Source organism: Mercurialis annua, linkage group LG3 (genome assembly GCF_937616625.2).
Source record: "Mercurialis annua linkage group LG3, ddMerAnnu1.2, whole genome shotgun sequence".
NCBI lineage: Eukaryota > Viridiplantae > Streptophyta > Magnoliopsida > Malpighiales > Euphorbiaceae > Mercurialis > Mercurialis annua.
This window is the reverse complement of record NC_065572.1, coordinates 7,222,963-7,292,851: the sequence shown is the minus strand read 5'-3', so window position 1 is coordinate 7,292,851 and position 69,889 is coordinate 7,222,963. Positions and strand designations below refer to the sequence as shown.

General features: G+C 32.6%; 7 protein-coding genes across 9 annotated transcripts; 3 read left to right on the top strand and 4 right to left on the bottom strand.

Moving 5' to 3' along the window:
- Positions 1-8,665: 8,665 nt before the first annotated feature.
- Positions 8,666-9,959, bottom strand: LOC126674992 (macrodontain-1-like). The gene is made up of 2 exons (XM_050369555.1): positions 9,516-9,959; positions 8,666-9,324 (listed from the first exon to the last, which is right to left on the bottom strand). Exons 1-2 carry the CDS (start codon positions 9,952-9,954, stop codon positions 8,759-8,761), a joined length of 1,005 nt encoding a protein of 334 aa, XP_050225512.1. The 5' UTR covers positions 9,955-9,959; the 3' UTR covers positions 8,666-8,758.
- Positions 9,960-15,677: 5,718 nt separating this feature from the next.
- LOC126672198 (uncharacterized) lies at positions 15,678-16,079 on the top strand. The gene has a single exon (XM_050366145.1). The coding sequence runs from the start codon at positions 15,678-15,680 to the stop codon at positions 16,077-16,079; it is 402 nt and encodes a 133-aa protein (XP_050222102.1).
- Positions 16,080-16,348: 269 nt separating this feature from the next.
- LOC126675449 (plant-specific TFIIB-related protein PTF2) lies at positions 16,349-18,348 on the bottom strand. The gene has a single exon (XM_050370090.2). It carries the CDS (start codon positions 18,187-18,189, stop codon positions 16,582-16,584), a length of 1,608 nt encoding a protein of 535 aa, XP_050226047.1. The 5' UTR covers positions 18,190-18,348; the 3' UTR covers positions 16,349-16,581.
- A 19,435-nt stretch (positions 18,349-37,783) lies between these two features.
- LOC126674363 (probable pre-mRNA-splicing factor ATP-dependent RNA helicase DEAH9) lies at positions 37,784-47,460 on the top strand. Of its 3 annotated transcripts, none has more exons than XM_050368806.1 (24): positions 37,784-38,025; positions 38,153-38,305; positions 38,390-38,543; positions 38,953-39,027; positions 39,193-39,282; positions 39,467-39,546; positions 39,985-40,054; positions 40,167-40,252; positions 40,381-40,438; positions 40,591-40,686; positions 41,107-41,212; positions 41,666-41,712; positions 41,807-41,890; positions 41,991-42,044; positions 42,455-42,555; positions 43,754-43,844; positions 44,056-44,220; positions 45,291-45,380; positions 45,596-45,664; positions 46,124-46,222; positions 46,367-46,453; positions 46,545-46,598; positions 46,722-46,801; positions 47,185-47,460. In XM_050368806.1, exons 2-24 carry the CDS (start codon positions 38,202-38,204, stop codon positions 47,330-47,332), a joined length of 2,088 nt encoding a protein of 695 aa, XP_050224763.1. In that variant the 5' UTR covers positions 37,784-38,025; positions 38,153-38,201; the 3' UTR covers positions 47,333-47,460. The 3 variants fall into 3 exon arrangements, with proteins under 3 accessions (XP_050224763.1, XP_050224764.1, XP_050224765.1); XM_050368807.2 differs by having other exon boundaries at positions 37,785-38,025; positions 38,399-38,543; XM_050368808.2 differs by lacking the exons at positions 37,784-38,025; positions 38,153-38,305; positions 38,390-38,543; positions 38,953-39,027 and having other exon boundaries at positions 39,202-39,282; positions 39,462-39,546.
- Positions 47,461-48,055: 595 nt separating this feature from the next.
- Positions 48,056-56,421, top strand: LOC126674508 (sodium/calcium exchanger NCL2-like). Its single transcript, XM_050368960.2, has 9 exons — positions 48,056-48,465; positions 48,640-48,858; positions 49,706-49,878; positions 50,100-50,245; positions 51,035-51,302; positions 51,384-51,526; positions 52,189-52,420; positions 54,508-54,771; positions 56,043-56,421. Exons 1-9 carry the CDS (start codon positions 48,099-48,101, stop codon positions 56,289-56,291), a joined length of 2,061 nt encoding a protein of 686 aa, XP_050224917.1. The 5' UTR covers positions 48,056-48,098; the 3' UTR covers positions 56,292-56,421.
- A 1,426-nt stretch (positions 56,422-57,847) lies between these two features.
- Positions 57,848-61,003, bottom strand: LOC126674719 (uncharacterized). Its single transcript, XM_050369211.2, has 5 exons — positions 60,180-61,003; positions 59,652-59,786; positions 58,770-58,942; positions 58,215-58,377; positions 57,848-58,053 (listed from the first exon to the last, which is right to left on the bottom strand). The coding sequence occupies exons 1-5, from the start codon at positions 60,642-60,644 to the stop codon at positions 57,922-57,924; spliced, it is 1,068 nt and encodes a 355-aa protein (XP_050225168.1). The 5' UTR covers positions 60,645-61,003; the 3' UTR covers positions 57,848-57,921.
- Positions 61,004-65,561: 4,558 nt separating this feature from the next.
- On the bottom strand, positions 65,562-68,732 carry LOC126672197 (zinc finger BED domain-containing protein RICESLEEPER 2-like). The gene is made up of 8 exons (XM_056104996.1): positions 68,727-68,732; positions 68,548-68,630; positions 68,377-68,452; positions 68,179-68,183; positions 68,050-68,085; positions 67,900-67,999; positions 65,682-67,797; positions 65,562-65,599 (listed from the first exon to the last, which is right to left on the bottom strand). Exons 1-8 carry the CDS (start codon positions 68,730-68,732, stop codon positions 65,562-65,564), a joined length of 2,460 nt encoding a protein of 819 aa, XP_055960971.1.
- Positions 68,733-69,889: the final 1,157 nt, after the last annotated feature.

The following is a 69,889-nucleotide window of genomic DNA, read 5'->3' as shown; positions in this document are numbered from 1 at the left end:
TGATAATTGCCGGAAACCGAACTAAGTAGTGGAGTCCGGACTTTGAGCAATCCTATGGTGACTATTGCATGTGTTCTTTGTACACCCTTTGTTATCTTGAGCGAGTGAAATCTAGTGAGGTATACGCCATTGCTCGAAGTAGAACATTTATGTCATGTTGTGCCCAACGTATCTTGAATTCGATTTGTATACACGTCCCGTATAAGATAGCGAGTTGTATTGTTGAATGGGTTGATAAGCATGTTTCCGTGATTGTAATCTTGATAATATCAACTTATGTCATTGACATTGAATTTCTCACTTGTTTGCATCACCCTTAGTTGTTAGGTCGGGAATCATTCATTAGGTTATTCATTAGTTGGAATATTGTGTGCGACATACATGCGGGTTTGAGGTTATTATCTAGCATGCGTCCCCGAGTAAGATTCATTTCTTGCTTGAGGACAAGCAAGGGTTTGTGTGAGGAGGTTTGATAGGAGTATTTTACTCCTATTTAGAGTGTCGTTTCCGCATGCTTTTATTATATTTTATCACGGTTTTATGGTATTCCGAATGCCTTATTACGTTTTTTAGTATTTCAGGTACTTAGGAGCATTGCGGAAGCATTTTGGTGCAAAAGTTGGAAAAGTCGACAAAAGAGATGCGAAAGCTCATTTACAAGTCTGAGAAGCCGACCCCGCTGCACTAATTGGAAAATTGGAACCAGATAGAAGCTTCAAATGAATTTGTGTTCTTCATGCAAGTTGAAGTAGACATCCTAAGCTTTCCAACGGTTCACGAATCGACTCAATCGGACATTTCTACACCGAGTTACAAAGGTTTGAAGATCGCGATCCCGAGCAGAAAAAGGCAGCTCGAATCGAGCTCCTCATTTAACCAAGGGAGCTCGATTCGAGCATGGGCTTGCTGGAAGGGGGATTTCTGATTTCAAAATGCAACAAGGCTTGATTCTAATTGCTTCTTTGGGCCAAACACTCTTGTAGTTGATGTTTTTATTTCCTCTTTTGTCTAGTACTATATAAACAACATTATCTCCAAATTAGGGAGGGAATTGATAGACAACATTTTACATCATTTAGTTCTCTTTGTAGTTGTCTCTTTTGGTTAGGAGTAGAATAGTTTAGGGTTTTGTGCCTCCATCTTTTCCACCATTGTTGTGGTGTTGGAGCTTTATGATTTGTGTTGAACAAGAGTTATCTATTAATGCAAGTCTTTATTGTTGATTCAATTCTTCCAAGTAAGTATTTATTCAATATGATTTCCATTTGCTTAGTAGTTATTAGTGATGTTTAGCATGTTTGGCTAAATCCCCATGTTTGGGGGTTGATATGAACTCTTAATTGTTGCTTTGAATGGATTTGTATGTATGGCTTGAATAACATGTTTTAATCATTGTTCTTAATGCTTGTTTTAGATTGATCTCCTAAAGCAAGATTAGTGTTTGTTTAATGCATTGAGAGATGGTTAAATAGATAGACATATGTGATTAGAAGTCTAAGTCATAACACCGTGAGAGCGGGTTAGGGATTAGGTAGCCGTTGAGTTGGATTAATCATTGCTTGTTGTTTAATTGATTAGGTTTAGTATCACGAGAGTGAGTTAAGCTTTAATTGGTTGCTCGATAGGTGGTTTTGTTGTTCTTTGAGGCTCGAGAGAGCGGGAACGATGCTTTAGAAACAACTCGGTTCTTGTTGAATGCCATGATGTTCATTTTCATTTGTTGCAATGTTAATTAGCTAGTATCAACCCTCAAACACTTTAATCTTATTGTCTTTAATCCTTTTATCATTTAGTTGTTGATTGTTGTTTGCTTCTATAGTTGAATAGTTGATTGCTTAAGTTTAAATTCCGTAGTTGTTAATCGAGAAACCTATCACTCGTTTGCTATCCGAATTGGAGTTCAAAATCATATTTTATTCTCATTAAACCTCTCATCCCTGTGGGTTCGACAACCCGGACTTATAGTCCACTCTATTACAAGTTGGTGAGTAAAATCGCCAACAGTACATGCCATGAATTAATCTATTGATAATACTTTCTCAGGTGCTCTATATTCCAATATCTGGGTACCATGGATCCAGTTATTGTCTTTAGTCTATATGCGCCCTTGCCAGTAGCTTCTTCTATAATATAGGGGCCTTCCCAATTAGCCTGCATTTTCTTCACTCCTGCGTTTCCTCTGCCAACTTCCGCGTTTCGTAAGACCAGATCGCCTCTTTGAAATTCTCTAAAATTCATTCTTTTGTTATGGTATCTTGCAGCTTGCTTCTTGTATGTAGCGGCTCGGGCTGCCGCTTCATCCCTTCTTTCCTCTAGTAGGTCTAGACATAGCCTTGTTCTAGCCTCGTTAGTTTCTTCTTCTAGATAGTTTACTCTGATGCTGGGTATTCCAATTTCTACTGGAATTACTGCTTCAGTACCGTAGGCGAGCCTGAAAGGTGTTTCGCCAGTTCCTTTTCTAGGAGTTGTTCTGTATGCCCATAGGACGCTGTATAATTCTTCTGCCCAGTTCTCCTTATACTGAGAAAGTCTCTTTTTTATTCCTTGTGCTATGGTTCGGTTGGTGACTTCTGTCATTCCGTTTGTCTGAGGGTGCGCCACCGAAGTAAATTTCAAATTGATCATCAGTCCTTTGCAAAATGCCTTGAACCGCTTGCAATTGAATTGTTTGCCGTTGTCTGCTACTACAGTGTGGGGTATGCCGAATCGGCATATTACTTCGTTCTTGAAGAATTCCTCTACTTTGGCTGCAGTGATGGTTGCGACAGGCGCTACCTCTACCCATTTTGTGAAGTGCTCTATTGCGACGATTAGGAATTTCACTTGGTGTTTTCCCGTTTCAAACGGTCCAACTATATCGATCCCCCATGTGGCGAACGGCCACGGGCTTTCTATTGATCCTTGAGGTACTGCTGGTACACGACTGATGTTGTCGTGTCTTTGGCATTTATCACACTTCTTGACTAGTGTTTTCGCGTCTTCTTTGATGGTCGGCCAGTAGTATCCTTGGAGTATTGTTTTTCTCGCTATGGTGACTGCTCCTTCGTGTGCTCCACATATTCCTTCGTGGATTTCTTTTAAGATGGATTCTCCTGTCTGGGGCGAGACGCACCTAGACCATGGATGAGTCAAAGAGGTTCGGTAGAGAACTCCGTTATAAAAAGAGTAGTTGGCAGATTTTCTGATGGTGCGGATGGCTTCGACTTTGTCTGTTGGTAACTCGCCGTGGTCTAAATATTTGATCAATGGAGTCATCCAGGAGTCGGCCTCCTCGATTGCCATGACTTCTGTTTTTCTGGTGCTTGGCGATTCGAGAATTTCCTTTAACTGCATTTTAGCGAATAGATCTCCGAGTTCTGATGCTGATTTGGCGATGGCGTCGGCTTCGGTGTTTTCCTCTCTCGGGATTTGAATGATTTCCCATTGTCCTCCTTGTGCTTCCAGCTGTTGGAGCTGTGTTTTGACTTGACTCAGGTATTCGATCATCCCTGTTTCTTTGGCTTGATATTCTCCCTTGACCTGATTTACCACCAGCTGGGAGTCGCTATAGATCTTCAGGATTTCCGTTCTTATTTCTAATGCGAGGCCGAGGCCTGCGATTAGGGCTTCATACTCAGCTACATTGTTGCTGGCGGCGAATTGGATGTTTACTCCATATTCGATTCTGATTTTTTCGGGTCCTTTGAGGATGGCTCCTGCTCCAGCTCCCTTTTCATTCGACGCTCCGTCTACGTGGAGTTCCCATACCAAGGCTGGTTTGGGTTGGCCAGTCTCGGTTGGAGTTATTTCTGCTACGAAGTCCGCCAAAGCTTGTGCTTTCAGAGTCGGACGAGGTTCGTATCTTATGTCGTGTTCGCTAAGTTGGATGGACCAGTGGACTAATCTTCCGGAAGTTTCTGGTCGTTGGATCGCCTTTCGCAATGGTTGATTTGTTCTTACCACAACGTTGTGACTTTGGAAGTAGTATCTCAGCTTTTTAGCTGTGGTCAATACGGCCAGTGCCATTTTTTCGATCTCGGGGTATCGTGTCTCCGCGCCCTTCAGGACTCGACTAATGTAGTAGATTGGCTTCATCTCATTATCTTCTTCCCTCACCAGCACTGTCCCGATGGTCTCGTGCGTGGTGCTGATGTATAGGTATAGTGTCTCCCCTTTCAGCGGTCTGCTTAGCAATGGAGGGGTGACGAGGAACTTCTTTATTTCTTCAAAGGCGTTCTCGCAGTCTTCATTCCATTCAAATTTTTGTGTTCCTTTGAGGGCTTTGAAGAAAGGCAAGCATCTTTTTGCTGAGCAAGACATGAATCTACCGAGTGCTGTGATTCGCCCGTTGAGTTTTTGAACTTCATTTATGCTTTTTGGTGCCTTCATGTCCATAATTGCTTTGATCTTCTCGGGGTTCGCCTCTATTCCTCTTTGAGATATCATGAATCCCAGGAATTTCCCGCCTTGTACGCCGAACGCGCATTTGTCAGGGTTCAGCTTCATTCCAAACTTATTCAGTATGTTGAATGTTTCTTCAAGATCTTTTGCATGGGTTTCTTCCTTCTGGCTCTTGATGATTAGGTCGTCTACATACACCTGGACTCGTTTTCCTATCTCGTCTTTGAACATGAAATTCATAAGTCTTTGGTATGTTGCTCCAGCATTTTTCAAGCCGAAAGGCATTTCCGTGTAGCAGTAAGTTCCTCCCTCCGTGATGAATGAAGTTTTTTCCTGGTCTTGCTCCTTCATCTGAATTTGGTGGTAGCCTTGAGCTGCGTCGGCTAGGCTATACATCGCGTGTCCAGCAGTAGAGTCCACGAGTTGATCGATATCTGGGAGAGGGTAGCTATCTTTAGGACACGCTTTGTTTAGATCGGTGTAATCCACACACATTCTATTTTTTCCGTTGGCTTTCTTTACGATAACTACGTTAGCTACCCATTCGGGGTAGTGGACTTCTCGTATGAATCCTGCTTTCTCCAGTTTTTCTACTTCTTCAGCGATTATTTTCTGTTTTTCTTCCGAGAACTTCCTTTTCTTTTGCTTCACTGGGTTCGCCGCTTCTGCTACATTTAGATCATGAGTAATGACTTGGGGGTCTATTCCGACTATTTCTGATGCGTTAGCAGCGAAGGTTTTGACGTTGTTTTTCAGCATGGCCGTGATTTCGCTTTCGATCTTTGGGTTCATGTTTGCGCCGAGATTTACTCTTTTCTCCTTGTCGAGTTGGAGTTTCTTCGTTTCGCCTTCGGGTGCTGTTTCTTTTTCTTCGATGTCGTGATTAAGGATTTCTTCTATTGCCATGGCTTCGCCTGATTCTCTTATTGCTTGTTCGTAGCACTTTTTCGCCTCGGCTCGGTTTCCTTGTATCGTGATAATTCCTTGTTTCGTCGGTATCTTCATGGTTAGTGCTTTTATGCTCGTCACGGCGGCTGAGTCGTGGAGGAAAGGTCTCCCCAGTATCGCGTTGTATGGCAGGTCGATTTCTACGACGCTAAACCGTGTAGGTAATTCCTCGCTTTTCCTTGTCCTTCCTAGCTTGACATCGAGTGTAATTGTTCCGTCGGGCTTAATTGGCAAGCCCCCAAATCCTACCACAGGCGTGGCATTTCTTTTTAGTTCCGCTAGGTCTCCTCCTAGGCTTTCGTAGGCCTTTTTTGTTATTAGGTTTATTGCGCTTCCTTCATCGATCAGGATTCTTTCAACGTTCCAGTGTTCGATGATCATGGCCACTACCAGAGCTTCGTTGTGCTCTTCAGCTATTCTCCCGAAGTCTTCCCCGTCAAAAGTTACCGGAGGAGGAGTTGAAAGTTCTGTTGCTTTTCGTTTTCTCTGTGGCGTTTGATCCTTCAGGTTTACTCTTTCAGAAGTCATCTTCTTCAATGAGATTTGTATTTGAGTTCGGAAAAGCTCCTTCTTTTGAAGTTTAGTTAAGCTTTTCCCACAGACGGCGCCAATTGATGGAGTCTGCCTTCTGAACCGGTGAGTGAACCTGTAAAACAGGGTAGAAGCTAACCGGACGGTGGTTGTCCGATTAACTCTCCGATGCTAAAGTCAGTCTAGAGCTTTGAGCAGCGTTTTGAGTATATGAATGTAATTGTGATTCTAGGCATACCTCGTGCTCCTTTTATAGTAGTCGAATATACCTAGTAGAGTTGTATTAGGCAAGTGAATCCTACTTTATAGGGATTCGGCAATATCATAGGGATTCTCCTGATTTGTCGTGATCTACCTTAATCTGATAAGAGTCCTATTTAGGAACGTCTTCCTAAATAGTCTTATCTTCCTAAAGTAGAGCTTATCCTTCCATATGTAGTGTTTGTGTCCAAATAGGACAATATTTCCATATTTAGTCGTTTACCCGAATCCCGGACTCGATGCGCTCTCGGCGGATCACGTGGGATTCGGTCTTTATGTTACCGAATCTAAAGAGATTCGGCATTTCCTTCATATCTTCGGATCTTCAGGGGGAGTCCGGTATCACCTGAGAATGGATCTCCTGTAACTCGGCTCCATTATACTTTCAATAGGATTCGGTATCCATCAATTTGTAATAAATAGTGTAAATTCATTAATATGACCCTTCAAATTAAAGTGAATTTGAGAGAATTCTAATCTGTAATATTTGATAGTGATCTAATCTTAAAGAAAAATATACAAAATTTTCTACTAATACTTAATTGGTTGGATCTATAAAAAACATATTAACCCAATCCTGGTAAACAAAATCTCACGTAAATTATATTGGAATTATAGTTATCAATTAATGCTTCAAAGAGCAGTTAAACACAAATCTGCTTGTAAGTTGAATTTTATTTATTTGCCATTTTAGATACATTAAATTTTATTTCAAAAAGTAAAATATAATTTTTTTTATTCGAATACATCATTAAAGATTTTGGTTTTCAGAAATTTTAAATTTAAATTTTATTTTTAATTTCAACAGATATAGAAAATACAAAAAAATATATGTAAACTACATCTAGAAACTAGAATTTGAATGTCTTATAGTTATCCTTATCAATCATTTGAATACAAAAATGTATCACTAAATTCTCACAAAAAATTAGATACTAAACGAGAATAAATTACTTTTTTTATTCACTTTAATTTTTAGTTTTTTCTCTCTAATAGTTTTCTTGATTTTAATAACATCCAAACACTTCTCAAAAAAAAATCCAAACAGATATTCGTTTGAGTATATATGTTGTTATATTAGCTATAAAAATTAAGGCTCCTAAAGTTCACAATAACAAAAACAAAAAACCCTAGCCGTCTCTTTCTTTTGAGAAACCTCTCAAACCCTATTAAGTTTTACCTTTTTATTCATTTGGGAGGTGGTTTTTGGCCATTCTTGGCCAAAAATCACCTCCCCAATCTCTCAAATTCAGTTTTTTAGCCCTTTTACATAGTTTTTGTCTTTAATTTTGAATAAAATTTCTTTCTTGGCCAATTTTGGTCTAGATCTAGAAATTATTTTCTACCTTAGTATCTTAATTTTATTAGATCTATTCTAATCGAAATTAAGAATAGTTTTTTTCATCGTTGGAGATGAAATTGTTTTTTGCGATGCAAGCGATTTGGATCTCTAAAACAATTAGAGCCACCATCTTACGACGGATTTCACCAAATATCGGTATGTTTTGCGTCAGTATAGATGATGTCTTTAATGTTCAAGAGAAGAGATATGTCACTGAAGATGTGATTAGGGGCTTTAATGATGAACTTATAGCTGCTAGTTGTAGCAGTCGTGCGATTAAAGTTAGTATTATCATGGCAAGCGAAGCTAATCTAATTCTCTTTATTTTAAAGGTTGTAATGGATGTCAATAACAACTTTTTGTTTTGTAATATTATCAGTTTGATAGCAAATGACTACTTTAACTTAATTGAGATGCATATATGTTATTTTAATTACGATAGAAAATCTCATGTGGTAGCATATGACTATTTTAGTTTATCTAATTGGTTGGGGCATGTCCCTCCGATTATCAAATTCTATGTACTGGCTGATCAATCAGCTTTTGATTAATAGAAGTTTTTATTTCAAAAAAAAAAAATTAAGGCTCCTTTTTTCTTGTACCTAATCTATAAAGTATTATCATATACTAATATTATTGAATGGATATTATAAGAACATGCAAGAAAAATCACATAACTGCAAGCATGAACAAACCCAATTAGTAATCTAACTTACATTTAATTAAAAAATAGCGTAGAACAAAAAGTGATTTTTACATGGTGTTTTTTTTTACTTGATAAACAAAGGTTAAAACAAGAACTGATTGTGCATAGTCTCCTAATATCATTGCAACTAATTCTGAAAAGTTTTACGAAAGATTTTTTTAACTTTTTACATATTTTTCATAAGAATTAAATTTTTGATAAAGAAAAAAAAATTATTAATAAATATACTGTCTGTTTTAATCATGATCAAATTTTCAGTGAACAATCAATCAACTATATTGTTTTAGAAGAGTGGAGCTAATTCTGAAAAAATTGGATAAAATTTGATTTTGTTTAAATGACTCTTTCAATTAGTATATATTTCTTTTATCTTAGGCCAAATTTATATTCTTAACTTCAACATTTTAACTGCATACATACCATAATTTTAATAATTTTTACAAAACAATTAAAAGCATGCAAATCCTTACAAAAATAACAATTTTGCTCTGAAAAATAGTGCATTATTTCAAAGTTTCTAGAATATTAAAATATAAACAAATTGAAACATATTTTACTGTCTAATGCAACATAACAATCAATTTTGACCATCAACGAATAGGAAACGAAGGGTTCAATGCAACACCACAAGCACCACCATAGACATTAGCACCCCTTTCCAATCTCATGTATCCATTTTCTCCCCATTGAACACCCCATGAATTCTTAATTAACCAATATTTTATTCCATCTACACTTGTTCCATATCCAACCAAAAGAACACCATGATTCAATGAATGTCCGCAATCTTGAGCCATTAATATTCCACCGCGATAAAATTGAAAATTATATGATCCACTATCAACGGCTACCGACACAGGTTGCATTGATACGAATGCTTTAAGCGTTTCCTCATCATTAGGGGCTACATCCATATAAGCACTGATTTTCACAACATTCCTACTCATTCTACAAGTTTTTTGCATTAATTCATAAGGATAATATGATTCCAAAGTTATCCCTTGATTTTCTATTATATATCTAAAAGCACCATCCATAGTTCCACTTCTGCAACCATTACTCTGCGCACAGTCCAGCACTTGTTGTTCCGATAATGAAATGTCGTAACCTACAAGTCCTTCAACAGCTGCCACAGCTGAAAATGCCCAGCAAGAACCTAAATGAAATTATGCCAAAAGAAATACCATATTAGCTAGAAAAAAATAAAACAAATATTTAAATATACACAATGATTTAACAACCGGGTCAAAAACACTTATACTTATGCAATAATAAATTAAATGGCTCTCATCTATATTAATCAGTTTTTTCATTATATTGTGACTATGCAAGATGAAAAAAATGTACCACATTTGCCTTGGCTCTTGACATAAGTGACAAAGCCTCTTTGCCTCCAGTCCACGCTATCTGGAACTTCAAAGATTTGATAATCGTGTGGTGTTTTGGTTGATATATTTGTTGCTTGATCTAGTTTTTGCATTTTGTAACCATTATATGTAGCAAGAAATTCTTCATTAGTTAAATCTGCAAAATGATTAAGACCTAACTCGTAAGTTTTATTTGATGCTTTGTTGAAATTCTGAATATTTTTCAAGTTAGTCTTGAATATTTGAAGCCGCTTCTCTTTTTCTTCAATGTTTTGATATGTGCGTCCGTGATGAACCATCCATTGTTCATGTTTCTCAACAATGGTAGCATCTTCAATAGTCAATATTCTTGATCTAACTTGAAATACAAAGATTGATAAAATTAAATATATATATTTTGTTTGGTTTGAGAGTGCCATGATTAATAGCTTGAACTAGTTCTAGGTTTAATTAGATTGCCAAAGTCTTTATATAGACATTAACAAATAGAAGGAGAAATTAATAATTTTAAATTATCTTGAAAATATTTATCATTTATCTCGTTTATTATCAAAAAATTAAGTTAACATTTGATTTTTAAGATTCATAAAGAACCTGAAATATTTGATTGTTGATCTTTTGAACCGTTAGTTATTGATATCAATATTTTTTTTAAAAGATTGAGTAGTTAATTTTATATTATTAAGGTGTAAGTTGATTATAACATTATATGATTATGATAAGGTTATGATAATCCAAATGTACGATAATGATAATAGTATGATAATGTTTTTATGATAATATAATGATAAGCTTATAACAGTATGATAATATGATCCTTACATGGAAAAAAATTACAGAAATAGTGTCATATGATAATGTTTTATCATATGATAACGAGATGATAATATTTATGGTACATATATGATAATATCTATGATAATGTATGATAAAATAGTGTCTGATTATCATGTCGTTATCATAACACTGGAGTATGATAATTAGATGATAATGAATTATGATAAGGTTATGATAACTGGATGATAACGTACGTGAAAATAAAATTACAAAAAATTCATGACACCAGTATGATAACCAGATGATAATAAAATAATAAAATTATGATAATAGTATGATAATAATATACCTATATGTAAAAAGATTACAGAAAAATTATGATAATGAGATGATAATGTAAAGATAATAGTATGATAATATGATACATGTATGAAAAAAGTAATTACAAACGAATTAATGATAACGAGATGATAATGTGAAGATAATAGTATGATAATATGATACATGTATGAAAAACAATTACAAAAAATTTATGATAATAAGGTGATAAGGTGAAGATAATAGTATGATAATATGACCTTATTATACTTTATTATCATACTATTTTCTTCACATTATCATCTCGTTATTATAATTTTTATGTAATTCTTTTCATATAGGTATCATATTATCATATTGTTATCATAATTTTATTATTATGTCGTTGTCATAACATTATCATTTAGGTACAATAATACATTATATCTCGGTATCATATGATTATATTATGATAACGAGATGATAATACAGTGATAACAACATGAAAATCAATTTTTCTTTTGTATAAAATATTTCTTTATACAGTGTTATGATAACAACATAGTAATACAGTGATACTCATATGATAATCAGAGACTGTTTTTTTTTATATAAAAATTCATTTTTTCTGCAGTGTTATGATAATCATATGATAATCAGATGCTGTTTTTTTGCAGAAAATCGTTTTTTGTGTAGAAAGTCGTTTTTTTTCATCATAACATCGTTTTTCATGCAGATTTTTATATCTAAACTTGAAAAAAAAATCAAGAGTAATTTATTTAGATCTGAATGTTATAAAAATCGCAATAATCACATGAATTAAAGAAAAGTTTGCTAAAATAAAATATGAAAGAACAATGCAGTGACGGTGGAGCGATGGAGAAACGGCGGCGGAGCGATGGAGAAACGGCGGCGGAGCGATGAAAGAACGAAGAAGAAAAAAAGAAAATGGAGAAAAGAAGAAATAAAGAAGAAGAAAAAAATTGACGAAGAAAAAAAGAAATATAGAAGAAGAAGAAGAAGAAGAAGAAGAGAGAGGAGAGAAGAGAGAGAAAAAAAAAAGAGTCATATAAAAATGACAGCTATTATATGCTAAGAGTAAAAAATTAAAGAAAATGAGGTATAATTATAATATAAACATGCTTTAGAGTAAAAAAATAAAAGCATTAAAATAATGAGGTATTTTCTTTATTTTTTCCTTATTGAGGTAAGAAATCAAATTATTTTAAAAAATAGAGTATTATCCTAATCTTCCCAAAAAATTAAGTAATAAATGAAAGATTCCCTATCGCAAATCTCCATTGGCTTGTTGTAATTATGACATGCCACAACCAATGCATGGGATAAACACTCGTTAGTTATTTTGTATCGTGACCATACATGTCATTTTGTACGTTTTAATATGGTGGATTCATTTTAATATTCAATTCAAATTTAATGTGAATTAGATGGATTTCGGTAATGGATCTGACGTTGATATTAGTAAATACTCGTTATTGTGTTCACGTGACATGATTATAAAATTTTGGGTGCAGTTATGAAATTTATTTTAAATGGACCTAAATAAATTTGAAATTGTTATATTCATATCATATCAAACAATTTTGAAGTGATTTTTTTGTTATATTTCATGGTGATTAGAGAAGAATTGATATCAAAATTTAATGCAATAATATTAAATTAGCTCATCAAGTGAGTAATATACACTTAAAATTTAAAATAAAAGCCACTTAAGTTTCACCAGAATTTAATAAATGTTAGAGAAAACTATTAAAAAAACAACCTTTTATATGATGAACAAGTGAGATCCTATTTTGGTACAAAATAAACTTTAGCCTTTCAAAAAGTTATAAAATAAATCTTCTGTCTCTAACAGTGTTAATTAAGCAAAAAAAACTGATAAATATGGTCCATGAACTTATAAAGGTAAACTAAATAGTTAAAAATCTTATTACTTTTATAAATTAATCCAATAGTTTTATTTAAAAAATTAATATATTTAAACCTTATTAAAAAAATCATTATACAATTTCTTATGAAAAAAATGAAGTAACATTATACTATCATTTTATGCAATGAAAATTTTAAAAATAAAATTATATTTTTTATATTTTAAGTTTATACATAATATTTTAATTTATAATTAAATCAAAAATACAAATTTGAGGCATTTAATATTTATCCTATATCTAAAAAATAATAAAACGTAAAACAATGAAAGAAAGATATTTTTAAAATTAAAACTCTAAAACAGGCATCTCATATAAAAAAAAGGCATGGCATGTAAATAAGTTAAAAATAAGGTGTTGAGGTAATTATGTTTCAAAAAGAGATACTATAAAGAACTTCCTCATGTTTAAATGGTAAATTAGGAAGTGTAACTTTTAAAAGCTTTTGTAAATAAGTTTTGAAACGAGTGAAACAGATACTTTCCTCATGAATTAATAAATGTGGTAATTTTTACGGTAAAGATTCTGTGATGCGAGCGGAGTTTAGAGGAGCTTATCACGGTTTGTTTATGGGATGGCAGTTGGGCGTCAAAAAGGTTATTCTTGAGGTGGATAACAAGTCAGTGGTGGAGAAAATTAACGGTAATGTTAATGCAGCTCAATACTCGAACATTCTTCGTGCTATTCGATCTTTATTGAATAAAGATTGGGAGGTCCAAGTTATTCATGTCGATAGAGAAGCTAATTTTGCGGCGGACCATTTGGCGTCTACTGGTAATGGGAGTGACGTTAGTTTTTCGCCCATGAGACTATTCCAAGAAGTCTTCATCAATGGTTGAGACACGACCTACATGGCGTGTCCTATGCTAGAAATATTTGAGTTTGTTTAGGCTTTTACCTCTCCCCTTATATCAAAAAAAATGTGGTAATTTTCCAGAATACATGTTTCGACATTTTAATTACAATTTTACATTGCAAGTTTTGACTTTTCTTTTCTGACTTTTTTTATTTACAAAAAATACCTTTTTTTTTAATTTCACAAATACCTTTTTCGGTTTTCAATTTTGGTTTCCGGTTTTTTCGGTTCGGTCGACCGAACCGACCAAACCGACAGACAATTTTTTTATAGTGTAAGATTAGTATATATATAGTGTTAATTTTTATTTTTTATAGATTTTTTCCTGGATTTTTTTTTTATTTTTTATAGTGTAACAGTAGTGTATATATAGTGTTTTTATGGTGTTTATATAGTGTAAGATTAGTGTATATATGGTGTATAAGTAGTGTATTTATGGCATTTTGTAGTGTTTTTTGTGGTTTACTTTACACCATGAAACACTGCAAATACACCATAAATATACTAAAACAACGGCAGAAATACACTATAAATACACCAAAAATATACTAAAACGTAAATATATTATGAAATTACTACAAATGCGCCATAAATCAATTTTTTCTTTACAAAATCAGTAGCAATAAACAAATCTATGAGTAAAAGAGGACAAAATAAATAATTGTATGAATAATAGAACAATTTTGTAAACAAAAAATTATAAATTTACAATAATTTATTTACAAAATGTTTAAATCATTACAAAAATCTAAAAAATTACACAAATCTAAAAACGAGTCGAGAAATCCATAGCGCGAACGGAAAAGACGAACGGACTAGCGCGAACGGAAAAGACGAACGGAAAAACGACCGGAAACGACGAGAAATCCATCGGAAGTAGACGAACGGAAGCGCGACCGGAAAAACGAACGGAAAAGACGAACGAAAAAGTAATCGGAGGAGATAAACTGAAAATCAAATAAAAATAAGAAAAGACGAGAGAATTTTGAGAGAGAAGAAAGAGAAAAAAAGGTGGATATGTAAAAATTTAACCTAAAATGAGATAAGCCTTCTTTATATAGTGGGTATTTTTGGTAAATAAGTTAGCCTATTAGGTAACGTAGGATAAGAGGAAAAGATGGGTCAAATTGGTGTAAATATTTTATAAAAACGGGTATTTGACAAATAATCCCTTAATAAATACTAAGTTATTCTATAATTTAGAAGTTTTGATTGAGTTTGAGTTAAATAATAAGTTTAATTTCTTCCGATCTTGTCTGATTATATTTCATGTAAACTACTATTACTAAATAGAATTACAATTTAAATTAATTATGAATTATAATAAAATTTTGTTTGATTATTGAAGTTAGAATATATTTGGAATACTAAATAAAATAAATTTTACTATCTTTTATTTGATTATTTGTTAAAAAATTATTATAAACAAAATTACTGCTTTAAATATGTAATAAAGCAAATTAATGCTACTACTATTTCGATTTAATAATTTTATGAAAATTATAATTAATTTATTAATAATATTATATTATTTAATATTATGTTTTATTTAATTACTAGTTAAAAAATTTACTATAAATAACATATCATATTACGAGTTATGTGTGAAACACGTAAACCAATACTAATAATTTAAAAAGATACTAATTAATTTTGACATTTTCACTTCCGAACGAAAACGAAGAAATAGTTTGCACACCCGTAAAAACACGACAATCACTTCTGCAGCAGACTGCCCTAAAATTCACTCTTCCAATATTAGCTTCTTGGACATATTCTCATCATTCCATATTCATAATAACAAACAGAATTTATATGAAAAAATTACAGAGACAGATATGAAAAGCTATTATTTTTCATTTTATTTCTAATAATTAGTGCTGTAGAGCGCTTATGAAAAAAAAATAGAATGACGATCTAGCAGAATTGTTATCTAGCGTTTATAACATTTGATTTATAGCTCACTGCTTAAAATGCTATGATTAAATAAGCTCTAAATGAGAAAATTCGCTGCTAGCATACTCTTATTTTTCCAAAGTGTCCATGTCATCAGAAAATAAATCACGTTAACAGTTGCATTTGAACAAGAATACAGCAGCTGTTTTTGACATAATTTAAACCAACGTTTGGAGGGTAATACAATGCTTAAAACTTTGATTTCTCCATTTAAATTTTGTCTTATGCATATGATCACTGGTTATAAGTAAACACCTTACCTGAAACAACTCCAGTCAATTACAAAGAAGTTACGAACCAATCAAACATGGCGGAGAAGAAGGAAGGAGGAATCGTCAAGAACGGACATGAAGAGGGGCTCAAATTGGCGATTTCACTGCTCGACGAGTTTGAGCTTCCTCAAGGACTCTTACCTCTTGAAGATGTGATTGAAGTCGGTTTTGTAAAAGAAACTGGATACATGTGGATCGTGCAAACGAAGAAAGTCGAACATAACTTCAAGATGATCAGCAAGCTAGTGAGCTACAACACTGAAATAACAGGTTTTGTCAGCAAGAAATTGATCAAGAAACTAAAGGGAGTTAAGGCTAAGGAGCTCATGCTCTGGCCTCCGGTCAGCGAGATCAGTGTTGGTGACAAAATTCACTTCAAGAGCCTTGCTGGCATCACCAAAACTTTCCCAGTCGAAGCATTTGCAGCTGGCCAGTGATAATATGCGAACTACATTTCTACGTGCTTTACGTCTTTAATATATTTATTATCCTTTGCTGCATTACATTTTCTTCACTTTGCAACTCTCTCATCAAGAATGTGATCAGTTAATCATACTGGTGTTAAAGAAAAATAATAATTTCTACGAGATGTTTTTATTGTTCGAGCCTTCGAGGTTTTGTGTGTGGACTAGCTAATATGGACAACAACATCATTATAAAAACTAAAATAAGATAGTGTCATGCATCAAATCTAAGAAAGAATGAATTAGATGCCACATTATCAAATAATTGACTCATATTTTCATTCAAAACTAAAATAAGATAGTATTATCTATTATGTATCAAAATTTGGTAATCAAACTTCTATAAATGGCAAGAATATGTATATTGATATCTAGTATAACCTGTGTGAAACTTTCTGCAAAATTTTCTTCAAGTTAAAACGCTGAAAAGACCGAAATTATAAAAGTAGCCGCTCTGTCTGCTATTTGAATCTTCTCACATTGTCCCGGAATTGAACACGTGCAAATCCAACAACGTATTATAATGCCCTGACTCAATTTCTTCTTCTTTCACTTGATGAAGTAGAAGGGTCTCAATGACGAAATCTTCCCAATCAATTCGTATGGCTGGTGTCTTTAATTTCGTCCCTTTGGCCGGTGTCTTTCTTTTCCTCTTCTTAGTATGTGAATCTTGCAAAAGAGCAATAACTTTGCCATCACCTGAATCAGGATTCCATGGATGCATAATCCTTCCAATTCGATGTTTTGCAGCGTCAATCTTTGCTCTCCTCTTCTCAACTGCAACACGGCCATTAACAAAAGATGGAGGCATTGGATCTACTCCCACATTTTTCTCCAATATTTCCTTCAAGAAAAGCTTTTTGCTTAATTCTGATTTCCCACTCCACCAATCTGTTGCGAAAAGCTCAATATCCCACTTGCTTCTCTTACTATGAAGTCCTCCAGTTTCTGCGGCGAGCTTACCCGAGCCACCTTCAGTTAAGAACTTGTCATAAACCATAGACAAACACTCATGCGAAAGCTGAAGCCTATCCACATCATCAACAACCATTTCATTCAAACCACTTGCATTTTCCACCGCAAAATACCGAGAATCGTCCTCAACACAATGCTCGAGATCATCTCTCCTCAAACATCGACTTATCACCTCTCCCAAATCAAATCCACCGCAGTCCAAATTCCTCCGCTCCTCCCCCCGTTTCTCCATCGACTTCATCTCCATATACCGCAACACAAACGGCGCATTCTTCAAAACATTCTTAACCGTGATATCCTTCCCCCACGGCAACTCCTGAGCTATCTCCACAAGCTTCTCCAACAACTCCTTATACCTCAACTTACACGTAGCCACCGCCGCGTGCAAATCCCTCGCCACATCCTCAATCCCCACATCCTCAACCCCGTTCAACTCCGCAACTAAAACCAACACCGCCGCAACAATCGGCGACGGTTGCCTCCCCGTAGTTAAACACCACTTAATCATACACTGAATCAAAAAAACACCCTGTCCCTTCATTCTCTCAAACTTCTCACCATCAATTCTCCCAAAATTAAACAAACCCCTAACTACCTTCTCAAAACTAACCACTAAATCAAACTCAGGAAGCTTCAAATCCAAATGATCAAGGACACGTGTAATCATCCTACCAAGCTCATACACATTACAATCAATCAAATTCCCGATCTCAGCCATGGATAACACAGTTTTATTCTCTAATCTCACTACAATATAAGCACAAGCACCAATTAAAACAGGGAACCAGTCACCTTGTCCATAATCTCCTTCAGTAACATCATTAATCATTGATTTAATATCTCTAACTTTTTGAGATGATAAATTTAATTTAAAGCATAAATCATCAATGAGATTATTAGCTTCGTAAATCTTTTTTTCTTTGTAGTTTAAAACACTGCCGGTACCTGTCGTGCCAACTCGGATAAAAACGCCCTGAGAGACGTTCAGGCCGCCGGTGTGAGCCTCGTAGTTGTCGAATTTTTGAACGGCGCCGCATGAGTCGCATACAAGACATCCCGTTACGTCGTCACGGATTAGAGACCGAGATCCGCAGCTGTTGCAGGGCATGATTAAGAAATATGACGCCGAGTTTCAGAGATAATTTTGAAGTTTCAGAGGGAAACAGCAGACCGCAGCGAAAGTTTTTGTAAACGGCAGAACAGCTTAATTTAGGCTTTTAAAAGACGCTGCAATCGATCCTTATAGCCGATGTGGGAATAAAAGAAATAATACCTAAACATGTCATCGAAGTAAAACACCAAAAGTTATTAAATCATGGGAAAAAGCTCACTTTGGCCCCTGTGTCAGACCGAAAAAATTAAAATGACCCTAAGGGAGTTTTTGCTTGATCTGTGCCTACGGGACTTTAAAAATTCTAAATGTGTGTCTGGTTGTGAATTAATCCCAGTTTAGTGCATGGGACCATATCATCTGCGATTTAAGATCGCGGATGGAGTGGTGATCCGCGATCTAAGATCGCGGATCAGGTTAATTACTCCATTATGGAGTAATTGACCAGATTAATGCAATCCGTGATTTAAAATCGCGGATTGCATCTCTCCCCAATGATTGGGGAGACAGTGAATCTGTCCCCCCAATCATTAGGGAGAGACAATGATTGGGCATCAATTTGCCCAATCATTGATGCCGATTTAAAAAAAAAATTGTTAAATTTTTTAATAAAATATGAAAACCGTTTTTTTAGTTTGCGTTTTATAATGTTTTTCGCTTTTATTAGTACTAGTGTCGCTTTACATGTTTCACACGTGACTCGTAGTGTGACTCGTTAAATTATCAAATTATATTTAAAATAGTAGTTAATTAAGAATAGTTTATTTTATTTAATATTTTAAATAATTTATTAAAGTAGTTTATTTTATTTAAAATTTTATATGATTAAAAATATTTTAAATATTCTATTTTAGTTAGTACTCTAAAAAATTATTTCATCGTAATCGTTAATTTTAGTTAGTACCAGTGTTTTAAAAACCGGACCGGACCGGCTGAACCGGCCAATGGTCCAGTCTAAATATGCAAAAAACCGGATTTTTTGGTTGGAACGGGTTGAACCAGATTGGACCGGTAAAAACCGGGTGTTGAACCAGTAAAAAATCGGTGAACCAGAATTTTTTTCAATTTTTTCAAAATTATTAAACTGGTTGAACCGGTTTAACCGGTTCAACCGGTTCGGCCACCGGTTCGGTTTTTAAAACATTGGTTAGTACTCTAATTTCAATAGTTATCTTAACATAGTAGTTTATTTTAGTTAGTACTCTAACTTTAATATAATTTTAATAGTTTTTAATTAATAATTATATATTATAAAGTGAAAAGGATATTAACGTAAATGTGTTTGTCCCCCCCTTCCATCTGTGCTTTTATAGATAGTATAGAAGTATAGATATGCAAAATTACAAATTGCATAAACAATATGAAATGATAAACGATATAAAAATAATAAGGAATATTAAATACAGTAAAGTTAGATTACAAAGTTTATAATGTCTTAATAAAAAAACAACAAAATCATAAATAATCTCGATATCTGCTGTTCTTTTCCCGTTGAGTCCTCATATCGTACCCCTAATCCTGTCGGCGGCGCACCATGCTCTCAGTCAGATTGTAGCAATGTCTGTCATCCGGTCTGTCAGCTGGCGGTAGACCTGGAAATTTTAGACACGACACGATTAAATGATACGACACGACACGAAATTAAACGGGTTTGGATTTGATGTAAATGGATTTGGGTCATAAACGGGTCAACCCATTTATAACACGGTTAATTTCGTGTCTAAATGGGTTATACACGTCTAACCCGTTTAAACACATTTAAACACGATTAACTAGTTTTAATTAAATATTATTTATTTTTATAATTTAAATATTATTAAATTCTTAATTTTAATTAAATTATTTATATTATATACAATTAAAATAGTATTTATTTCAAAATTTAGTAATAATTCTTTTAGTATTATATTAAATAAATTAATAAAGTAGTTAAATAATTAAACGGGTTTAAACGTGTCACTTTAAACGGGTTGATTCATTGACATGTTTAAATAAACGTGTTTATACGTGTCGTGTCGTGTAACCCGTGTAATATCCGTGTCGTGTTTGGGTTTTGTATATCAAACCCGATTAATAATCGTGTCGTGTTCGTGTTTAGGCTAATCGTGTTCATGTCTAAACGGGTTTGACCCGTTTATGACCCGCAGACACGAATTGCCAGGTCTAGCTGGCGGGCCCTCGCTCTCGTGATCGTCGTCCTGGAATAGCTCCTGATAATCTGCAGCCGGTGCAGTGTGTGCCTCCTATGACTATGGAAGGAGGCTAAAGGACGGACCCGCAAACTCAATACCCCTGGGCTGTAACTCCTCGAAAGAGCCCCCCTAGACCTGGACTGATCAACTAAGACTCTGATACCGAAAAATACATCTGCGACGGATCCGCAGCCGGGGTGGAAGTGGAGGGCCGCGAATATGACGCTGACGCTTGATCCAGCCAAGATATCACGGGCCGGTAACCCTGATCAGAGGGGGTAGAAGGCTGACTATGCTGAGGTGGCTGTGAACTCCGGTACTGATAAGAGTGTGTCTGAGATGGTGGTGGTGTAGCATGTCGATACTGTGACGGCTCTGCCAGAGGAGTAGTATACGGCGTCTATCCAGAGGAGTAAGAAAACAGGATGGATGACGGTGGTACTAGAAACGATGAGATCGGAGGGACCTAAAATAAAGAATTAAGAAATCAACATTTTATTAGCTTGTATTTTAAAATAATGTAAAAATAGAAATGAAATATATGTATTAAAGTATGTAATACCTGCGAGGACGAAGGCGGGGGCTGCTGAAACTGTGATCCGTTATCCAAAGTGGACTCGTAAAACTGAGTAGGCCCGTAGTCATTCTGTCGCGTCTGTGAGCTCTCTGCTGCATCGTAATGATAGTACACCGGGGGCGGTATAGGCTGCTCCAGTCGCCGGCGGGGCTGGCGTGGTGTAGGCTGCTGTCTACGACGACCATGAATGGCATCCAAATCAACCGTTAGAGGAGGGAGAGGAGGCAGTATAAATGCTGCAACTGCTGGCTCTGGTGGGGGTAAAGTAACATCTCGACGATCCTCCATATAGGCCATTTGTGAACTGCGTGCAGTAGACCCAATCATCGAGTCACGGCTAGATCTTCGGACGTGGACCATCTCCGCCAGATCGCGCTATTAAAAGGAAAAACGGTAATGGTAAATATATTATTGATATAACAGTAAGTTTTAAAATTCTAAAAAAACATTTACGTATACTCGAACCGTCAGCTGCACCCTACCAAGTAATCCACCTCCGGCTGTGTCTCCGATACCACTCCATGTACTGTGAATGGTAGTGTGGTGCACGCTCCAGACGGTAGCCGTCAATGACATGCGACTCCCTGTGGAGCCAAATCAATACATAATACTCGAGGATCTGCAAGTAGTTGTTGCTGCTCTTGTAAATGAGGGTATGAAGGCGGTGATCTTGCACTAGGGGCAGAGGGATAGGCTGAATCAGGCCAAACTGCTGCAATACTCTATCTGGCTGGTGCCACTCCACAATGTTGTAATAGATCAAGGGTACCCGAGCACGCCAAATATGGGAACCCGCAAGGTACTGCCAGGGTATGGATCTAAGGAGATCGTCGGTGTATGGCTACCAAACAATCTGCATAAAAATATGTTAGTCAAAATTTGAACTGAATTAAACTGAAAGTACTGTAATAAATAAACTTACGTCATCATAACGCAGCCTGCTAAGTATGAGTCTGAAGTAAGACAAATCGTGCGTAGCCCCCCCCCCCCTCCGGACTCGATGCTCCATAGGGCCCGCCTATCTGCAAATTAAATCAAATTAAATGTTAGATTCAAATACAAGTAGGGTGAACTATCACATACGGAGAAATTAAATGTTAGAGTAAATACCTGTCGCCTAATGACAGATGTTGTGTGATGGGAAGCGCAACAAAACGGGGACGTAACGGCGTCAAACGCTCAAAAGCCCAAAGCTGCAAAATCCAAAGGGCACCACCGATGTTACGTCTGTGTTGTGAAGCCGTCGCACATATGCAAAGCTCGTGGTACAGGTGGGCTAGCACAGCAGATCCCCAACTGATGGACCGCTGACCCTTTAAATACTCTAAATGTTGTAAAATCCTCAACCCCAAATGTCCACTGTTCAAATCAGTGAAACACATACCATACAAAATGGCCCAGAGATAAGCCCGAACAGCTCACTCAACCTCCATATCTGAAATGTCGGCGTCTAAATGCCGAAAGTCATGGAACTGGTCGAATAACCATCCAGTCCCTACCCACGAAGAACCAGCAGTCCCGCTCAACTCCAACTCTCTCCCTAAAAGGCTACGGCGACGTCCTGATAGTCGTGCTCTAGAGGTCCGGTAACTGGAAAGCTATCTATAGGAAGCCCTGTCATGATGGCAACGTCCTTGTAGTGTGACTGTGCACTCCCCCTCTGGTAACATAAAGGTATGGGTCTCCGACCTCCACCTCTCCACTAAGACAGTCACTAGAGACATGTCTACCTGATACTGCCTCATCTCTATGAAACCAGACAAGTCTGTCTGCATGACCTCGTCCCGGATGCGAGGATGGATCTCGTGGAAGGCGGTAAGTCCAAGACTCATACGCGATCCCAATGGTCTCAAGTCCCCCTATTAGTAAGAAATGAGATGAAGTTAGATTGTGTTAATCAACATACAACGCTACATGGAAATGTACAATATAAAAAATTGCTTACCGGGTTGTCTCAGACAACCGATGAAACGTGATCATCCTACATGGTCAACAAATCGGGCTCTACTGGACCGGGATCGTAGTACTCCTGTCGGACACCCATAACTGCACATCGGAAAAAAAAACATGTAAAAACATTTCATATTAAGTAGACACGTTCCAAATTAAATAAAGACATTCCATTCAAAATAAAAAAAATTCATAGAAAAGAACCATTCATTCAAATTCAGAAGTACATAAAGTACACAAATTACAACTAACTTGAAATTGAGAAGTTACAAATTACAACTAACTCTAATTTTCTGGGTTTCTAGCAAGATTAATACAAACTTGTGCCTGGTGGCTGAAACTAGAAAATCTACTACACTAGAGCGGACTTGGATCTTCTCTATAGTGCTTATCTATCTCGTTCCTAAAGCGATGATTAACCGGTCGCCCCCACCGTCTTTCCCATTCAAGATTTGGAACGAAGGAAGGCATGTTAGGGATCCTCCAATAAGCGCAGTCACGCAATGGAATGAAATGGGTGTCACAATATTGGATTGCATTCTTGGTTTCATAGCGCTAATTGACGTAGTCGTGAGGGTTTAGTTTCTCCTTCGCACACAGGGCTATCGCATGAGAGCAAGGCAACTTCAGTTGCTGAAACTTATCGCACGTGCATTTTATTTTACTGAGGTTGACAGTATGTGTGTTTCATCCTCTTCCGGTCCTGTGGTTCTTCCCAGTTACCACTTGGGCTGTCATAGTGGTACGGTCATATGTCTGACTGGTATGATGGCGGGCCTTCGCAACCCTTTTCTTCAGTATCTGGTTGAGGATTGGAGTGTATGGAACTCCCTCAGTAATCAATTCTGAATAGGTCGTCCTACGCCTTACAAACATATCGACAAGGTTTTTCATTATAGTCTCAAGCATTGCTGAAATTGGAAGCCCCCTAACGTTCCTTAGGGTCGCATTGACAGACTCGCGTTATATCACTTGCATTTTTTGCTAATAATAATATTAAATCAAATAAAAAATTCCTAATTTTGATATAGTTTCGGAGATTTTTCCAAAATTTCTTAGAATATCCCTATTCATTTCCATTTTAACGTAGATATTTTTTTAATCTTATCCATATATATTTAGGGTTAATCCTAATAAAATATCAAACATTTGCGGATTTTGTGAGTTATAGCAAAACTTTTCAAGATAAGCTAGTTTAGTCCATTTTGGGATATTTGAAATATTTTCTAGCCATTCTAAATCAAACCGAAAAGTTTGTCATTCGTGAATGGGCTAAAGTAGCCGATTTTGAATGATTTATTTGGCTAGAAAAAATTTCAAATATTCCAAGAAGAGATAAATTCGCCGATTTTGAAAGATTTGACTATAACCGACAAAACCTGTAAATATTTGGTATTTTATAGGGATTAAACCATATATTTAATATATAAATATTTTAATACTTATCCACTCTTTTATAAATATCTTTTTAATTTTATCTATATATATATATATATATATATATATATATATATATATATATATATATATATATATATATGAATATTTTAATTTCCTTTATTATCACGTCGGAATTTTGACAGATTTCATGTCACACGTTAAATTTTCATGTGACCTTTCGATCCCAATACATATTTTTAATTTGCATTATTTTTTATATTAGATAAATTTCAATGAATATTATTTCACTTATAACATGTGTCACTTTTAGTTTTCGACAAGTCACCTATCATACGTCAATAACTAACGTCATAAAAGTGTGGAATATTGTAAGCATCGTCGTTCGTCCACCTACCATTCGTCTGGTGACATTGAATGCAACAAAAGTGGCGATGGTGGTGGCTAATTGGCGTGACTACGACGATGGAAGAAGTTGAAAAGAAGAAGTGATGTTAAATGGTTAAAATGGACAAAGCAGCCCGCACGGGTTTGGTCTAGTGGACTAAGATTCAGCCATCTGGACGTCGAAGGTCGTGGATTAGAACCTCGGCTATGCCTTTTTTTAATATGGAGTGGTTGAGGTTGGGTTGTTGGCCATTATAACCCGGATTTACCAGGTATGTGGGCTTGCGGGCGGTCCACATCCCGGGGTTTGACAATGATATCGAGTTTCGGCTCAGTAGAGTGACTCCTCGTCATAAAAAAAAATAGACAAAGCACAAAAAGGTCTCAATTTAAGAAATATTAATAAGATATTTGAACTTTTAAAATAATAAGAATCATAGTTAAAATTTAAAAATTATTAAGTATCAATAAAAAAATAAAATAAATATGAAGAATTCTTTTTGAATTTTTTTACCATTTTAAAATTGTCCGTGAGTTTAGCACATGGGAGTACGGGTGAAAGACAGGTAATTTGATAAATTAGGCAAAAGTTTGTGTTTTTTGATTGATTTTTCTAGAAATGATTTTTTTAATACTTCATGACAATTTGAAAGGGTTATTTAATCTCTTAAATAATTATTTTAACATGTATATAATTTTGTAAATTATCACAAATATTAATTTCTCAAATTATTATAATGCTATTCAAATATCAGTAAACAAATTTGTCACTGACCCAAGTCTTGAAAAAAAAAAATTAGGTGGGGTGCGCAAGAGGATGTAAAAAAATAAAATCAAAAATCAATAAAAAAACATAAACATTTTATATCAGCATACCAAACATACTGATGAGCATCAGATCAGCGAACTTTAAAATATACTAAATTAAAGTAAGATATTAAAAATTAAAGTTATTATGGAGGTCCACAAGGATAAACACATGAGCAAGCTCCGGCTATAACACAATATCCCCGAGCTCCTCCTTCTAAACGAGGGTCTCCACCATATTTCTCGTTACATAATTTATTACATTTTCCATCGCTACAACTATCCATTGGTTCACCTCTTACGCAAACTTTCATTGCTGCAGCTTCATTTCCTGTGACCATAATTCAATTTATTTTCAGACAATTTGCTTATGATTTCGCTATGCATGATTTTGAATGTATATGTAGCAATTAGCATTATAAATAGAGCAAATTACTATGAAGCCCCTCACATTTAACATAATTCATACTTTAGTCCCTCCTGATTAAAAACTAAACTATATGGCCCTCACTTTGCTTCCGTCAACATTTTAGTCCCTCCATCCATTTTTAGTGTTAGTCAACGAAGTCAAAGGACTTGTGGGTAAATTAATTATCAAACCTGAGGGATAAAATCGTTGACAAAAACAAAAGTAAAGGGTGAAATCGTTGACAAAAACAAAAATGGGGCACCATATAGTTTCTTTGATTTCGTTAACTAACATCCAAAATGGACAGAAGGACTAAATTGTTGACAAAAACAAAAGTGAGGGGCTATATAATTCAATTTTCAAACAAGAGGGACTAAACTGTGAATTATGTCAAATGTGAGAGGTGTCATAGTAATTTGCTCTTATAAATATGGTGTGGTATATTAAAGAAATAATTATACTAATAGTCAACATTTATGAATCTTTTATTTTGATGTCTAGAGTTTTATTTCATTTAAATTTATGTTTTATTTTTTTAAAAGTGTATTAATTGAGTATTTTTTTATCATTGGAATTACTAATGAGCACTGAAACAAAATTTAAATTATTGTTAAAGTTTGTCGCTTTGACATCGCGTAGGCAGAGCCAAGATCGATTTTAGAGGGTGGGAATTATATAAAACTTAAAATTTAATAACTTTATTTTAAAGAAAATACGAAGGAGAATATTTTAAGGAAAAACAAGTTGAGGGGCCAATTGTATAAAAACATAATCCTAATAACTATATTTTCTTTTTTGCAAAACAAAAATGAGGGGCATTTTCAAGCCTAAGAAATTGGAGGGTTAAACACCCCCTCAAGACACTTGTTTAATATACTTAAAAATAAAATAAAAGTTTTAGTTTAAAATAAATCAAAGTTCTCATATTAAAATAGTGGGTAATTGATTATGAAGATTACTAAACTTTTAAGTTTTTTCATTTCAGTTACTAAACTATTTTTTTTTTCATTTTGATCATTGAACTTTTTTTTTTTCATTTTGGTATTTCCCAGCCAAAAATGCTTAGGTGGCAGTCGGAATTAATTTGTTTTTACCTGAAAACTTGCCGCATATGCATAATTTGGCCTAAAAACTCATTTTTAAAGTGAAATTATGTATGTGTAATTTTCAAAGTAAAACTAGCAAAATCCGGTTGCCACATGTCAACTTTCGGCCGCCATCTAAGCATTTTTGGCCAGAAATATTAAAAATGAAAAAATAGGAAAGTTCACCGATAAAAAAAATAGTTTAGTGACTGAAATGAAAAAACTGGAAAGTTCAATAATGGTCAAAATAAATTACCCCTAAAATAGTAGAAGACACTTTCATTTTCAAAATATATAGTATATAGCAATACATTTTTTTGAAAACATATTTCTTAAGAATTTTATTGAATCATAAAAAACATTATATAGACTATGAGCTTTTACCTTGACATAAAATAATAGCGGCAAATACTGCAAATATTTGGAGGCTCTTCATCTTCACTTGTTAATAAATTGTTGAATGTTGCTATATTCTAAATACTAATTAATATGAAGGTGTATCAACTATCATTACTTGTAGAAATTTATATATAGGAGAGACAAACCTAAATATAGTATTATTTTTTTAAAATCAACCTAAATATAGTTATAATTATAAGTATGTAACAATTTATCCAATTAGGCAAAAGAATCGTTTCCTTTTTTAAAAAAATTCCGTCTATGTAAATATTATAAAGAGGACCAATTAGGCAATAACTTGGACAAATTCTCATGGTTAATGTTGCTTGCTCACTTGCAATCTTTTTTATGAGCCACTAGTTTTAAACTGATTTTTAAAGATTTTCTAATATTTTGCATCACCTTGTGAAAACAGTTTCTGTAAACAGTTTATAAATTTTCATCTGTTAGTTTTCTAATTAGTTTCGTAAATGTATCAACGCTGTACATTTTTCAATAATTCTCAATTATTTAATTAAACTGACTTCGCACAGATTTTTAATGTAACTCGTTAAATTATATAATATTAACATACTATTATTTATTAATAAATCAAAGAATAATTTTAAACTAAATAGTTCCTTATATTCTATCATAATTGCCCATATGTGTTCGTAATTTATATTTATAAACTTACTATTTGTTATTAAATTAAAAAATAATATAAAAATTTAGACTAATAATCACCAACGGTCCTCTACTTTTTGACCTATGTCCATAATCTCCATAAATTTATATTTTGGTTAGTAAATTTGTTATTAAATTAAAAAATAATATAAAAATTTGGACTAATAATCACCAACGGTCCTCTATTTTTTGGCCTATGTCCATAATCTCCATAAATTTATATTTTGGTTAGTAAGTTTTCTGAGGTTTGATTTGGATGCGTGTACTATTTTAGATTAACACCGTTAAATATTATTGACGTGGCACTAAAAAAAACAATAATATACACCCAATCTGCTCCACTAAAACTTTTTCTCTCTTCTTCATGTGAAATCTGGTGCTGTGTTTGGCAAGCATATGGATGTGAAATCAAGGCTAAGGAAATGGAGAATTGAAGTTTTAAAAGAATGGTATTGTGATGAGACTTTTATTTCGCATTGAGATTACAGACGCATGTGAATGATGTTCAAAACAAGATTTTTTAAAAAAATTGAAATTCATCAACTTTTATTCCTTTATCATATCTGAAAAGCTTTTTTTTTGTCAAAGATAATAATCGACTTTTTAGAATCCCGACTGTTAGTTTTTAGTTACGAAAACATAGTTCGAACTCACAATCTTTTAATACACTTAGACATGTTTAGCCATCCAAACTAGGTCCAAAAGTTGGTTTCCAATTTAATACCAAGTAATTTTTTTTTTATATTCCGTGAAAAAAGGTATTAGATATTGGGGAAATACAAACTATCACAATATTTTATTTTAATGATCGTACTTTGATTAATTTTTTTTATGTTACTAAACTTTAAAATAATTTCAACAAATATTTTTAAACTAAAATGATGATGAATCCGGATGTTAACACTTGACCATCTTTTTTACTTGTATTTTTATAAAATTTATCACTTGTTCATAATTTTAATATAAAGAGTTGTTTTCGGAGATTATGCAAAAAAAAAACAAGTAAAATTCAGGTATAATTAAAGTTTGGTAATCAAATTGATTGGTAAAGAAAAAAAAGAAGTAATGCATACATCAAGAGGATATCAATTTAGTAGAGATGTTTGGGTGTGTTTGTGATTTCTCATCTCCAAATTTCTATGAAAAAAACTAGAAATCAACAAATAATAAAAAAAGCACATCTCAACATATTTACTAATTAAGAATGGATTATTTAAATTTATCTTGAAATATTTTATAAATAATCAAATATTTCTACTTTTCTCCAAAGTTGTCAAACAAAACAACAAATACCAATTCAACTCAACATACCTAAAAAGTATAAATAGACATTAAAATTTGAAATAATTATAGAGGTCCACATGGATAAACACAGGAGCAAGCTCCGGCTATAACACAGTATCCCCGAGCTCCTCTTTGTAAATTAGGGTTTCCACCATACTTTTCGTTGCAAAATTCATTACATTTTCCTTCTGTACTAAGAGAAAAGAAAGATTTCTTATTGATTAAGAAAATGAGATTACAAATTACAAGAGGAAGATCAAATCCTTTTATAGACATAAGGATTTGATCAGAAAAGCAGTTACTAAAAAACTCATACAGAAAACATGTTATCTGTGATGCCAAGTCACCAATCTGTGTGATATCAGATTTTCCCGCTCAAATGAATGACAGCTCACTATGATCTGGATCCAACTCATTCCAGCTTGAAGCTTGAATTCAGCACATGTTAATTGTGTTCTTGAAGAACAATGGGAAGCTTGTTGTGGAAGCAAGTAGTAGCAGCAGCTGCAAAGTGTCTTTTGCTGAAATAACAAAATTAACTGCAATACCCCCCCTCAAGCTGGATCATATACATCATGAAGAGACAGCTTGGAGATAGCAGAATTAAAAGTGGATGGTGGGAGAGGTTTAGTAAGACAATCAGCCACCTGATTGAGAGTTGAAACTAGTAGTAAATGAATGAGACCAGAGTTGATTCTTTCCCTGACTATGTGACAGTCAATTACAATATGTTTGGATCTCTCATGAAAGACAGGGTTATGAGCTAGCTGGATGGCAGAGTTGCTATCACAATAAACTTGAACAGTTAGCTTGAATAGCTGTTTGAAATCTCCTAAAAGATAGGATAACCATTGAATTTCACAAGTGAGGCTAGCCAAGGCCCTGTATTCTGCTTCAGAGCTTGACCTGGAAATGGTGGTCTGCTTTTTTGATTTCCATGAAATCAAGGATGAACCAAGGAAAACACAATAACCAGAAATAGATCTTCTGGTATCCATACAAGCTGCCCAGTCAGAATCTGAAAATGCCTTGAGTTCAAGTTCAGAAGTAGATGAAAAGAAAAGGCCCTTGCCAGGAGCACCTTTGATATACTTTGCCAACTAACCTTCTGTACTCAGTGTTATCTGGTAACAAAGTAGTTTCATCCTTTGATAACTTTTGAGAAGTGATCATAGGTGTTGGAGCTGGTTTGCTATCAATGAAACCAGAATCTTTGAGAAGATCGAGAGCATATTTCCTTTGAGATAGGTTTATACCATCAGTGGACCTTGTGACTTCAAGTCCTAGAAAGTACTTGAGTTTGCCTAGGTCATTAATACTGAAAGCTTTGTGCAAGTAAGCTTTTATGTCTGAAATAGCAGAAGTTGAGTTGCTAGCAACTATAACATCATCAACATATATGAGAAGGACTATAAAGTAAGCTTCTGTCTGTTTAATAAAGAGAGAAGGATCTGCAGTGGCTACCCTGAAATTGTGTGAGAGAAGAGCAGAAGTCAATTTATCATTCCATTCTCTGCTGGCTTGCTTAAGGCCATAAAGAGACTTCTGCAGTTTACAGACTTTTTGTGAAGAGCCTGCAGCAGCAAAACCAGGAGGCAGCTTCATATAAACTTCCTCAAGTAAATCTCCATGTAAAAAGGCATTGTTGATGTCCAATTGATGCAAATGCCAATTGTGTATTGCTGCTAATGACAATAAAGTTCTGATTGTTGTCATTTTTGCCACAGGTGAAAAAGTTTCTAAATAGTCCAAACCTTCTTGTTGATTATACCCTTTAGCAACTAATCTTGCTTTGTATCTCTCAATACTGCCATCTGATCTATACTTGATTCTGTAAACCCATTTACAACCAATGGCCTGTTTGTGAGAAGGTAAATCAGTGATAGACCAGGTATTGTTAAGTTCTAGAGCTTTAATTTCATCATTCATAGCATCTTGCCAATGAGAATTTTTAGCTGCTTCATTGTATGTTTTGGGTTCAGAATTGGCTGATATGGCAAAGGTGAAATGTTTTTGAGTAGGAGAGAGTTTATTATAAGAAACAAAAGAAGAGATAGGATGTGGAGTGGTGGTGTGTTTTGGTAAAGAAGTGTAGTCTTTTAGGTAAGTAGGCAAAGTATGTGTTCTGACAGACCTTCTGAGGATAGGAAAGTCAGTTTCAGTGAACAAAGGTGGTGCACTGGATGAAGGAAGTGAAGGTGGTATAGTGGGAGAAATGGGAGAAGAATTAAGAAAGTCAAAACTGAGATCAGATGGTGATTGCTGTGGAAGGTTTGCAGCAGAAGCAGAAGTGGAAGCAGAAAAAGGGAAAATGTGTTCATAGTAAACAACATCTCTGGAGATACAGATTTGTTTAGTATTGAGATCATAAAGAATTGATCCTTTTGTGTTTGGTGGAAATCCAAGAAAAACACATTTGGAAGCTCTGGAATCAAACTTTTGCTTGTGTGAGACTACATTTGCAGCAAAGGCCAGGCATCCAAAAACTCTTAGATGAGTATAAACTGGAACCTTTTTGTAAAGTAGCTGAAATGGAGTTTTTTCTGATATCACAGGAGATGGAATCCTGTTTATGAGGTATACATCATGGAGAATACAATGACCCCAGAACTTCATTGGCAGATTTGCTTGAAACTTCAAGGCTCTTGAGACATTTAGTATGTGTTGGTGCTTGCGTTCAACAACACTATTTTGTTGTGGTGTGTAGACACAACTGGTTTGATGAACTATTCCATATCTATGATAAAAGTCAGGAAATGAAAATTCCATTCCATTATCAGACCTCATGATCTTAATGGTAGTATCAAACTGATTCTGCACATAATTCACAAAATTCTGCATATGCCCTCTTGTCTCAGATTTATGCTTCATTAGAAAAATCCATGTGTACCTTGAATGATCATCCACCAAAGTCAGAAAGTACCTGTAGCCATTCAAAGAACAAGTAGAAACTGGTCCCCATATATCTATGTGGATCAAATCAAAAACTTTATTTGAACAAGTTGTACTGACAGGAAACGAAGCCTGTTTTGCTTAGCAAAATGACAAGTATCACAAACTTGTAGCTTTGAAACCTGAACAGAAGAATCTAAGGTTTCAAGCATTTTTAGTCTATTGAAAGACAAATGACCTAATCTGTTGTGCCAAGTAATAGACATGCTGTTATTTGGCTCTTTATTCTTTGCTGTACTGCAGCAAGTAGCAGCATTAAGAGAAGAGACTGCAATATTATCAGCAACAGATTGATCCAGCAAGTAAAGTCCTTCCTGTTTTCTAGCTAAGCCAATCATTCTCCATGTAGCTAGTTCTTGAATCAAACAGGAGTCATGATAAAGGATCAAGCACAATTGCTTGTTATCTGTTAGTTTGCTTGCTGATATCAAGTTGAAAGTGAATTGTGGAACATATAAGGCATTATACAGTATCAGATGATCTGATAAATGTATTGTTCCTATTTTCTCAACAAGAACTAATTGACCATTTGGTAACTTAACATGCACATTACTGACATTTTTGGACATTCTAAAAAATGCAGAATTGCACACTATATGGTCTGTTGCTCCAGTATCTAAAATCCAGGTATCCTTGTATGCAGTTGCAGTAAACAAGCATTTGTGAATGTTACCTGAATCTTCTTGCTGTGGAACAAAAGTTGCAGAAAGTGCATTGATGTGAGCAGTTCCAGATGATGGACCAGAAGAAGATTCATTTTGTATTAAAGCCATTAGCTTCGAGCATTGTTCCCTTGTGAAAGGAAAAACTGATCCAGAGGAAGAAGAAGTGTCTATAGTTCCAGATTTCATGTATGGTTTCTGCTCATGTTGAAAGCTGCCAGGTCCTGTGTCATCAGTGTTATCAGCATTATCAGATGAATTATAATTTGAATATTCAACCTGATTGACAAAAGGATTGTCTGATCTCAGTTTTGGTGCAAATCCAGGTGGAAATCCATGCTTTCTATAGCATATATCCACAGTATGTCCTGTGAGTCCACAATATGAACAAAGCTTTGGTTTGCTTTGTGATCCATAGTTGTTGAACCTTTGAAAACCTCCTCCTCTGTTGTAATTCATTCCTCTACCTCTTGCATAACATACACTTGATTCATAGTTAGAGTCTGAAGTTCCTCTAGATAGTAGAACATTTGAATCAATGCCATTTTTCATAGTGGAGTTGCCTGCAAGCTGCCTTTCATTCTAAATCACCATTGAGAAGACTTTGTTCATTGCTGGTAGAGGTTCCATCATTAACACTTGTTGTCTTATGTTGCTAAATTGAACATTTAGTCCTTTCAAGAACTTTATTACTTGATCATTTGATCGATTTTTCTTCATAATCTCCTGGACATTGCAGTTGCACTTTGGAATGCATATACACACTGGAAATGGCCTCAAACTTATCATTTCATCCCAAAGTGTTTTCAGATGAGTAAAATACTCAGTTACAGATAGTGAGCCTTGCTGAAAAGCATAAATTTCTTCTTGAATATCTCCAAGTCTGTAAGAATCTCCCTGTGAAAATCTGTCTTTCAAGTCTCTCCAAATGTCAAGTGCAGTATCTAAACATGAAATTGAATCTGCAATTGTTGAAGTTAATGATCTATATAACCAACTCATCACCATTGTATTACATCTCTCCCAAGCTTCGTATATCTGATTATCACGATCTGGTACAGTGATTGTTCCATCAACAAATTTGTACTTATTCTTTGAAATTAAAGCCATTCTCATGGATCTAGACCAAGCATGATAATTGCTTTCATCAAGCAAATTAGAAACAAGAATTAATGAGGGATTCTCATTAGGATGTAAAAAGAAAGGGCTAGAAAATTGTTCTTCTGGTCTATGATTCGCCATTGCAGCAAGTAATCAAAGAAAACTTTAAGAGAAAAAACAGAGATCAAACCTTGTTTGTTTCCTGAGAAAAACTGAGAAATTTTCTGAGCTTCAAAGCTCTGATACCATAAGAGAAAAGAAAGATTTCTTATTGATTAAGAAAATGAGATTACAGATTACAAGAGGAAGATCAAATCCTTTTATAGACATAAGGATTTGATCAGAAAAGCAGTTACTAAAAAACTCATACAGAAAACATGTTATCTGTGATGCCAAGTCACCAATCTGTGTGATATCAGATTTTCCCGCTCAAATGAATGACAGCTCACTATGATCTGGATCCAACTCATTTCAGCTTGAAGCTTGAATTCAGCACATGTTAATTGTGTTCTTGAAGAACAATGGGAAGCTTGCTGTGGAAGCAAGTAGTAGCAGCAGCTGCAAAGTGTCTTTTGCTGAAATAACAGAATTAACTGTAATATGTACAATCAACCATAGGTTCGCCCCTAGCACAAACTTTCACTGCCGCTACTTCATTTCCTGCTACCATGTTTGAATATATTTAGTCAATTTGTTATCATTAATTTCATATATCTCTAAATATAAATGCTTATAATTCCCCAATCGTTGATTTTAGGTTAATTATAAAATAAGTAGCGGATTTAACGAAGTTTGCAATTCTAATATGAGCTTTTAATTTTTACAATTTAAAATTAAATTATTATTATTGTAATTTAAAATATCGGATAATTTTTAAGTAAAAAATGATGACGTAGACACTAAAACAGACATTATTTAACGTTTGCATCAACATTTTTAGTCGAAACATTAACTTGTATTTTGAATTAAAAAAAATGATATTTTATATTTTAAATTGCTAAAATTAAAAATTTGGTGTTAAATTACAAAACACGTTAGCATTTATGATTTATTTTGTAATTATCTCTTAATTTTACTTGTGATATTATAATTATAAATATGTTGTGCTGTATTAAAGAAATAATTATGATTATATTAATGGCGTCTGAAGTTTTATAAATCTAGTATTTTAAAATTTTAAAATTATGATTTGCCATTATAATTACAAGAAGGTAAGTGATCATTTGCGCACAATACTGTAATTCTTCTGCAAATATGACAAAAACAGTTAGGCAAATATATACTCCATCTTTTTGTCCTTTTAACTGAAAGCCGATTAAAATTAACACTTCTTTGATATACTTTTCTAAAATTAAAATATTTATGTTTAAAAATTAAAACTCAAACACTTTAATAATAAAAAATATGTTTAACTTCAAAACATATATAGCAATAATAAATATGAAAACGTCTTTCTCGAGATATTTAGGTTAAGTGTGACAAATATTTTAGCCACCGTTTGAGTTTGTGGTTTTTAAAATAAATGAATTTTATTAGATGCACGGATTTTAAATTAATAGAATGTAAAAACTATGAATTTATAAATTCCATCTTTTGAAATAAATATAAATAAAATCAATGAAATTTCAACTTTTCCACCTAAAAGGTGGTATTTTAGATGAAAAAATTTAGAGTACGTTTTGAAAAAAAACGGATTCCCATGTCATTTGTTCGTACCTAACGATGTAACGATTGAGGGATTATTATATAAAATTCATAGATTCATTCCTTAAATATTAATCCAAACGGTAAATTATATTGCAGTTTTATGGAAGATTGAGATATAATATGTAGCCCATGAGCTTTTACCTTGAGATAGAATAGCAATGGCGAAAATTGCAAATATTTGGAGACTCTTCATCTTCATGTGTTTGTAATAGTTGAAAATGTTGGTATATTTTAAAAAGACTAATTACTGCGAGTTTCATTAATTTTAGAAATTTATATATAGTCAAAATATAAACCTATATATAGTTATAATTATAAGTATGTAGCAATTTACCTTATTGGGCAAAACTATGTATTTATATAGTAATTCTCTGCTTATTAAGTCAGTGTTCTAAAAAGGACCAATTAGGCAAAAACTTGCCGATTCTGATAGTTATTGCTTTTGAGCCGGTAGTTTTAAACAGATCTTTTAGGGATTCTTTGATGGCACAGTGTTTTAAAAAATCTCAACAATTTTTTATTTTTTTATTTTAATTGTATCCTTAAATATAAAATTGACCTTTATTTATTTAAAAAAAAATCAATTTTTTTAAAAATGGCTAATTTAATATAAAAAAATTAATCTAATGTAAAAAGGGTAATTTAATTTATTTTTTTAAAATTTTTGCCAAATAAAAAAAGGCCAATTTTATATTTTAGGGTACAATTGTAATAAAAAATGTAAAGTAAAATAAAATTGACTGATTTTCAACGTCGGGATAAAATTCAAAAAGGAATAAAAAGTCAATTTTTTTAAAAACAATACCCTTCTTTGAATATCCTATTATCCTGCATTACTTTGTGAGAACAATTAGTTTTTTTATAAATAGAGTTGTAAAATTCCATTTGTTAGGTGTATAATATACCATTAGTTCCGTAAATGTATCAAAACTATGGCTACTAATTATCTATGTCACCTGAGTTTCTCAGTAAACCTTCTAAATATTACCTAATGGACCAGTAAATTTTCTTTTGTCCAAAAATAAATAAAATACCCTTAAACGTTTAGTAATAATAAAAAAAATTCTAAACCAACAAATTCAAAATGTTTTGACAATTAAATTAATATTTTTTTTAATATTAAGCAGTTACAAGTGTAAGAATTTAGAAATAATCGTTTCTAATAACTTGACATAACACAAGAATTAAAGCCTTATTCGCAGATCGCCCTACAAAATCAAAATCAAAATTATATAATTGTTCTACTATCATAAGAATCCATTTCTTTGCTGTCTAACGAAAGATTCACCAAAATTTCATAAAAAGCAGCAAACAAACCTTTTTATATAAAAATACATAAAATTTTAAAAATAGAAAGATAATCACCATAATAAAAAATATCAAAAACAAAGAAAAAAAACTTCTAAACAATTTCATTTTCAGTAAGGTCTGAATTTATCTCTAATTTTTGATTCGATATATATTAATATTATGCGTCTCATTGATAAATTTGCAACAAAACAAAAAAAAATAAAAAAGGAGTCGATTATTTATTTTATTCTATGTAAATAAAAAAATTACCACCAACTGCAAAAATACACCATTAATGGCAGTCGAAGTGAAAAATAAAAAAAAAAACTCTTGATATTTAGAGTTTTCTATTGAAGAGGAAAAACAAAATCAAACCTAAAACCATCTAATCAAATTTAAAATCAAAATTCACCCACCAAAACAGGAACCACCTTACGACCTCCAGCCAAAAAAAAATTCCGACCAAAAATTAATTAAAAATATTAATTTGTTTTTCTAAGAACAGATAAACGTGTGAGAATGATAGTGCAGATCGTATCAAAATTCCCCCACACTTTCCATTAAAAAATGATAATATTTTTTTAAAAATCCTAAATAGTTATTCAATTTCTTAAATTGACATCTAATAAATATCAAGTATCTTTTTTATAATTTTAAAAATTTAAATGCCATTTCAATTTTATATAAAAGATTAGAGACCTATTATACCCTTTTTCCATTTTAATCCATTCTTCTTCCCGCCGCCAATACCAACCGCCGTCTCAACCTTTCTTTTCTATCTCGTCACCGCTATTGCTGCTCCATCGTTGCTGCTTCACGGATCATTACCACCGCAGAAGCAGCGCCGTCAATAATTTCCAGCAACCAGCAACCAGCAACCAGCAGCGCCGTTAGTTGATTGCAGCAACCAGAAGCGCCGTTACTCGAACCAGCGCTCTAATAACCTCAAAATCCATCAGCTTATTAGGTATTACAAATATGAATTCCAAATATAACAAATTTAAAGTTACGGTTAGGATAGATTAAAATTTCACTTGTTGCGACTGTAAATCAGTCATTAGGGTTAATTAAGCGTCACACTCTCTTTTTTACAGAGGGGCGAAACCGGTCCGGTTTGGCCAAAGTTGAAGTCGTAGTAGAAAAATGGCGCAGTTTTGGAAACCAGGCACAGAGAAGCCTCGTCTTCTTGAAGACGAAGAAGGCGGCGTCGTTTTATTATCCTCTTCGTTATCCTCCTCTTCGTCCGGGTAAAACATTAAACCTTAGTTAAGCCGAGTCTTGAACGGCAGGACCAGTACTACTAAGAGTCTTTTAAATGTGTGTAATCAAAGTGTTTGCAGGTATGGATATGTGAGTATTGAGAAGCAGAGGCAGAGATTGCCTGTGTACAAGTACAGAACAGCTATTTTGTATCTGGTTGAGACTCATGCTACTACTATTATTGTTGGCGAGACTGGTAGCGGAAAAACTACGCAGATTCCTCAGGTCATTTTTGTTTACTGATTGGTCAAAAGATTAACTTAAACTGATTGTGAAATTTAGTATTGTTTACTTCATGTTTATAAGAAGACAATATGTTTCTAAATAAGAAAATATAGCAGGAATCTGCATGATTTAATTGATTTAAGTTGCATTAGGTTAGGGTTTTGTTATTGAAAGATTACATTAATCTATGTATGATTTATTTTATTCCGACATGCTTTTTTTTCGAAGTAGGAAGCATTATGACCTAGCAGCCATGGACTTTTTGATACAAAAATTGAATTGAATCCTTGCATTTATTTTTGCTTCTTTATTTTATAGTTTGGAAGCACTCTTAGTCTTAGCTAGTGAATTAGCATTTGCAGTAGGCAAACTGATTTTTGTTTCATTTTGTGATTAATTTGATTCACAGTATCTTAAAGAAGCAGGCTGGGCTGATGGTGGACGCCTCATAGCTTGCACTCAACCAAGACGTTTGGCTGTTCAGGTTTGGTTTTTAAGCTTGAAAGTATGTACACTCAGCATATGCCGTGTTCTATAAATAAAACTCGCATTCTATGGTTTTATGTTATTTGAATTTCTTTTTAGTGGTTTACTTGGTAGCTTTGTCATAATATGTTTCTTACAACCACTATGCGGTACTGATTCCCAGGCTGTTTCTTCAAGAGTCGCTGAAGAAGTGGGGGTTAAGCTTGGAGAGGAAGTTGGCTACACAATTCGTTTTGAGAATCTTACAAATTCAGTGAGATGCAATTGCAAACCTATTATCCTGCATATTATTATCTGTTTTATTTTATATCTTGACATAGATGCCTTAATGTATAAGCATTCTTTTGCAGTTTTTTGTTGATATCTTTTTATCTATGCACTCTGTCTTTATTGTATTGCATTATGAATGTTCAAACCATGTTGTTTTGGCATTGCAGGATATAACCAAGATAAAATTTCTCACAGATGGTGTATTACTTCGAGAAATGATGGACGATCCTCTTTTGACCAAATATAGGTACTAGTTATGACCTAAAGAAAGTCTCACTGTCATAATGCCTTTTCTTTTGGCATTGTCTTTCTCCATGTACTTCTAGGCCTTGCTTGGTTGGAGGTACACTTGGTAGAACTTCCTGGAAAATAGAATATATATTTTACTAGTTCCTTTTTGTTATTTTACTTCCCTGGAAGTTGAAGGTCCAACTTCCCTTTGACCAGGGAAGTGACTTCCCTCATAAAACTTAGGTAAATTCTAATTCCCTAGTTAATGGATTTAAAAACTTATGATTTGCATAGACAAGCATATCCATTTCTGCATGACTTTAGTTATTCTCTGCTGTCCGTAACCGTTTTTTCTGCAGGACTTTAGTTATTCTCTGCTGTCCGTAACCGTTTTTTCTTTAAATATTTTTCCTCAATTGATATGTCTGTGATACTCTCAAATTCAAAATCTCAGTGTCATAATGGTAGATGAGGCTCATGAAAGGTCTATTTCAACTGACATTTTGTTGGGTCTACTGAAAAAGGTAAATGCTGTGATGTCCATGACTTAGTTGTTTAATGACCTGAAATTTGTGTACATTTGCTGTGTCCATTCATCTCTCTCATCTTAATATTCTGCGACTTATAATATTTCAGATTCAGCGTCGTCGACCTGAGTTAAGATTGATCATCTCTTCTGCTACTATTGAGGCAAAATCTATCTCTGATTTCTTCAAAGCCAGGTAATGTTTTTTTTTTCTCTATCAAATGGGAAAAGAGTTAGAAGGAGATTAAGGGAGGGAGAGTTTGTGAACTGGGGGAGGTTTAGCATTGATTCTGATGATATGATATGCCGTAACTTGTAAACCAGGAAAAGACGAGCAGATGAGCTTGGTCCAAGCAAGGAACCTGCAATTCTATCAGTTGAGGTACGGTTTTCTGGGATTGTGTTGCAGATTAAATTTTAATTCTTATCAGAGGCCATTTTTTAGTTTTTATGATGGAAGTTGTTAATAGGTGATATTTGCTAGAAACTTATTTTGTGTGATAAAGCTATTAACTTGTTTCATGTAATGTTCAGGGTAGAGGTTTTAATGTACAAATTCTTTACATTGAGGAACCAATTGCAGACTATGTCCGGGCTACTGTTTCTACAATATTGTCAATTCATGATCAGGTAATTTGAGGCTTATGAATGTGAAGTTTTGTATCTTGGAATTTATCCTATAGTATTTATTTTTATGTTTGAACTTCATACAATATTTATGTTTCTTTTTTATCATCCATACAATATTTATGTTTCTTTTTTATCATCTATACAATACTTATGTTAGATAATGACATATGGACACTAGCATGACATGTTTACACCACAATGAGAAATTTCTTTAGCTCTGGAAAAAAAGTCAATTTTTGAGTTCTGGACAAGTATCTGAACCCAAGTTATTGAAAGCTTACAAAATGTTTCCCAAATCATTTTTCATGTACTGTACCAATCATGAAATTTTAAACTCTTAGTATCAGTGTGGTGATATGTGTTTTTGGCTATGGCATTATGATAAGAAAGCTATGCTAACATGTACTTTTTATCGCTTAGGAACCACCCGGTGATATTCTGGTATTCCTCACTGGCCAAGATGATATAGATGCTGCTGTTCAGTTGCTTACTGAAGAAGCTCAAGCAAATGGAAAGAAATCTTCAGGTATAAAACACATGGCATAAAATTTTGGCTTGCAGCTGTTATATTTACGATCATTCAGATTAGTTGCAAGTCGCATGGCTGTGTTTTAAATTCTATCCATCTAAATGTATGGATGTGTATTAATAGAACTTAGAATGCATGCATGTATATTTGTGCACAGATTTAGGCAATAGCATGTACATGAAGATGGGTTTGTATATTCTTAAGCTTAGAAACACATTAATCAACATGAGGTATGCCTCTGAATTTTCCTATTTAATAGGAGTTCTGGCCAGACGGCTGCAGTTCTACTCTATGTTACTGAAAGACCAGCTATTTAGTCTTGCTCTTTTCTAGCACTGATTGGTTCAACTAATTTCAGGAACCTGTATTATCTTCCAGTGTAAGCATTTGATGTTGTCACCTATGTCGTAGATGTTATTACATGAATATGAATATGTTTTTTGTTTTCAGGATTGATTGTCCTTCCTTTGTTTTCGGGGCTGCCACGTTCAGAACAGGCCAGTGACAGGCCTTTCATTGTTTGTGTTTTGAACCAATTTTTAGAGTTTGATATGAGTATGTATAAAGCGAAACCTTCTGCTCTCTTTATAGGATCTGGTGTTTTCACCCACTCCTCGAGGGAGGAGGAAAGTAGTCATATCAACCAACATTGCTGAGACGTCATTGACTTTGGAGGTAGCGTCTTTATATTCATAAATTTTTATCATCAAGATCTGATCAATATGAAGCATTTTTCTAGGCACTAAAATTGATCCTTGTTTTTGAGATGCTCCAGGGCATTGTCTACGTTGTTGATAGCGGCTTCTCAAAACAGCGGTTCTACAATCCGGTACTTCTAATACTGTTATTTTGTGTTTCAATTAGTTATAGCTGTTATGTTGGCTGGTTTTGGGTTTGGGGTTTTTTCTTTATGCAGAATTCTCATGTTTGAGACAGTAAGAAAATGTTAGTAGATTGTATATTAATTATATCCAGAGTTAGCACTCCTAACTGATGTTACATTTATCCATCAATGTTCTCTTGGTATTCAGAATTTAATAATTGCTCAAGTTATTAATTGACATGTGATTTTTCTTGTCTTTATTTGCATGTTTTCATTTTTTGGAGTATAATATGAGAATACTTTCTTTCTGTATACTGCATAGTTTAAAATGTTTTAAGGTGATAACTTCCACTTTTAGTTTTAGTATGTGTATCTTCGTGTAATTTACGTTGTTGTTTGCATTTTCTGTGCTGCAGATCTCAGATGTTGAAAATCTTGTTGTGGCACCAATATCGAAGGCATCTGCTAGACAAAGGGCTGGTAGAGCTGGAAGACTACGACCTGGGAAGTGTTATAGGTATCTATTCATGGCTAGCTAATTTATATTTCTGTTTCTATGTGGATGAATTTATGGGTCATTTGTCACCTTTGTTTCTAAAAAAAATCGGATGAATCGTGCAATTCAACAATTCGTTATGATTCAATACTGATTCCATATATTCAGTACCGATTTTGATTATTTTATGATTCTTCATAGAAACTAATCCTTTTGGTGATGAATCATATGATTTTGATCACGGTGAGGTCGACAACTGTACTACACTACTACTAGCATTGTCCTATGTTATGCCAATGCATCTGGCTAGCATTCTTCTCTCAGGGAAGAGTTTGTGTGTAAAGAAACATTTAGGTCTGTCCTTGTTGCTGATAGTTGATACTTGGTAGAATATTGACCTCCAACGCCTAAGCAACTGGCTTAAAAGAGTTTTGAGGCTCTAGTCCTTCCAGGAAGATACTACTATCCTCTTTAATGCGCCGTTTCACATATAGGCTCACTGGAAAAAATAGGAATTAAGCTACCTACTAGAGGCAGACAGTTAAAAAAAAAGAAAAATTTACTGCTGGAGTTTGACTGCATATCAAAACAGCATCTAAATGCCAAATTAGAGCATTCAATCCAAAATCCCAAATTATTGTTAGAGATTAGAGAGACCTATGAGGCTATAACCCATAAAAGCATTCAAAGACTTCAAAATTGTAGTAGTGGATCTGCCTACTATTTAGCCGCAGTACTAAACTGAAGTAACCATTAAGCTTGTTTGCAATGACTTCTCATAGTGCCAAGCTTAATTCTGATATGTTGAATTCTATCTACATTTCTTCTATGCATGCTTATTTTGCCTCAGTAATTGGGCTGCTCTTTGGAGGTGATAAAATTCCATTTTAAAGGATTAAAGTCTTGATGATACACGCATGCTCTTTCTTGCAACTACATACTTTCTGGAACATTTTTTTAAACCATCTAAAATTCTATTGATGTCTACCGCGTCTTATATTTTTAGTAAATGAATTATATGATCATATCTCTTGTTGGAAAATCATCCTAACCTTTTATGCTCTGTTATACATTTTTGTCAATGATTTTAGGTTATTGTAAGCATGATAAAATTAACCCTGTATCCTGGTGCTTCAGCAGTCACTTCTTTCTTATTTTTGTATTTGAGGTGCTTTACTTTCATTTTCCCACGTAATAATCGTTTATTGCATACAACCAGGTTATATACAGAAGAGTACTTTGTTAATGAAATGCCTACTCAGGGGATCCCTGAGATGCAGCGGTCAAATCTTGTTTCCTCTGTGATTCAGGTAGCATCCTTATATGGGGTTCAAATAATGTTTGTTTTTTTGCATCATTTTAGTATATTCTGTTAATGTCCACGACATTTATTTCTGAAGTTTATATGGCTCCTTGGTCCAAGATCTTTGTTTTTTAAGGGTTATAATGAATTCTTGCATTGAGAGAGTAAATTGTCTCATGCGGTTTTTAGATACTAATTGCAGCATTATGATACCGCAGCTTAAAGCCTTGGGCATAGACAATATACTAGGGTTTGATTGGCCGGCATCTCCGTCTCCAGAAACAATGATTCGAGCGCTTGAAGTCCTTTACTCACTGGGTGTCCTTGATGATGATGCTAAACTCACTTCACCAGTTGGATTTCAAGTAGCAGAGATCCCACTAGTATGCCACAAACACTTCTCTGTTAATATATTGCAAACTTAGGATTCTTATTGCATCCTTTATCACTGTTCTAATCTCATGCGTGGACAGTTTATCAATTGTGGATTGAGTGAGATAAATGTGGTTCGACATCATCTCTTATTCATATTGGGGTCATTGATGATATAGGTTGGACTTTTAAGTAGGAGAGTTTACACTACTATGCCACAAACACTTACGGGTTAAATATTGCAAACTTTAAGCTTCTCATTGCATTCTTTATCACTGTTCTGATCTCGATGCATGGATAGTTGTTAGTTGTGGTTTGAGTGAGAAGAAGGTGGTTCTATAACATCTTTTAATTTTTTTTCTTTCTTGGAAGTAAATCGAGAGAAGTGAGTAAGTGCAAGAAAGCCTTGTGTTCTAGTATATATCTAGTGAAGGTCTTTTTTTGCATGTGAGAAAACAAGCACGTGGGATGTTATTCCACACTGCTCCAGTGCTTTGTCTTTCCCCTGAGAATAAAGATCTTGTTACTTAATATAAAGTGGGCGTGTTGATCCTCTTTCCTTTAGAAGCCTGGGGCAGCTATATCTCGAGAATATGCATTGAATAAATGTATAAAATTGAACTTACTTCTGTCCGTTCCTTGAGAGAATTTGATCTCTAATGTATGATTCAGAACTGCGCATTTCAGGCTAGTGATGTGCAAGTTGTCTGTGCTTTATGCCCTGTGTAGTTGAGTGACCTTTCTTTCCCTTTGGAGAAGAAAAAGAAATAAAAAGAAAGACAGCAGAATTGTCTTTACACTCATTTTTTTTGCAGTCATCTCATTTGTCGTTTGTTTGTTTCCTTCTCATCTAACATATAACTTTTTCCTTTTAATTTGTGCTTTGCTATAAGCTGCTTTTTATGCATGCCGTAGCTTTCCCTCTTCCTCAATGTCTCTCCATCAATAATGTTATACTGATTCCATGTGGTTCAATGACTGAATATGATATGTTTTGATTTTATTCAAAGTTATATAAATGCTGGATTTCTACATATCATCAAGTATGGAGCAAAGTTATTGAGTATGAATGTTTTTTCAGGATCCACTGATATCAAAAATGATATTATCTTCCCACCAACTTGGATGTTCTGAGGAGATCATTACCATTGCTGCTGTTCTCTCCCTTCAGGTAGTACTTTCAGCTCATACCTTTGAGTTTTTCTTTGCCTTGAATCTTATGATTTACAGATGGAACATTAAGAAAATATATTGCGTTATCCCTAAAGTGGGTGAGAAAATTTAGAGGATTATTGAAGTGAAGGGTTTCCTTCACGCAATCTGTAAACTAACAACACATAAGAACTTATCTTCGATTTACTTTACATCTATCATGTCTATTTGCAGTCTATCTGGGTTTCTACTAGATTACAGAAGGAACTAGATGAAGCCAAGTTGAGATTTGCAGCTGCTGAGGTATTTGGTCTTAATTTACCTTGCAAATTTAGAGGAGACATAGTATGTCACTAGCGAATGTGTTTTATCTTTGATCCTGTCCACTATCATGTCTTGAACAAAACATCCCAAGTCCTAATGATCCTGTTTTAAGACTGGACGCTACAGTTTCTGCATCTGTTTTCATCAAGTTTATTATGCTGTCAAAGCTGTTGCGTATTTAGCTAATAATTGGAATTGTATCTTCTATACACGAGACTCTTTTTCTTTTTCAGAGTGCAGACCAATTGAAAATTGAAAATATCTGCATCTTTGGTTTCTAGCATCTCATATATTGTGCTCTGCATATGCAGCGTCATTATCATCTTCAATTGACCATTGAATGGACTGATTATAAAAGCTAAATTTGTTTTCCTTTTGGTTAGATATTAACTCTCCAGTTGAGTATGTTTTATGTGTTAAATTTCTTCGTGCTTGCAGGGTGACCATGTAACGTTCCTAAATGTTTACCAAGGGTTTCTTCAATCTGGAAAATCGTCACAGTGGTGTCATAAGAATTTCGTAAATTACCAAGCCATGGTGCGTATATGCTTTTAATGGTCATAAACTTTAAATGAATTTAAACTTTCACTGTACCTTCTGTAGGATTTTGTGATTATCTGAGGTCATTTGGCTGGGAATTTTCATTTCTGATATATTTATATTAATTTATTTATATTGTAGAGAAAAGTTCTTGAAGTAAGAGAACAGCTCAGAAGAGTAGCTTTAAGGATAGGGATAGTCTTAAAGTCATGTGAAAGAGATACGCTGGTGAGTGGCTGAAATACTACCGCTTTAATTTCTTTTTTTGCCCTCTACAGCTCCTGTTAACTTCTATTTTACCCTCTAAATCGCTGTTCAGGTTGTAAGAAAGGCCATAACTGCTGGGTTTTTCGCAAATGCATGTCGTTTAGAGGTAACCTTAGTGCTGAGTAAATTCTTCTAGAATACAAGACTTTATGATCTTCACTCGAAATAAAATTATGATATTAACATGCTCAATTTGTTATTAATACGTGTTATGCTTATCTTGTTGAAGCCATATAGTCATAATGGGATGTATAAGACCATTAGAGGTTCTCAAGAAGTCTATATTCATCCATCATCTGTGCTATTCAGGTTAGTATGCAAGTTTGAACACCTTTTTAACTTCCGCATTTGGTATCTTGGGTTTGTTCCACTTGATGATGACCATGAAAATATAAAGAAATTGGTTAATTCAGTAAAAAGATTAATACATAAAGAATAATTATTAAAAATAAATAAAGATATATCTAGTTAATTCGATTAATCAAAATTTTAAAATATATGACCAAACTGTTTTTTTTATTAATCAAACCGACCATACTAAGTACTAACTGAATTGACCAAAACAGATCGTTAAGTCGGTTAACTTTAGTTCACCCCTAATTGAATGTGTTCTTGGGGCCTTTCAATTCTCTTCTCTTTGGTGTATATTATACATGCTTGCTTTTAATTTTTAAATTTTTTGGTTGTTCCAGAGTAAATCCAAAGCTGGTTATATACCATTCTCTTGTCTCGACTGATCGACAATATATGCGAAATGTCATAACTATTGATCCTTCATGGCTAACGGAGGCTGCACCACATTTTTTCCAGAAACAAAGAAGAGATCCCATTAGTCACTGAAAGCTTTTTTTGAATATGTATATATATTTTTATTTAGATGAATACTAATTGCTATGCTTCTGTTTTGTAAAATATACATATCTTACTATTAGGCTTTCTCTAGAATGCCAAAATGAACCATGTTTTCATTGGTGTTGAGTATTGTCGTTTTAGGGTATGCATTCTATTTAAAGTAGTGGATAAGATTTAATGTCTTAAATTGTCATCTAAAGTATCACTTTAAAATGAAACAAAAAAGTGTAAATAATGTTCAAATGGGGCCGGCAACCTTTTTTTAGTTTTGTTATTAGTGTTTGTCATACTCATACCTTCATTTGGTCCTCATGTTCAATTTTTTTGGAGATTCCTGAAAGCAATACTTGATAATAGACAGGAATGGCAATAACACATACCGAGTCTATGCTATTATACGTTTAACCATCAAGTACATGCACTAAAAAAATGCCTACATTGAGTTCCTACGCTAGCAATTGCAAACACATTGTGACCTTTGATCCATTTTCGTCCATCTCCGTTAGAAATATACCTATTGAAAAATGATGTTTGGTTATTAAAATGGAAAATTTAACATTTGGTTTTACCGTTCCGTAAAAACACTATAATTTAATACCATCAATATCTTTCTACTCAAATATTCCCTTTTCCTTTCTGATTAATCGTTTTCATGATTGAAAAGCTCAACACTATCTTTTTTCTTTAATTAGCTGCCACATTATTGAACCCCAATCATCCCATCTCTTTATAACAATGCTTTTAAGAGATATTTATGGTAGCAAACTTCACCCTATTTATGCTAAATAGCGTTCAAAGTGGCAATTTTATTGGATTAAACTCTGATAAGGAAGTAATGATGAGTAGAGTGAATTACCTTGAAATTAACTCTTCAATTCTAAGTTCAAAGCCACTCAATTCTACACAACATTCATGTGTTCACTACTATAGTTTCTTGCCATGCGCCACTAATATTCCAGGCTTCATTTTCCAAATTGTAATTCTTGAATATTTGTTGCTTGTTGGTGACAAAATTTTAACCAAGGGGAGACAACAACTTTTTAGTATTCTTGGTGTCGGTATTTATGGCGCCACTTTATTTCGCGTTCTTGCTGTTCTACCAACAATCGTTCTACTTCTCGGTATGTTTTTATTAATTAAACTCTTTTCTTTTATTTGCTTATCGGATATAATTGCGAGAACTCGTAAAATTAACGGACCAAACTGTCGAAATTATTTTTAAAATACATAGAATCATTTTTCCATCTTTATTCATTGCCAGCTTCATATTCTGATGGTTTCTTGCTTGCTTTCAGCATCAGGACTTGCTCAAAACAGAGAAGCCGCTCGAGTTAGAATAGAAAATGGAGCTGGTTCGCTTGCCGGGTCTACTGTTTTTTACTTGACGTTACAGTGGGGGATTTGTATTTTTCTTGGCAGAACTAAAACAGCTCAGGATTCACTTCCTCATCAGAAATCAAAAGCTAAAACAAAAGGATGTCTGGTGGTTAAACAAAAATTGTCAATTCTCAAAGGTTACTTAAACAACTATTTGTCGGGTTAATTTTCTTACGGTTACTAAATTATGCGCTTCTTACATTTTAGTTACCATCATTTTATTTTCTATATTTTGATAATCCAAAATAGAGGTTGCTCAATAAATTTAGGCGGATATGTGGCCAACAAAATATTACATAATAAATACCACAAGCAATTCCATAAATGTTTTAGTAAGCTCATGTTTTAGAAAAAAAATGAAAGTTAGGTTATCATAATGTAAAAATATAAACCGCTGATAATCAAAGATGTAGAGTATAGTTCACTAATTATAATATTTTTAACTACTATTTGTCAATTTCAATTAGTTCCAAAACCATAATTTTTTTCAGTCCTGTCTTAACTTCTGATTCATTCATGTTTTCCCGGCAGTGTGTGCTTGACCTTCATTTAGTCCTAAATTCACTATAAATTTACCTCTTTTAAAAAGAAAATCGGTGCCAGCCGGGGCCGGAGCCTACCCTAGCCTAAGGGTAGCTCTGCCCCCTATTTAAATACTGTTCTCCAAAGCAATTAGCAATTAATAAAGGTTAACCTGCTCCTTCAATTTGACATAAAAAATCAAAAAGAGTTCAAGTTCGTAACTTTGGATAAAAATACCCAGAACTTGTCATTTTGGAATCAATTTACACTTTGACCATCAAGGCCGACGTCAAATTAGACTATAAATTGATCCAAAATCGACAAGTTGTAGATTTTGTTGTCCAAAACTACATATGTAGACTCTTTGGATAATTTGTGTTAAATTGGAGGGGCAAAATGAACCTTTTTGAATTATCAATTAGACTCTTCAAGTTGTTGACATTTTTACTTTGATGTTGGCAGAATACGGAGTAAGAACTGATAAGAAGACGAAATACACAGCAGGAATAATGCTTCTGTCGCTAATTCCATTAATCTTGGCGGAAATAGCTAGTACCTTCAAATCACCACCATGGAGCCATATTCTTATACTGGTTGTACTCTGTGCAGCATTAATATCATACTTCATTTTTCAGGTTAAATTTTACATTCTTGAATTCAATAATTTATTTTTTCTGTTAATTTGTAATGCAATTCTTGGATTCCGAACCAGAGAGCTATAACTCAGATGGTACAAACGTTGAGCAGCAAACTGCTAAACCCGCCACAAGCGCTCTCCCTTTAGCGATTATCATAAAAATAATTCTTGGATTAGGACACTATATTTCTTTGTTTGATATGTTCAATTATATTGCAGTCTCGTCATCAATGGATCCAAGAACGAAGTTTAGAGTATTCAAGAGATCAGCTTCTACTTGCTGGATTTTTGGATCATTTACAGAAATTTGCCAAAAGAAGACTTGTTAATGATGAAGGAAAAGTTGATGTTTCTTGCATCAAAAGGTTCCGTAATTATTTTTTATATATCTATAACTATTGTCAAATTTACAGAAATATACTATTTTGATAGTCTACTCGGTCAATTTGTAAGTCTTGATAATTAAATTTAAACATAAAAAAATGAAGAGTACAATTAATAAAAATAAAATTCAATTCAATATCTTATTATGATAAATTAGTCTATATTTAGCGAGATATTTTTTAAAATTTTCTATAATAAAAAAATATATTTTAATAATACCATATAAATCAATAAACCTTCTAATATTTATCTCAGGAATAAATATACCCCTTGTGATATGTTTATCTTAACTATATATCCTTAAACTTTTAAAACGGCTCAATTACGTCCTTGTGAAATAGAGGGTTTTTACTGTTCGAGAGAAGGATAGTATCAATCCGTTATTAAGACTTTAAGGGTACATATAAGATGAATATGTCACGAGAGGCTTATTAATACTCCATCATAAACATTATAAGTAAAATTGAACCTTTTTCGATCTCTTAATTCATTTTTTTTTTTAATTATGACTAGTTTGTCATAAAACTAAAATCATTTTGCCTTTTTCTTATTGCACTGAAACTTGTCGAGTCCTATATCGGGACACATCTTTAAAATTTTAGAACTCTATATTTATATCATATTCTTATTTAAAATACATACTTTCATTTTTTTGTTAATTTATCGGTTCAGCATTTGTAATGTAGATTATCTTCATTCATCTGTTTAATTAATTTAACATATAGAATTTTATTTCCAAATAATGGCTTTGTTCTCAATCTCTTTAACAGGACATTTCGGAACATCGACAAAAATAAAGATAATCATGTATCCCAAGAAGAATTTCAAGATTTTCTACGAAACATGAAATCAGGAGATCTCGAACTCGACGAAGAATTCGCAATCGATGAACTAATGATCCAATTCGACGAGGACAGTAACCGTTTGATTACTGAAGATGAATTTGTGGCTGGATGTGACAAAATTATTCGCAAAGCTAAGAAAATGATAGCAGATAAGAATGACTCCTCAAGAAAATATTTGCCAAGGTTACATAATGTAAGCAAATTGTCTATTTATGATATTTATTTAATTTGAAAAATGTGTTTCGGGTCTAATTTAATACATAATTGGATGCAGATGGTTCAACCATTGATCGATAAAAAGAAGGCAAAAATAGCTGAAATTGAGCAAGAGCTAGCACAAATTTGGAACACTGCCCACAACCAACAACTTGCTTGTCTAGTAACTGATGGAAAACCTGACGAGGATAAGATAAGAAGGTTTTCTACTAAATTCTCATTTTCTGGTTAATTTACACCGGCAGTCCCTATATTTTTCTATCCGATTATTATGGTGTGTAGAAACTGAACCAGATTAAAAATTCAAGGCAAAATGATTTTTTCTTATATCCACGACTTTGACCATTTTGTCAAATATATCCTTAAAAATTAATTTAGACATTTTGGCCCATCAATTTTCCGAATTATCTACCTATTTTTGGGATTACTTTTTATAAGTTTTAATTACATGAATGATTATTTTACACAATTGATCTTAATTTTAGTTTAGTAAGAATTATTTTAGTTCAAAATGAGGATTAGTGCTAGAAAACATGTTTAAATTTATGGCTGAATATATTTATCTTAATTTATAAAATTAACATATTAGAATGTTCAAATTATCTTTTAGAAATATATTTGATAAAATGGTCAAAATTGTGGATATAAAAACCACTTTGCCAAAAGTTAAATCAAACCTTAAAGGAATTTAAGAGATTTTAGTATACAAATTAAAGAGAAAAAAAGACAATAATGGAAGAGAAAAACAAAGTTGAGGGACTGTCAGTGTAAATTATCCGTTTTTTTTAATTCTTGATCAGGACTATACAATTCTTTGATTTATTTGTATTTTGTCATTATGTTTTCATTATCCGTATGTACAGTCTATTTACGGAGTTTGATAAAGATAATAATAAAAAGATGACTGTAAAAGAGCTACAAGGATTGATTAAGAGCAAATTTGGGAGTGCAAAATTTGACCATGAAAATATTGTAAAGAAAATGATGAAAGTATTGGACATAGACAAAGATAAGGAGCTTCATATTGACGAATTTACTGATGGAATGAAGAAAAGGCTGTCTGGTGATTCTCATTTGATTGATGATTGCATAGAGGTAACCATTCTTAATTTAGGCCTCGCTTGGTTCGTTTTATAGCAATTTCTGAAAAATTAACTTTCCAGGAAGTTTGATAAATGTTACTTGTTTCAATTTTTACTTCCCGGGAAGTACAAAATTAATTTTAATATAATATACTATATTTTTAACTAAAAGACATAAATGTCCTTTGATAATTTTTATATTGTTAAACAAATAATTTTAATTTAAAAATCGAGCAAATAAATAATTTAATTTTTACTTATTATCTCTTATTTTACGATTCAAGTACTATTTAAAAGAGTTTTTAAATATTAAAATTTAAAATTTATATTTTTTTATTTGAATTTTACATAATATAAAATATTTAATAAAAATATTTACTTATTATAAATAACACTTATAAAATAATATAAGTATATTTTTTGAAATAAATTAAAATATTTTTATATGAATTTTAAAAGAAAAAAAGAAAAGAATTAAAGTTAAATTAGGAAAAACCAACAAAAGTGTTAGGTAAGTTCTACTTTTTTGGGTTTTGATAGGGAAGTTACTTCCCTAGTCAAAGGGAAGTTAAACATCCAACTTTCCGAAAAGTAAAATGTAAAAATTGAACCAAGCAAAAAAAATTTGCTACTCTCCGGAAAGTACAACTTTTCTAGTCTGTTTACCCCCAAGCAAGCAAGGCCTTTATCTCTTCTTTTTTCCTACCAATTTTAACGGATAGTTAATTTTCAGAATCATTAAACTTTCGTGTTATTTTATTTTGATTAATAAATTTTAATCTGTTTTAAGTTTACATACTAAATTTTAAAAATACAAACAATGAAAAGTTTCTTAATAATTTCATGCTAAATTAGGTTATGTGACAACCAGATCTTATCTTATCAAATCATATAGCATCAAGTTTTTTTCCTTACACCAAAGTGAAACAAAGTGTAAAATTAATAATTGTGAATATTTAATATTCATTATTAACGTAAGAAAAAATATAACGTGACAAAATCTTGTTGCTACATATATTTAATTTCGCATGAAGTCGCTAAGGAACTTCGCTAGTGACAGAGCCATGATTATTGTATCGGGGGGCTAAACCGCAGGTTAAATATATTTACGGAGACAATTTTAAATTTGGAGGACCAAGTCGTAGCATACAGTAAAATTTAAAACTAATTTAAACAATTTTTGAAATTGAAGGGGCCGAGGCCACTCTAGCCCCCCCCCCTCGTGCCTCCACTATACGATAAGTGGATTTCACAACACTACATGGAAAATTAGATTCACACAAGAACTTTTCAGTTTAGTGACCTGGACAATTTAATATTCCATTTAACTTTTACATATCATTTGTTTTTACCTTCAATTATTTATTTATTTTAGTTACTAAACATATTTATGCAGTGGCGGATCTATATGTACAAGGGTGGGTTCCATGGACCCCATCTTTTTTTACTAATTCAGTACCTACATATGTTAATATGAGAAGTCACTCATTTAATATATGAATTAATAAATTTTAATAAAAAATTAAATAACTATTATGGACTCTAGTCGTTAAATTCAGCCCATAAAATAACAAAAATATGTTATCTAATCTATTTACCTATTTATCCATCATAAATTTAATATTTTCTATAAACACAAGGAAAATAAATAAATTCTTTTAAAATTTTAAGTTGTCCCAAGTGTTAACTAGAAATACAAATTTCATATTAATAAAATGGGTACATTTAAAATTGAAAAGTAGAACTCAATGCAAATTAAAGTTATAAATAATCGAAGGCAAAATTCATATATGTAATTATAAATATACAAGTGAAAATTATTCATAGTTATTTTCTTTTTTGAGAATATTCATAGTTATTTACATATTAATTTATTAAAAACTATTAATTTTAAAGTATTTATATTTATTCATTTGCTTACTTAAGTTTTATTTAATATTTATAATATAATTTTTTTATTGTTTAGAATAATAGAGTTAAAAAATTATTTAAATTTTAAATTTTAATTTATAATATATATGGACCCCACCATACAAAATGTCTGGATCCGCCCCTGTATTTATGCAGTAATAGTTAAAATAAAATAAAATAAAATTGCAGAAAGAGAAGAGAAGCATAAAAAAAATGTCAATACGGGCATTGACAAAGTCTATAGTTTTAGTGATAATTGGAGTTGGAATAGTGTCATCTCTTGGATTGCCTCTGGTAAACAATACTCAACTTTTATCAGAAAAGATTGGCATATCTTCTTTCTTCATTTCATTTGTTCTACTTCCATTTGCTCTCAACTTCAAAACCGCAATGGCCACCATTTTTCTCGCAAGTCAAAAGAAAGAAGAAGCTTCTTCTATTATATTTTCAGAGGTTAGTCCATCTTCTTTTCTTTCACTCATGATTTTAATTTTCTGAATTTATTATTTTTCAATATCTATACTATTATTTATTTTAGAGTTAATCCTAATAAAATATCAATCGTTGACGATTTTTGTCAATTATAAATAAATCTTTAAAAATCGGCAGGATTAGCCTATTTTAGCATATATAGTTGTTATCTTTTATAGTCATTTCTTGGGTCGATTCAAGAATTGACTATAAAAGATAACGAATATGCTAAAATGGGCTAATCCTTTTAATTTTAAAGGTTGGCTATAAAGAACCTGTAAACATTTAGTATTTTATTGGGATTCACCCTTTATTTTAGAGTTGAGATAATTTTTATGTCATAATTATGATCAAATTGACAAAAAATTCTAAAAATAATTTCGATAGTTTAATCCATTAATTTTATATATGTTGATAATTATATTTCAAGTAAATTAAAAGGACAAAGGATATAACTGACAAAAAAAAGATTTTTTAGATCCTTAATTTATTTTATGATAATTTACTTCATAACAAACAAATCGTAATTTTTTTTTTTGAAAAAAAACCGTCTATCTGATTTTATAAAAAATTGCAAGTTATTATTAAAATATATTTTATTATAATTTTTTTATACAAAAACTTCTCTAAATGTTGAACATTTTATCATAAAAAATAATTTGAGATACTCAATTGTATCTTATATTTTTATTAATTACACTCTTTAACTTTTGTATCCGCTTATTGAATATAATCATCATGATTTAGAAAATTGACGGACCAAATCGTCAAAATTATTTTCCAAAGATATTATGTCAATTTGGTCATAGTTCGATCTAGATATATAAATTCATTTTGCAAATTTTAAACTAGTATTTTAACTGTAAAAGAATATATCAAACAAGTATATTTAGCTATTTGCTGATCACGAGTGTGCTAAATTGATAAAATAAGTCTTACTTTCGCTCGAATTTAATAATCATGTTAGTAAAAAAGTGATGACACACTACAACATATTGATAAATTACCGACGAAACTTTTTGGAGACTGTAACATTGTGGTACTAGTATATGAAAATTATACAGTTGCATATACATATGAATCAAAATGATGCATCAAATTTATTTATTTTTGGTTTATTAGTAGTTCGATGATCAAAAACGACTAAAAACGATTGTTAAATACACTTTTTAGAAGTTGATTCATACAAATTAAGACACTAGTAGTCTAAATTTTCCAAAACATAATCATAAATATAAATTTTGTTTGTGAAGATATATGGAGCAGCATTCATGAACAACATATTGGGGCTATTAACACTTGTAGCGCTAATTTGGGCAAGAGGATTCACATGGGATTATTCAGCAGAAGTTTTAGTGATATTGGTGGTTAGTGGTGTCATTGGTTTAATTGCCTTTTCACGCACCATCTACCCATTTTGGACATCTTTCATGGCATTTTCTTTCTACCCATTGTCTCTGCTTCTTTTTTATGTAATTCGTTTTGTTGTAGGCTGGAAATAGAACTCTAAATTAATGTATTCTATACTATATACTACTTGTGTGTAATATGATCATATTATGCAATTGATTTAGTGAAAATTAGATCAGATGTATGATTAGTGACAATAAAGCTACAATTGATTGTAAATGAGTTCTAGGGTATTATATTTTCCCAGTCACTAACTTTTTTATTATATCATCTTGGCCACAAAAAATTAATTTGTTTTAGTTTAGACATTGTACTTTAAGTTTACAAGCAACATGAAGTTCTTTTAGTGTTTTTATGTCAAATTGAACCAACGTGATAACAAGATATTTCCACGTTACTTTTTTTTAGAATCAATCTTAAATTTTCACGGTCACTAAATTTTTATTTTGGTGCAAGAAACTTTTTTTGTTGCTCCATTATTTGACAAAGGGTTAATTACATATAAAATTAACATCTTTACACGAAATTGCAAAAATAACACGACGTTTAAAACGTGGCAATTCAGGGCACCACCTTTCATTTCTTTTCAAAAATAACATGGGCACATTTTTAGTGGCGTTTTTGCTGATGTAGCATGACACGTGGCACTCCCATCGTGTGTCCAAGTCAGCAAAATTTCATCAAAAAACGTGCACATGTTTTTAAAAAGAAATGAAAGGTGATGTCCTGAATTGACACATTTTAAAGGTCGTGTTATTTTTGAAAATTCGTGTAAAGGTGGTGATTTTATATGTAATTAACCCTTTGGCAAATGATCCGGTTGTCATATACATTAATTTATCCTAAAATTAAGGATAAATTAATAAATGTTGCTTATAATTTTTAAATTCCAATGTTCAAATTGAAATAAATTAAGATTTGAACTAAAATAAAAGTGCATAAATATTTTTAGCAAACCTATAAATTTAATACCTTGGAATTTATGTTCACAAAAAGGTAAATTAGATCATAAAAAAATTGCAATTATCATGGGGAACAGACTTGGCATGTAAGGAATTTTTTTAACTATATCAAATTTCTAATATTCTAACATTTAATTGGTTGGTCTATACATTATTATATGATCCTACTTATGCAAGAATTTCCATGTATGCATGTCTTTCTTGAAAAACACTTCGGCACCGTTTGAATTGATGGATTCTAAACAATCCATAGATTAGGACAAAATCTATTGTTTGCCTAGAAAACAAATTAATAGAATTCATGAATTTATAAATTCCTTCATTTTTTACAATCCATCATTTTTGATGGTTTTGATTTCCCACCTACTAAGTGGGAAAGTTCAAATCCACCATTTTTTATAAATAATGGACTGTTATACTATTTATTATTTTCTATAAATAATATTAAAAATCCATTGATTTTATATTCAATTCAAACGATGGAATTTTAAAATTTATGGATTTAAATTCCATTAATTTAAGATCTATCGATTTTGCTAAAATACATGTATTTTAAAAATCTTTAATCCAAACGGTGCCTTCAACTCTACATACTTTACATTCAAAGATAGAATCTTCTACAAATACACATATATTCTTGTACTAAGTTCAACAATATTCCATAAATAGTGATTTAAATACCTCCATTTTCTTCTTCTTCCTTTCCCAAAATTAGAGGATTAATTACCATTTACAAATTGAACTTACAACACATAATTAATTACAATCTAAGGTTAAGATCAATGGCATCTCCTCTATTTTCAATTCTCTCATTTTCCACCAGCCCAATAGGCTCTCTTGGATTTAAGAAGCTATAGAAAGGCTTCTTGGGAATGATTCCTCCACCATTTTCCTTCAATTTAAATACATAAATATTAAATTGTCACATCAAACAATAACATCAAAGTCAAATTAAATAACAAAATTAATTTCTTAATTTAGAAATAACATCAAAGTCAAATTAAATAACAAAATTAATTTCTTAATTTAGAAAGTTATTATAATTGATCTTACTTGAAGAGGAAAATGATTTGATTTGGGTCTGTCTTGTTGAAGAGTATGAGTAGTAGATGGTGGAGTTGTTGGACATCCAAATAATAGAAATTTTCCTTCTGACACTGAACCATTGTCTGTATTGTAATTTCTGATGTTGGGTTCTAAATTAGGTCTAATTTCCCTGATAAAAACATTCTTAATCAATATATATAACTTGAGTGCTTTGATAAATTTTACCCCTTTAATTTGATATAAAAGATCAATAAAATCAAGTTTGAAGATTTAGAATAAAATTCTATCAAACATTTGATATTTTGACTTGTTTTACCCTTTTTGATGAAATAACAGAAAATTGTTGGGAGAATTATATATAAATTGGAGCTGAGGTGACCCAGTATTATTGCACAGTTTGAAGTTGAAAAGGTAAAACCAGTCATAATATCAAGTTTGAAGGTGTTTTTTCAAACTACGAATTCAATTTTATTTGAATATTTTAGTAAATTTAAGGGGTAAAATGAATCTTTGTTGATATATATATTTATAGAAGATAATTAAGTAGCTAGGCAGGCCAACCTGGAGATAAAATGCTGATTTGGCTGAAGATCTGTAATGCTGTGATTGCTACATGGAAACGAAGAGTGATCTGAACCGTTAAATTGAGATGGAAAAGTTGGAACTGGATAGTGCAAAGCTGGGACTGGATGGATTTCCATGGAAAATGGTCTTGATCTCTTTGTGCCAACCATCTGTTATATAAATTAACAAAATTCAGCATCAGAAATTGACAATTTCTCCACATTAGTATACAGTTTTATGGCTTAATTCCTCAAAAAAATCCGAACTTGTCGTCTAAAATAGTTTAACTTTATTTTGATAATTAAATTTTAATTTATTTTATTTAGTTATTAAATTTTAATTCTATTTCAGTTAAAAAAATTTAGACAGAAATATATACGTGTCCGTCGATTTTTATTTATTTTTACTTAAAAATTTATCATAAATGCATAATTAAATTTGAAATTTTTTCAGTGTAATAAAAATTTATAAAAAATGATTTTCACTTGGTAAAAAAGAGTTGATTATCGTGTAATTAAAATCAAATAAATTAAAATTTGTTCATCGGATAATTAATTAGTTTAATAGCTCCGAGAATGAATTATCTCTACATTCACTCAAATGAAGTATTTGGCTATAATTATAATACAATTAACCATATCAGTCAAAATTTTAGAAAATTAATATAATGAGTTAGAATTAGAATTGATAAAAAGAATTCATAAAATTTGGATATATTTAAATGATTTAGCCTACTTTTATCGCACTACAAGTCTACAACTGAATATCAAGATAGTGAAAATAAAATTGAAACCAGAATAAAATTGAATCAAACTAAATTAAAACATTACCAATATATATTTTGTAAAAAACAATAATAATAACAACTTTATTAATTACCTTATCTTCCTCTGGCCATAAAGAAGTGGAATGATGATAAATTCTTTGGTTTGAAGGGGGCTCTATACCATGACAAGGTACAGAAAATAATGGAGTTGATGAAGATGACACCACAGGTTGAGGATAATGAAATTTCTGCAGATACATATAAATTATGTAAAACCAGCGTAACTAATTACTGTGTTAATTGCAAAATAAATCATAAACTTTAACGTTTTTATAATTACAACGCAATTTTTTTGACAAAATTAGTCACCAACTTTCAATTTTTGACAAATCAGAATATCAATCTGATTTTCGAAAATCACTAACGTAACTATTGGAACAATGTATAATAAGAAGTCCACGTCAGTGTCTTTTACTGGAAAATAGCTTGGTGTTCTAATTTGTCAACACATGAAAGTTAGTAATTAATTTTTTCCAAAATTTTAAAATTCATTTTATAATTGCAAAAAAAAATAAAAAATTAGTGATTTAATTTGCACTTCATAAAAAATCACAATAAAAATTAATGAATTTCTTGCTTACAGAAGATGGAAATCTTTGCATCAAACTAGGATCATGAAATTGATTCGGTGTAGAAAATGCAAATCCAGGGACTGATCTTGATCCTCCACCAGAAACATAATTACTCTCAGAGTTCCACATCGTAGGCAACAAAGTCCGTTCAGGCAAAACAACGTTTGATCCGTCAAGTTTAACACCAACCAACGTAGAATGACTAGGTTTCGGAGCTAACGGAACACAATTTGACGGAGCAAGAACACCAGACTGTGACTGGTAAGAATTATTAGCTTTATCAACTGTAATATTTTTTGTTTCTTGTTCTCTCAAAATCTTCTCCAGCTCAGCAACTCCCGGTCCTCTCTTCGGAACTCTTTGTCTCTTGTAGGGTTTCCTAGAGTATAAACTATCAACACCACCACCACCACCATGATCACCACCACCACCGCTACCGCCACCGTCACCGCCGCTGCTGCTATGGCTACACATTCTTGATATGTAATAATCTTGAAATATTCAAGAATCTAAAATGTGAATATATAATAGGGGGAATGAAATATAACAAGAAATCCGGGGAAATATTTAACAAAAAAAGGATTCAAAAAATTAAGCGAGATATAAGGAAATGAAATCTCAAAGAAATTTGATCCATGTTTTGAGCATACAAAAGATCTTTAACTCTGCTTATTAAAGAAAGTGAGAGGCTGTGTGTGACTGTCAAATTTTGTTTGTCGGACAAGAAAATCGTAAATACGAATGTTTTCAAAGCAAAGCATGGAAATCCAAGTATTCTTCAATTATTTCTCATTTTATTTCTCTATTTTTTCGCTCTTATTTTTTATTTTTTTGAAGCATTTTTTTATAATATTATCTGAACTGTATTTTCATATAACGTCTATCATACATCATGTAATGTGTCTCGTAATTTCTGAAAATCTTTGCCATATTTATAACAAGTTTTTTTGTATTTTTCTTATGCCAATTTGCAATTGGGGAGTCTAGAGTCTACCTCATTGCATGGAAATTTAAAAGCTTTTTAGTATGTGGACCCCTAGCATGGGAAATATATATTGGTAGTTTTTGCTACATTTTGAATTCTCTATAAAAAATTGAAATCATGTTATCATTAATTTCACTCGCCAATTGAATTCTCTATAAAAAAATTGAAATCATATGGTTAAATCTCTTTTCTTTTTCAGTTACCATTTTTTTTATCTTTGTATTTTCTAGTTCTATCAGTATTGGGAGGGACCTAAAAAATTGTTAGAGATTGAACCTTACCATGAAAATTGGATATGATGAATGAAAGTTAATATAGAAGGGTACCGTATGATTTATTTGTTCTTGAAACCATATATTAATCAAATTAGCAAATAAAATCCAACATTTCTTTGAAGAGATTTATATTAATATAAATTACTAAATTAGTTTTTCAATTACATACGTTAAGAAATTTATGTAAAATTAAGTGGTAAAACACTTGCCTTGTTCTATTTTCTCACTATTTTTAAGCTTATTGTTGACATTATGCACTGGGACTTGATTTGAGACTTGATTGTTACATTTATACAATAAAATCAGGAGGAAAATTTGGTTTTTAAATTTGTGACTATAAATTAAATAATTTATTTTCAACAATTTTGATTAATTAAGAACAATATTTTTAATTTTTTAAATCAATTAAGAACAATATTCTTTATTTTTAGGTCAATGAATGATAATTTTGGATCATCCTGGTCTCTGTATTTGTTAATATTATATAATTTTATTCTTAATTGACCTAAAAATGAAGAATTTTGTCCTTAATTATTAGTTAAAATTATCAAAAGTGAGCTATTTGATCCTACATCACAAGTTTAGGGACCAGATTTAACCTCTACTCATAAAATCAGATCATATGTATTTAGAGAATTCTATTATATTTCATTACCAAAATGAACTAAAAATAATCAGCAACTTAATTAACTTGCTTAATTACTTCTGAATCATTTGATAAAGCAATAAATTCAATCCACCCTGGAAAACACTAGTGGTATGCTTATTTTGCTAACTATCTCTGCTGTAGAGAGATATTTAAGGTTAAAAAATCTACAAATTCCAAGCTAATTGATATGAAAATAAGCTGAAATTTTTCAAATAAATTTGAAGTTTATGTAATTACCAAATCAGAAAAAATCTTGCAGCATTAATTACATATCAATGAGTAACATTTATGGGATTCAAATTTTTTTTTTGGGTGGTAGTGGAGTAATTAAGGTAAGTTAGTAGGTTAAAATTAATTCACATGGGTTTTTATAGAAGATTGTGATTTTGTCTCATCATGAAGCCCTTTAAATTGGACTCAGCTGCATACAGACCTAATTATCAGTTATGGCTTAAAATGTCTAAAAATGGTCATATAAATGGTGCAATTTGTAATGGAATCTTCTCCAAATTTAGGAGCTAAATACATTAAAAATAAGGGGGTCACTGTCATGTTCTAAACATATGATCGACCAATTGTTTTCTGTGCTGTACCAATTCAAGAAAATGAGATCATAATTCAATCCCACCAAACTTCAATTTGTGAACTTGAGGACTTAATTGAAATAATTTTGTGATATTTTAAAGGTTTAATGTCTTAAAAAACCCCGACCTTTTAGCCCCTTTTCAATCATACCCTGACGTTGAAAATTTGTCAATTTTACTCTATTTTGAATTTTTGTGTTTCAATTGTACCCTGAAAAATTAAATTAACGTCTTTTTCGTTTGGAAATTTGTTTAAAACATTCTCCATGTCTAGCATATATCCATGTCTAGCATATATTAATTGTACGTTTTTAAAATTTATTTAAATTTAGTTAAATTAATTAAGAATTTAAGTTAGTGTTAATATGATTATGGGTTTTAGTTAGTTTTTAAAAATAAAGGACTTATTTTTACTTTTTTGAATAAAAAAGAATTTAATTTCATGTTTAAACTTAGTTAATTGAATGATTTCATCATTTAAGTTAAAAAATTAACAAAAATTTAAAAATTGGGGTACAATTGAAAACGGAAAATTCAAAAGTGGGTAAAATTGACAAATTTTCAACGTCGGGGTGGAATTGAAAAAGGAATTAAAGGTGAGGGTTTTTTTGAGTGATTAGGCCTATTTTAAAAATCAAATCTAGGTCGAATTATAATATATCATATTTTTAACTATTTAATTGTGTACAAAAATAATATTACATTTAAAGTGAATTGTATTATAAATATGTAGTTTTTGTTTGGATTTTCAATTTTTCAAAATTCAAAATTAATGAATTAAAAAAATTGAAAAATTATAATAAGTGAATCGAACCAACTAATTTTTGATTTATTTTTTCAGTCAGTTCGGTTTAATATACACCCTTATCCATAAGGGTAATTTAATAATATATTGTAATTCGACTTGTAAATTCCAAGTTCAATTCTCCCTTTTTTTCATTGAAATAAAAATTTGAAAGAATTCATGAGGAATTTGTTTGGCATTATAATTAACTCAAATATTTCAAAAGTCACTTCATTGGCAAAAAATATTTTATGTTTTCGTATTTTTTACCAAAATAATGAATGTATCCTTAAATCATATTATGACAGTCTGATCCGTAATTTCTATCATTTATAATAAATAAATCCAATTTCATTTTCAAATCTATTTTTAAGATTTCTTTTATAATTGATGATTTAGTTTTGATTCCATAAAATAATTATTTTATATAATTGATTTTTTATTTAGATTTAGAAATGGTTATCTGAGTTTAAAATGAAAGTAGTTATGCGTCCGGAAATAGATTCAAATTGAAGACTAGATATATTTGTCATAAATTATAAAATTTACAAATTAAAATGTTATAAATCATTTTTAAGAATATTTTTTTTGATAAAGATGTGAATATGTAAAATAATTTTGTCTTATTATCAATTATAACCAAGTCTATTTAATCATATCAATTGATATTGATATGACTCACAGAGCAGTTAATCAATGGTTGTTTTCTCCGGTGTTTGTTTTTTGTTTTAATTCAATTTTATAGATTTTACTTTAATATGCACCATCAATGATAGGGGTGAGCTCGGTTCGGTTCGGTTCGGTTCGGTGTCCACAGATTCAAATCCAAATCAAACCACCTTTAAAATTCCTAAACCAAATTTCATCATTGTGGTTTACGGTTATTTCGGTTCGGTGAACCGAAATTTCGGTTTATTGCGGTTTGGTTCGGTCGGTGACCGAATATTCAATATACATAAAATTAAACATTTTTTCAGTAATCAAATAAAAATTAATAAAATATTACATGTCTTTATAATTTGCCAAAAAAATAGCCTAACTTATAATATTACATATAATTTGCCAAAAAAATAGCCTAACTTATAATATTACATATAATTTGCCAAAAAATAGCCTAACTTGCAAATTTACAAACCAAATTAGTAATTACAAATCACAATTACTAAAGTAAACTCTACAATCAAATAGGCTATACAAAAAAACTGATTCAGGCATTCAAAAAATTACTGCAGTGAATCAAAATTTCAAATAGCAAAATAAAAGTTCCGTGACTTTAAAACTGCACAAAAGGGGCTCTGTATGCATTTAAAATGCAATGCATACTGCAGTAACTTACTGCCAGTGAGCCAGTAACTGCACTTTCAGGAAATGCCTCCACCAAAATATGCCTCCACCACATCAATCAGTTTGCAAAATACCAGATTTCCTGCAAACACAAAGATAACAAAACAAAACAAGTAAAGAGTAATAACAAAATTCATGATATACTAAAGAAAAAGATAATAGAAGGCTCAGACTTCAAATTTGTAAGTCAAAAACACTCAGACTCTTTTAAAAGGCAACATTTTATGTCGCACAGTTAATGGTCAAGTGTATTTAAGACTTCAATGGTGGAAGCTTCATCATAGCCTTAATAAACATAATAATGACTAATGATAGATTAACACAAGAATGATTCAGAAACATAACAATTAATGAATCAAAAACCAGAAGGTGAAGCTTGATCACATCAATGTTAATTGCTTAAAAGGGCTCAGATCTAGAAGTAAATCAAACAGAACACTAAAGATCATAAAAGGTGGCAACAATTAAAAACAAGTGCCTCAACAGTTACAACCTAAAGCATTCAAAGTCATATAGAGTGGAAGCATCATCATAGCCCTTACAAAATACAGAGAAATCAAACACTCAACCTAATCTCATGTCAATCTATCATTATCAATATCAAGCAGCAACAGTCTAGCATGGCAACACATAATCATAGGCTTAGCAAAATACTGCATAGGACTTTACAGAAGCAGCAAAAGCTTCCAACCATAGGACTGAATTAGTGAATACTAAATGCATAGTAAAAGCAAGCAAACACTAAATAAATAGAAGGACTTCAAGACAAACTATTGTTCATTAAGAGCATTAGCTGGATCCTGAAGACCTGCAAAAAAAAATACAAACAGTTAGTAATACTACAATAGAAAGAATTGAAAGAAAGAATGAAAATTACTTAAAAAATTTACCTTCTTCATGTTTCTCCAACTCTTCAAGTGTCTCCTCAATAGAGACTGGCTTTGATGGATCTCTAAGCCAGTCCTGAGTACAGACCAATGCCTCCACTATTTTAGGAGTCAAGCAACTCCTGAAGTCATCAAGCACTCTTCCTCCAGTGCTGAATGCTGATTCTGAAGCAACTGTAGAGACTGGTACAGCAAGAATATCACGGGCCATTCTAGAGAGGACTGGAAACCTCTCAGAATTCAACTTCCACCATCGCAGAATATCAAAGTGAGGATCATTTGCAACAACTGCCTCACTTAGATAAATGTCCAATTCAGTTTTTTTACTTCCACTTACACCACCAGTCTCTAACATTTGCTGCAGATATCTTTCTTTCAACACAGAATTAGCTTGGGAGGATTGGCCAACAAGTTCTGGTGATGGGCTATTCCCACCAGTATTAGCTAATTCTTTCTTGTAGAGGACTTCATAGTCATTAAAGAGTTCAACCAGATCCTCCATGACACAAGTAAACAAAAACTTGCCCACATGACTACCATACATATTACTCAAAGTATATTCCATGAAAACAACTCTATCACGAGGGTCTAAAATATTTCCAAAGAAAATCAACTTGTTCATAACATTAGGATCACCCCAGTACTTATCAAATTTGGCTTTCATTTTAATGGCCATTGAACTTAGACAGTAATCATCAGACTTAATCCAATCTTGCAAAATGGTTGACAAATCAGAAATTTGATTCAAGTGGTTGTTAGAGGTCACATAAAGAGAACCAGAAATGGCCAATGTCATTTTGTAAAAACATTGCAACAACACACATAATTGCCTAACTTTATCCCAATCAAGTTTACTAGGCACCTCATCACCCAAATCAATTTTAAAAGAAGCTTCCACATCTTCATATTCCTCAAAAACATGCTGGTACATACAAGCAGTCTCTAACATCAAAAATGTTGAATTCCATCTAGTGGGAACATCTAGACACAAGGAACGCTTACAATGAAAATCAAGTGATTTTTTGCATTCATTAAATTTGCTAAGTCTGAGAGGTGAGTTTTTTATATATCTAACAGCTCCCCTTACCTTCTGAAAAGATTCACCAGACTCTTTCAAACCATCAGACACAACAAGATTCAAAATGTGTGCAATGCATCTCATGTGAGCATACTTACACCTAACAGTTGTACTACCCCAAGTCAACATTTTTCTCATAAAAAACCCCATGGCAGTACTATTGTTCTCAGCATTGTCTAAGGTAACAGAAAATATATTTTTTAGCCCCCAATCTAGCAAACAAGACTCCATAGCCTTAGACAAATATTCACCCTTATGCCTCGAGCATGTAACAAAAGAGATAATTTTCTTATGCAACTTCCAATCATTATCTATAAAATGAGCAGTAATGCACATATAGTTCAATCTTTGATTAGATGTCCATGAGTCACTTGTTAGACTAACTCTTTGACTGTGAGTTTTAAAAAATTGTTTCAGTTTCAACTTTTCCTCAACAAACATGGCATAACAATCTCTATTCACAGTCCACCTAGAAGGAATTTTAAACATAGGACAAGCAAGACTCATCAATCTTCTAAACCCTTGTTTCTCAACAAATTTAAAAGGCAACTCATCAACTATAATCATGTATGCAACAGCTTGCCTAACAACTTCTTGATCAAATTTCCAATTAGCAACAGAAAACAGATTAGCACCAGGTGCAGCTTCCACATTAACAACAGGTTGAAAAGAGAGTAATGCTTGCCTAGTTTCTACACTATGTGGGTGCTTAGTGCATCTAATTAAATGACATCTCAGAGTAGAAGTACCATTTTTTTTAGCATGACAGTTGTATATGCGAGCACAATAACGACACTTCGCTTGCATAATGATACCTTTTCCATCTTTGATTGTGTCAAAGTGCTCCCAAACAACTGATCTTTGTTGACTCTCCTTCCTTTTTTTAGGATTTGCCTCCACAGTAGGTATAGGATCAGTATTAGGGTCAACAATTGCTTCCACATTTCCAGGTGAAGCAGCAGCATTTGAACCAACTGGGAATTGGCCATCAACTGCTACTTCTACTGCTGGTACATCTACATCAATCATTTCAGGGTCCATCTACACAAAGAAAAACACACAGGGATCAATACAATACTTTATTCAAAATACAGACACAAACTTAATAGGAAGATGAATTCAACTTGGAAAAAAACATATTACCTTATAATCAAGCCAGACAAAGCTTCCACCAATGGCTTTCTTTTTATAGAAAATCATGCAAGATAAACAGAACCAAACATCAAAAATAAGTCCACTGCAACTAAATTACAGAAACATTAAAGGTACAAGGCACGCATGAACAGAGATTACCTCTCAAATAACCAAGCTTCCACCAAAGCTTTTTTCCTAATAGAATCCAACCATATGTTCATGCAACACAGAAAAGAAAGCACAATTTAGCAAATAATTTCTTAAGAAATACACAAACATCCAACAAACTGCAACTAAATCACAACACCAAAGGTCCAAGTATGAAACAGAATACCTCTCTATCAAAGTAAACAAGCTTCCACCAAAGCTTTAACCCTAAGAGAATCCAGCAATTTGTCCATGCAAAACAGAACAACAATCACATTAAAGACCACAAAAGTAACAGATCGCTGAATATCAAAGGTCAAGCAACCAACTACCTCAAACCACAATCAAAGTTAAGAGATTCCACCAAAGCCTTGCCTTAGAATCAAGGCTTAAGCAGACAAATATCCAGATCCCCCTGTCAACAAACATGAAATGAAAGAAACATGTTACAACACTGAACTTTTATTTTCAAATCAATAACAGAAAATAGAAAAAAATTGATGGTTTTACCTTAAACCTTCATCGATTAAAACTCTGAGCACCAAAACACAGACATACAACCATGATTCAAAGGTCTTAAGAACCAAAAACCTCTGGGAACCAGAGGTTCACAGATGACAACCAGTGAGCCAAGAACAAAGATGAAAACCCAAGGGAAGATGAGAGGTTTAATCGAGAGAGGATAGTACAACCATATTGATTGATGATGAGAGTTTTAATCGATAATCAGGAGGATAAATGTACAGATTGATGGATTATAAGAGGTTCAATTGATAGAGAGGATGAGAATCAGTAGATTGAGAGATTAGGTTTAGGTTTAATCGCCATCGAGAAGCAGAAGACTGAAGAGAGTGGAGATGAGAAATTAGGTTTAGGTTTTAGAAAGAGAAAAGAGCGATGGATGAGAGAGGCGGCTGAGGGAGAGAAATGAGAGTTAGGTTAAGAAATTTAGGATTTTATATCAAGGGGGTAGATGTTAGGGTTAGAAATGCTGGGGGGTTTTTAGAGAGTTTTACCTATACTCAAAACGACGTCGTTTTGAGTATCGGTTTTCGGTTCGGTTCGGTCAACCGAGGACTGAAACCAAATCAACTCCACAAACCGGTATTTTTCAAAATCATACCCCAAATCACTCCAATTTAACCGTTTTAACCACTCCAATAATTTTTTCGGTTCGGTTTGGTCCGGTTTTTCGATTTGGGTCGGTTTTTGCTCACCCCTAATCAATGACCACCACATGAGCAAAACTGTACTATTTAATTTTTTCAATCGAGAATATTTAGTTATACAATTGGAATACTTTAAAAAAAATATAAAATAAATAAAATTAAAACAAATTGGTTAAAATTAATAAGAACCACAAATATTTGATTTTTCGGGGTCATTATGTTTCTTTTTTGTTTCCTTCTATTAGTCTTAGTAATTGTTATTGCAATTTATATATTGCCCTATATCAATGTGCTATCTTGCCCTATATCTATGTTTGCATATTTATGTAGAACAAAAAGATAGCACATTGATTATCTATCATTTGTAAACAAGGCAACAGTGTTTAATTAGATTGAGAATTTAGCTGTGGATTTTCAAGATTTGATAACAGTGGTCAGTTGATTCTGTACCAATATTGTCAAACCGACGCGATCATAAAGAGACAGAGTTAAGATTTAAAGGTTCAATTGGGGTTAAACCAGAATTCAACCGAAAACTAAAAACAATAATTATTCATATAATTATAAGAGAGATAAATATTTTAAATAATAAAATTATTAGAAAATAGAATTATAGATTACATAAATTAAAATAAATTATTAAAATAATAAAAAAAGAAAAATACATGTATATTTTATCAAAA

Coding starts and splice junctions, on each gene's coding strand:
- LOC126674992 (XM_050369555.1), bottom strand. CDS start 9,954: ATGGCACTCTCAAACCAAACAAAATATATATATTTAATTTTATCAATC. Junction 9,325..9,515: donor CAAGAGCCAAGGCAAATGTG/GTACATTTTTTT, acceptor AATTTCATTTAG/GTTCTTGCTGGGCATTTTCA.
- LOC126672198 (XM_050366145.1), top strand. CDS start 15,678: ATGGCGGAGAAGAAGGAAGGAGGAATCGTCAAGAACGGACATGAAGAG.
- LOC126675449 (XM_050370090.2), bottom strand. CDS start 18,189: ATGCCCTGCAACAGCTGCGGATCTCGGTCTCTAATCCGTGACGACGTA.
- LOC126674363 (XM_050368806.1), top strand. CDS start 38,202: ATGGCGCAGTTTTGGAAACCAGGCACAGAGAAGCCTCGTCTTCTTGAA. Junction 46,454..46,544: donor CATGTGAAAGAGATACGCTG/GTGAGTGGCTGA, acceptor ATCGCTGTTCAG/GTTGTAAGAAAGGCCATAAC. Junction 46,599..46,721: donor CAAATGCATGTCGTTTAGAG/GTAACCTTAGTG, acceptor ATCTTGTTGAAG/CCATATAGTCATAATGGGAT.
- LOC126674508 (XM_050368960.2), top strand. CDS start 48,099: ATGGTAGCAAACTTCACCCTATTTATGCTAAATAGCGTTCAAAGTGGC. Junction 48,859..49,705: donor AAAATTGTCAATTCTCAAAG/GTTACTTAAACA, acceptor TGATGTTGGCAG/AATACGGAGTAAGAACTGAT. Junction 49,879..50,099: donor TATCATACTTCATTTTTCAG/GTTAAATTTTAC, acceptor ATTATATTGCAG/TCTCGTCATCAATGGATCCA.
- LOC126674719 (XM_050369211.2), bottom strand. CDS start 60,644: ATGTGTAGCCATAGCAGCAGCGGCGGTGACGGTGGCGGTAGCGGTGGT. Junction 58,943..59,651: donor TATGGCCAGAGGAAGATAAG/GTAATTAATAAA, acceptor TTTATATAACAG/ATGGTTGGCACAAAGAGATC. Junction 58,378..58,769: donor AATCAGCATTTTATCTCCAG/GTTGGCCTGCCT, acceptor TGTTTTTATCAG/GGAAATTAGACCTAATTTAG.
- LOC126672197 (XM_056104996.1), bottom strand. Junction 68,453..68,547: donor TTAATCGATGAAGGTTTAAG/GTAAAACCATCA, acceptor GTTTGTTGACAG/GGGGATCTGGATATTTGTCT. Junction 67,798..67,899: donor TTGTCTGGCTTGATTATAAG/GTAATATGTTTT, acceptor TTCTTTGTGTAG/ATGGACCCTGAAATGATTGA.